General features: G+C 41.9%; 3 protein-coding genes across 8 annotated transcripts in view; 1 reads left to right on the top strand and 2 right to left on the bottom strand.

Moving 5' to 3' along the window:
- Nucleotides 1-21,625: 21,625 nt before the first annotated feature.
- tbx1 (T-box transcription factor 1) lies at nt 21,626-31,444 on the top strand. 2 transcript variants are annotated; one of them, XM_019279603.2, is made up of 8 exons: nt 21,626-22,259; nt 23,525-23,864; nt 26,211-26,312; nt 26,668-26,839; nt 27,611-27,766; nt 28,826-28,893; nt 29,481-29,581; nt 30,305-31,444. In XM_019279603.2, exons 1-8 carry the CDS (start codon nt 22,076-22,078, stop codon nt 30,685-30,687), a joined length of 1,506 nt encoding a protein of 501 aa, XP_019135148.1. In that variant the 5' UTR covers nt 21,626-22,075; the 3' UTR covers nt 30,688-31,444. The 2 variants fall into 2 exon arrangements, with proteins under 2 accessions (XP_019135148.1, XP_010731756.2); XM_010733454.3 differs by having other exon boundaries at nt 23,474-23,864.
- Nucleotides 31,445-36,708: 5,264 nt separating this feature from the next.
- Nucleotides 36,709-58,591, bottom strand: gnb1l (guanine nucleotide binding protein (G protein), beta polypeptide 1-like). Of its 4 annotated transcripts, XM_019279604.2 has the most exons (8): nt 58,487-58,587; nt 54,544-54,696; nt 52,265-52,437; nt 51,947-52,072; nt 51,650-51,812; nt 48,821-48,913; nt 42,993-43,208; nt 36,709-37,276 (listed from the first exon to the last, which is right to left on the bottom strand). In XM_019279604.2, exons 3-8 carry the CDS (start codon nt 52,372-52,374, stop codon nt 36,998-37,000), a joined length of 987 nt encoding a protein of 328 aa, XP_019135149.1. In that variant the 5' UTR covers nt 52,375-52,437; nt 54,544-54,696; nt 58,487-58,587; the 3' UTR covers nt 36,709-36,997. The 4 variants fall into 4 exon arrangements, with proteins under 4 accessions (XP_019135149.1, XP_010731728.2, XP_010731743.2 ...); XM_010733426.3 differs by lacking the exon at nt 54,544-54,696 and having other exon boundaries at nt 58,487-58,591; XM_010733441.3 differs by lacking the exon at nt 54,544-54,696 and having other exon boundaries at nt 58,400-58,530.
- Nucleotides 58,592-67,400: 8,809 nt separating this feature from the next.
- txnrd2.2 (thioredoxin reductase 2, tandem duplicate 2) overlaps nt 67,401-72,089 on the bottom strand; it is a 31,730-nt gene continuing 27,041 nt past the window's right edge. For both annotated transcript variants that reach the window (XM_010733544.3, XM_027277847.1), the window contains exons 15-17: nt 70,897-70,968; nt 70,372-70,469; nt 67,401-69,761 (exon numbers count right to left, since the gene is read on the bottom strand). In XM_010733544.3, coding sequence (XP_010731846.3) covers nt 69,638-69,761; nt 70,372-70,469; nt 70,897-70,968 — 294 coding nt within the window. In that variant the 3' untranslated portion in view covers nt 67,401-69,637. The remainder of the gene's footprint in view (nt 69,762-70,371; nt 70,470-70,896; nt 70,969-72,089) is intronic.

Raw genomic sequence — 72,089 nt, 5'->3', positions numbered from 1 at the left:
GGGTGCTTGAGGTTTGGAGAAGGTGACACGACATTTGTATATACGAGTGCTCTGTGTAACTGGAAACAATGGTGTTACTGGAACTGTGACTGTGCATAAACTGGATGTATAGTGAGATGTTAGAGGCATGGACACACGCTTACAATGACCATCTCCCCCCTTTCTTTCCGTTTCTTCATACTCCCTCTTTTATTTCAACAGAGTTACAAAGTAGGAGGATGTATTTCAGATGTCCGAGGCTCCAGAGGCAAATTTCCTATTCATATTCTAATATATAAAATTCACTGACTTATTGTTGAAGTATAGGCTTGGACATGCATGATACAAAGCTCGGATACAAAACATGATTTCTCAGAAATTAAATTAAAATAGGTTACATTCAGCTACTACACCACTTTAAACGCTGGCCATTAAATAAATAGTATAGTTGTTAAATTACACGTGAGACTGTTTCTGTGTTGAAGATAAGGTCATTTACAAGAAACTTAAAAATGGGAATTTACACTAGGGAAAAATAATTATTATGCAACCAGCAAGCTCCACTGACTGACAACTGTATAGGCTTGGAGCTGTCTTGCACATGTTAGAAAATGCTAACTGTCAAAAACCAACAATAAGTTTATACTTTCAAATCCTCGCTGTGTTTTCAAACATGTACTATCCAATCATACTTTGTCTCCCTGCCACTCGATTCCCTACCCACCCACCATGCTCTCTGTTAACTAGACTCTCTAGTGTGAAAGGCCAGGATTAACCTTGGATTTGAAACAGGCCGCAAGCCCATACACTCACCAATCCCTCTGTCGGACCCACCCTCATGAGCTCATCTTTTTTAAATGAAAAGCCACGGTCACAGGTGAACACACACACAGATAGACAGGGACACACACACACACACACACTACAAATACAAGTTAATGGGTGCTTTACACATGCAGACACATACACATAACATCAGCATATTAGCTCTCTTTCTCTCTTTTTGTTTGAGAGCGTCTTCAGTCAGATCTGATGCTATTGTTGCTCTGTCAGAGACAGCTCTTACAAAAAGGCAGCAATGTCAAACCAAAAGCAGTGCTGACAGGGAGCATGCCCTAACCTAACACAGAAACACACAGAGTCAGGCTGAATATGAAAGCACTTCAGCTGCAGTGTCTTTATTAGAGCCGTTCCTCCTGAGGAATAAGTGTGTCTGGCTGAGAGCGGAGAAGCCTGATCTGTCAAAAAGCCTTCTGGGAGGGGAAGGCTCAGAAAGCTGCTGATGCAGAACTACACATACTGTACTGATACAAAGCTGTGGTCAGTCTCTGCCCTTTTATAAAGCTCAAGCTCAGTGGGTACGTTTCCCTGGAGATTATTTACATTGTGATCCCTCTGCCTTAGTAGAAAGTAGCAAACAATGCTGTGCTTTAGTCGGTGTGAGAATCCAAACATGTGTGCACACTTGGCTCTCGCCTGGTTGTCACTCTTATTGCTTTAGGGTTCTCTCAACATTCTGTAGGAGCACCGGGTGCCTTTTTAAACTGATGTAGCTCAACAGGTGGGGTCAAGCTGCAATGTCAGGTCCCATTCACAGTGAACAGGGTAAAGAGTGAAGGGTGTAAACTAGTTTCTGAATTCACCTATAACCCCATATTCTCTCTCAATAGTCTACAGAGAAACAGGGGAAACTTCAGTCATTCATATATTTCCATTTCACATACTTGTGTTATTATCTCCAGTCATCCTCTACCCTATATTCAAATATTTTCTATTATGTTTTGTGTGTGCTGTAATTTTACTGTACCACATTGTAGTTTCCACATAGAAAATGTCATATTATACATTAACTATATTATCTCAAACCATATATATACACACACTGTGTGTATCTGTGAGTGCTTTTTGTTGATTTTGTTCCTCTCTTCATCTCTGTCTCGGCCTCGCTCACACACACACAGACACACACCCGTGTGCTGCACACACTGAGCTGCTGTGGAGATAGTGCTTATTAGTGTCCTATAAATCTTTTCTACCTCCCAGTGGGACCCTAAGTCGTAATTTACAGCAACACGTGCTGCTTTTGTTCAGGCTTCAGCCAGCATGAGTTTCTGACAGCTGACGGCTGCTGATGGCCAACTTTAACTTTATGCCAAAGATGATACGATCATCATGAGGCACTAAAACTCTGAAATCAAGTAGTGGTCGGCAACAATTATTATACTGAGCATTGGAATCCAATCACTGCTGCATTATAGTTTAATTCAGGTTTTTTTTTTTTCTTTTTTTTTTATCATGTAAGTGGAGAAGAATGTTACCTGGATCAGATTGGGTTTTTAACAAAAGGATCATACTGGCTCCATACATACAACAGACATATCAGTCTAACCATGGTGTTGTTTGCTGAGGGAGGCAAGTGAACAGGGCATTGCAAGTGCAAAATTAGTACAATCAGCACATACCACCAGGAAGGTGAGGGGAGGGAGAGAGGAGTTACAAGAAGAGGAACTGGGAGGTGAAAAAAAGAATCAGGGGGGTGGACAGGAGATAAATCTTGTCTCTCACGTTCACAGCAGACCCATCAAGGCTGAAACATGACATTTATGTGGACTGGTATTGGTCTTAACCCTGATAATGGCACCGGAAAACAGACTATTTGTAAAATGATGTTTGGAAGGAAACCATTGTAAAGTGTGAGTGAGCGTACAGCAGCGCACAAAGCCTGGGAATAAACCTGTAATCTGAGGTATCGGATTCAAAGTGCTGGTAAAACGCCATGCTGGGAGTGAAAGGGTTCTTTGTCGAGGCTGCGGCTTACAGGCTCATTTGCATGCAGTGATAAACGTTGTTTACACTGGACATACAGCTCTGTGAAGTGGTAGGTAAACGCAGCAGGAATGATAGATTTACTGCCTCACATGGGAGCCAGACGGTTATGTAGTAAGCACACATACACACTCACACGGCTGCACACATACAGTACACACACACACACACGCACACACAGACCAATTCATGCAACAGGTATGCAAACATAAGCTACACAGAGACAGATGCGCAAACGCACACACACTCAGACGGATCATTTCATGCAGCCGGGATGTAACATACACACACAGGTACACACACACACACATGAAACAGTATCCATCCTCCTGGTGATAAATGCCCACTTCTTTCCACTATGGCTGGTCAATCTGTCAACATCACGCTCAAACAATGTTTATTTTCTCCATGTAGATTTGATAAACACATAGATATAAGCTAAAGCTCTTGTGGGTGAAGGGGGTGGAGGGGAGGTATAGAGCTGAGCTGGTCCACTGCCTCATTCCAGGATGAGGAATCCCTTTTCTAAGCAGACAGGGCAGGCTGTAGGGAGGGGACCAGGGGCCATGCAGTCCCAGCCCCATTTAAGGAGCTGAGGGTGATTCGTCATCTTCTGTAGGCATAGGACAGAAGGGTGGCAGTGTGTCGTTGGAGGGAGGTGGAGGTGGGTGCGGTGGACAGGGGCAGAGATTTAAGGCAGTAAACGGGTTTCAGGTCACTGACATCACACAGTGGGCCAGTCACTCAGCTCCACAACTAGACAAGGTAGAGGGAACGGGATGGAGTCAGGCAGTGTGGAACCTCCAGGTCAGTGGAAATGGTAGCTCACCCCTCAGTTCAAAGCAGGCTAGGTATGTTTGTTTTACAGTACCAGGTAATGTCGTTTGCACTGTGGTGGATGGAAGGCAGGCTGTGCACCACTCGAGAGGGAGGTGCTCGGGGAGCTTGTTGATGTGCCCAATCTGTCTGTTTCTCAGCTGTCATTGCTATTGTGGTGTGAAATGAACGTGACAACCACAGAAACCCCCCAAACATCACCCTACCACAAGCCATCTGACCCCCTTGTGTTAAAGCATACCTCTCTGGTGGTGGGAGAAATAATATTGAGTTTCTCTTTTTCCCCAGAGAGACTCGTCGTGGCAGAACGGTGCGGGTGTCAGACATTTTTCTCATGTGCTACCATCCAGCTACTGCAGTGACGAGCCAATAAATCAGACGGAGGTAAACACACCGACTGTGACTGAGTGAATAAGAATGACAAATGACAGCAGATTTCACCCTCCGTGAAGTAGATTGTGGATGTTCTAAGGTCAAAGTTCAAGTGATGATGCAGGGTTTAAGTAAGTAAATGTTGCAATCATAACTAGAGATCTAAATGTAAAGTGTGTCAGTTTTACGGGGTTTCTATTTACAGAATATGACAGAAGTGCAATATAATATTCATCATTTCAGTGTCTATTCTCTCTCTGTACAGTCTCTCAAAGACTAAATTCTTTATAAGGTTTTAGATTTACATATTGCATAGTTCACTGTTACTTGGTTTTTTATTTTACTGTTACTGGTTTTATTTAACTGTTATTTATACATATGTATATGGTGTGTATATAGTGTCACTTACTGTTTGGGAGCTGCGGTAACAAAAACAATTTCCCTGCAGAGTATTTCTGATTCTGATTTCTGATCACTGTGTTTTCATTAGTGTATAATCACGTTACAGTTATGTTTTTGTTATCTTAGATTGAGCCTTTTATATCCAAAAACTCTTGGCTTCTCTTCCACAGAGTCATGTTTCTAAGTTTCTCGGCTCCTTCACACAAAGAAGAAGAGAGTGGGGCGAGGTGGTTGCAGTCAGCAGTTACACTGCTAGTTGTCACTAAGCCCTACACATTGGTGTTTTAAATGGTATAACTAGGGTTCCAGTATCTGGTTTATATTTTGTATTTGTTTCAAGGTTGGTAATATGCATCGCGATCAGCTAACTGGCCTTTCATTATAAGAATAAATGCTGAAATAATAAAACTTTTGGCATTTTCTGCTTAATGTGTTCTCTGCGGATCTGTGTCTATAGTCTGAGTCTGGAACACCGCTCAATGACTGCAAGGGGATTTTGTGTTTGTGTAGTTCAATAAGACTAACAGCATGTAGAGTCTTTGGTAAAACCATCTAGGAGATTGCGTCACATCAAAAAAAGCGGGAGGAGTAGCGAGCCAAAAAAAAGGCATAATAATAATAATAATAACAATAATAATAATAATAATAATGATAATACAGACAGTTGTTCACACATACATATTTCCATCATCTGTGGAAAAAGACCAACATTTATGAGAATGAATAAATTCAATCCACTTGTGTTTAAATTGCATTACATAACATGTCAGGATCCATTTAAACTTTTAACTCAAGCAATTTCCAACAAAGAACAACACTGTAACTGGAATTATTAAGTTTTTACATGATAGAAGCAATATATTTTCAGGTCCAGTCGCTCCCCACTCCTCTCTCTTGATTTCACGTCCCACCACAAATCTTTGCAGCTTACTTGTGTGTGTGTGTGTGTGTGTGTGTGTGTGTGTGTGCGTGTGCGTGCACACAGACAGACAACAATTCTGATTCATTTAGAAATTGTCTCTTAACATTGCCCAAGTTCCATATTTCAATCTATTGCTCACGTGTTAATTTAAAGATTGTCTGTATGAGGCGGGTGATTGTGATGATTATAAATGCAGAAGAGTTAGCTCTGAGATCCAGCGACATACATTTTTAGGCACACATGTGCAAATACACACACATGCACAGATGCAAACACGCTTGACTTGACTTGATTTAGCTGGGTCTGACAGAGGCCTGATTGGTGTCTCTGTCTCTGTCTCTGGGTGGGCTGATTTAAAGTGTCCCTGAGGTCTCGTTCCAGGTAGGGAGACAGACAGGGGGCCTCTCTCCCCCTCTTCCCTCACACCCACTCCTACTGCGGCTCCCAGCGAGCAGAACCCCGATTCTTCTTCATCCACACAGCATCCATGCTTTCTCACACTCGTCCGAGCTGTCTGGGTCTTTGGGTTGCGTGGATTTCTCACCCACCCCCACTCATCTCGTCCCCAACGAGCTGCCGCACATTCCAGCAGCACCCGGGCTTATTATTGGAGGAAATTTATAGGGCCATTTATTTAACTGGATCTGAATGACATCGGTTCTGGATGAGTGGAGTTAGGGCAAACTGCCGGGCCATGTGGTCCAGGGAAAACAGAGCCGGGGATAAATCAACTGAAAGAGAGGGAGGGAGAGGGAGAGAGAGAGAGAGGTGGTGGGAGACAGATAGAGAGACAGGGATGCAGAGTAAAAAGTGAAAAGGAAAGTCAAAGACACGAGAGAAAAGAAAGTGGACTAAGAAGACTAGATAAGCAGTAGTAGGCTGACCCCTAGAACAGCACTTAGACCATGACAAACTAACCAGCGAAAGGGCACTGGGGCAAAGATTTGCTGTCAGGCACCTATTATTATAGGCCCCTTTATTATTTAGGAATATGCACCATATAGCACAATATTAATGCTTGTAAATGCTTGTGTGGAATCTAATTGAAATGTGCTCATAGAGGTTATACTGCAGATTACACTGCTCCTGCAATTTAAAGTAAAGAGTAGCAAAGTGATGTTATGGCTTTCCAGATTGTTGTCTTTCTTTTAACACATATGTCTGAAGAATGTCTTGTTACACACAGACACGAACGCAGACTCCCCTTCTGCAACAGTGAACATTCAGGAATGTCAAAATGTAAAGAAAGGAAGCACATTGCATAGCCAGAGGGGGTCTCACAGGCTTATTAGCATGTGCGTTATATTTACCACAGGTGTCTTAGTGATAATCACAGAGTTGACAGGGATCAGACTTGAAGAAACAAAAAGCTCTAGGTGTTTTTTGAAATGCTGTAAAGATAAATTGCTGAAGTTGAGTTGAGAATGACTGCATTGTATGTACAAAGACAGCAGGAGAAACACTGAGAGGATGTGGCAGAAAAATATGAGGGAGAACTTGGCACGTTTTAAAACTCTAGGCCACTTCTTAGCTAACTTTAGATAAAAAAAAATACAGACTGCATAAACAGCCCAGTCAAATCCATATGAATAAAGTATAAAAAAATTTTTTTTAAAAAGAAGAAAGAATCTATTTTGCATTTGATCTAAACACATCACCTGGACGCCCTTCTCATCTGGGGCCTCAACACAGAAAAATCTCCACTGCTTGCTTGGAAAAATTGGAGAAATTCCTTAACTCAGGTCTGTGTCCTATCCGATCTCAGACCTCCTATCTTGTCTTAACTGAAGAAAGCCTATCTATAACCATACACTTGTCGTGTCATGCCTGTATCTCTGCTGTGAATGTACACAAGTTTGCCTGTACAGCAGCTGTCTCACTTCTCTTCTTACACAGAGTCCAGAGAGATCATAGGACATATGTGCATTGTGTCAGCACATGATTGTTTGTTTGCATTTTACATTTACTTACCTTAATGTTTCTGTGTTACCACAAATCGCATCCCTGAATGGAGATTTCAGTTTCTCCAATGAGGCCTCAGCATGTTATTCAGCACACTGTATCGCCTACATTGGCAGCTGCTGCTCATTAATTGTTCTTTTCGAAAGAAATGCGATACTTAAAAACAACTTTTAGAAAATACTTAAAAAATAATTGCTATTATGTTCAACCTCTAGTGATTTTATTTTTTTTCATTGATTTTCACAAACATGGCCAACTCCTACTTTAGAAACCTCACAAAATACAAGATGTCATTATTAGATCTTTATGTTTTCTAAAACTTTTTTACGTTTTACCATTTGCAGCAGGTACTGCGACCCTCAAATCACTATTTAATATTCGTCCAACATTACATATCAGTGATCCCATTCTGAGTTGTTGGCTATACTGAAATACAAAGACAGAGTTGGAGGTGACAGAAGAAAGAAGCCAGTCTGTTAACCTAACCTGCTAACAGACTGGCAGAGATTAAGCAGATTAACAGGCTCTGATTGTCAAAATGTAATGCACCATTTCATTGTTTGCCAACTGTCAATGAACTCTTTGAGGGGAAAGAACCGGATAAACAGCAGTTTAAGCTATTAGCATGGATTGCAGATTTCTGGAGAAGGATCTGAATATGTGTGGACAGAAGGCTTTTTTGTGTGTGCATGTGTACACACACGATTCGATACGATGTGGGTACAAAGGAGTTGAAGTCTCATATTCTCGAAAGCGAGCTATGATTAAATTGCGTATCAAACACATTAAACGATCCAGACAGCACGCTGAGTTTCTTCCATGGATTTAAGAGTTTCATCACATGCCAGCATGCGATCTGACCTCTCATTGTACATGAAAACGAACGCGATCTGGTGCTACCGAGTTTTTCCACATTTAAATTGGAATGAATGATATGGAAAAGCCTTCAGAGGTAACCTGAGCCCTGTTTACTCAGCCAACTCTAATGCAAACAATCCTACACACGCACACACACACACAGACTGCACTAAGTGACTGACACTGACGGCTGTCACAAGCCACTGCGGGGGTGATAGGGGGTGGAAGTAGTAGGAGGGGTGGGCAGATAATCCCTGTCCACAGTAATGACCTGCCTTCAAAGCAGACACATAGGGATGCAGCAACCTCATCCTGCATCCACAACACACAGACACACCTTTACATCAGTAATAGTTGTGATGTAAAGAAATTATGAACTCACCATTCACAACATGCTGCATGAAGCTTTGACAGAACTTAGGGAATGCTGTGCTCCCCATTCCAACTGTTTCAATACTACACCGTCTAGCCTAAAGGGGGTGCTACGTCACACACTGTAACTTGTATATGCACAGATGATGTGACAGAATGATGCATCTCATTACTCTTTTGGTCAAAGGGGGCTGTAAAGTTTGTTTTCTTGTTTTGACATTTCAACAGATCATTAGTCATCATCTGCTTTTCTGCATAATATAGCTGCACACACACACACACACACACACACACACACACACACACACACACTAAACACACACATACACTAAACACAAAACAATGGTTAAATAAGACTGTTCCCAATATAGCATGAAAAGAATCTTTTGTCTACACACAGGCAAATGCACACACAATTTCTACACTATAACAGCAATGCACATCTGAACTCATCATTCACACACACTGCAGCAGGCTGAACATGACAGGGCAGTGTGTTTGGGTCAGTAAGTGGGAAAAGGTGGAGTGTGGTGTTCTCACCATTGAAAGCAGCAGCAGCAGAGATCCCAGTGGGCCGACTCTTGTTTACTCTCCTTATTTGCTCGAGCAGACGGCTCTCTCTTGCAGTATTAAGCTCATTCCCATTTCCTGTTTCTGCTCGGCACAAACAGAATACCTGAAATTGGAAAAACAATGTGTGTTTGCTTTTTGGAAACTGATGTAAATGTAATGAAAAACATCAAATTCAGACATGATGTGACTTTTTTTTACCTTTATAATATTTGTGCTCTGCAATGCCTCCTTCCATGATTAACATTATAATTTTTTCCTTTTCCAAATGACTCTGGAAGATACCTAAAATTTAAAATGATTGCTGATAGGTCTGATAGAAGCTATTACAACCATCTATTTTAATAGTTACAATGTTAGTAAATTTGTAAAGTCAAGTTAGAATGTTAGATAAGATGATGATAATGGTAGTTAGTGATTTCTGTGTTAAAATACGATTTAGTCACTAAATGGTTTGTATAAAAAATGTATTGTAAACAAAAGAGACATTAAATATAACTTTAATTTAATTATTTTTCTCATCCCATAAGGGAACACTTAATACTACAGTTTATGTGATACTTTTGGAGATGCATGGCTTTCACTGGACAGTACGTCTGTAGATATATAGGATAAGTAACAAAAAACTCAACAGAAGCAGAAATTTTAGCACCAGGAGGCCGAGCTGCTCCTCCGAGGTCCGAAGGGATGACCTAGGCCCTTCTACCAGGTGAGTCCAACTGAAAGCATTCCTTCACTGGGGGGAGGAGAGGGGAGTGGATGGAAGAAGATGAGTTGGGGTGCGTGGTGTTAGAAGGAGGACCCACCACCCACGATGCTGCCACGCTCTCTGCTCCTCTGAAGGTCCCCTACCTGCTAATTTGCATCAGTAAACACGCAGCCGACAACTTCAAAGTGTCGACAGCAATGAGGCCTGACGCGGGAATGGACTTGTGTTTAAGCATGTGTGCAGGTATGTGTGTGTAAGTGTGTGTATGCATTTTATCTACAAGTGTGTCTTATGTGGGAATACATGTCTATGAATTTGAGAATTTCATTACACTACGTGTTATTTTTAATTTATCGTGTCTAGTTATAGACTCGCATAAAACATTTAAAATACTTTTTGAAATTATTTTTTGTATTATCTAAATATTATCTGGCTACTGACAGCTTCAGCCCAAACAGCATCCATATCAGTTTTCAAAACACAAATCAGCAAAACCCCGGTGTATGTGTCTGTATGCTAAGAATATCCATCAATGTGAATGTGTGTATACATGTTTCTTTAGATGGGCCACCACCCACGGAGACATGTCAGGTAAATATTTGGAGGGTGGGGTGGGGGTTGAAGTGTCCAGTGTCCAGAGAGGGCACATGCCATCTGAAGCTATCCATCCACTCCATGCAGGCATCTGATATGGACACAGACACCTGATCCTGCATTAGGCCGCCTCTGAAGATACGCAACAATATCACGGCTAACCCAAAACATCAACTTGAACTAAAGGGCCTCTAGACAAATAACTCTGTGTATATGTGTGTGTATGTGTGTGTGTGTGTGTGTGTGTGTGTAGATGAGCAAGTAACTTGCGTGTATGTATTCCTGCTGGTGTGTGTACGTCGTGTTGAGTAAAAATCACAGAAACCTGGAAGGCATAGATACTGGAAACAAGAAGAGTAATTGTTTTTTAGCTCTCATAATTCCTGTGTGGATGTGTACGTGCAGGAGAGTGCGTGTGTATTAGGGGACATGTTGTCATATGTCACATGGAGAGACAGGTGATGACAGAGGCTTCTCTAGGTGTGTTTTCAACAACATTAACGCAGGCTGAACGTTAAACACAGAGGATAGTATTTGCATGCTAACTCGCTGCAGCAGACTAGATTGTAGAGATTACCAGCGATGCTTCACTTCCAGTTAAGTGGCTGCTTCTACCCAGGTGCACTACAGTAGAGTGAGAGTGTAGAGCATTTGTTGATGTCAGTGCCTCATCACAGGAGTCAAAGTCTTACCTCTTGCTGTGCCGGTGGAGCTGTGCAGGTGTCTCAGTACCCAAATGCCCACCTCTCCCCCTGCGGTGCCAGGTGCTCTTACAACAGCAAACCACACAGGGGAGCTACTGCTTTTTCCAAGGCCTGTAACAGAGACATATACACGTACACTCTCTCTCTCTCTCTCTCTTTCTCTCTCTCTCTCTCTCTCTCTCTCTCACACACACACACACACACACACACACACACACGCATACTGTCTCTCCAGCCAAACATTCTCTCTAGTCAACCTGCTGCACAGGGTTCAGCACGGATCAGCAGTTGAGCTGGAAGCAAGAGTGGAAGAATAACATTTTAGAAATAGTATGCAAGCATTACATCTGTCGTCCCTTTTTCAATGCTGCCCCCTGATTTTAATAAGTTAACTACTGACAAAACAGATGTCAGAACAGCAAAGGATCACTGATAATAGCTTGCTACATTAAAACTTCAATAATTAACTGAACTACTGTATGTTGCCTATCAACAGCATGGAAAAGTGTTCTTTCTTTCTCTCTTTCTTGACATACATTTAGCCCAAACCAATAATGTAATTTTAGTTGTATTTTTACTTTTAATTTATTATTTAAAATTTTTTTTTTAAATAGCTTGTTTGATATCGCTTTGTTTTCAAATGCAGGTCAGCCACATATATTTTAATTTTCAAAATGTTTTATTAATTTAGTGTGTAAAAAGCAGGTCTATTCATATGGTGAATTTGGAGTTTGTTTGTGTAAGTTTACATGTTGTTTTTGCTCATGCACATACTGTAGTTATCTAATAATAGTTTGAAATCATGTTGCTATTACGTGCAGGTCAGTACAAAGGATTTTAGGTTTCAACATGACGAAAAGGTCAAATCAAAACAATTCTTTGGAAAGGGGAAAAGAGTGAAGAATACTGATGTCCAACCCTCTTCCTCTTAGTCATATGTAAACACAACTCGGTATCTAGGACAATGATGTCAGATACGGTAAGAGACATCCAGCAAGCAAGGACATGTTCTTATAAATATCATTACATTCAAGTCGGCTGAAAATATGCCAGCCAGCGAGACGCAACATATGACTACAGCCAAGATTAATGAGCTGAGAAATCAGACCCAAACACAAGGGCTATTTTTTTCCACATCCAGTTCACTCTAATGTTTAGGCCCTCTTAGTTTAAACCACATGGGAGGTTGCTGCAACACGCATGACAAGAAAGATTTCTGCTCGTCTGTGCTGTTTGGTTCATCTGTCAGAGGGTCCACCCATATTTTACAGTGTGAGAGGGGACGATAGGGGCCTGTGGAATACCTATATGAAAGCATGGGTGAGGTAGAGATATATCAGTGTAGATAAAGGCATTTAAAACTGTGGCAGACACATCCAAGGAACTGTGCAAACATGAGCCAGGAAATATATCTCAGGTGATCAAAAGGGTCCAACGTGTACTTTTTGTTTTATTGTGCAATGATCTCTGGTTAGGAATGAGTGAAATGTATATGATCGGGATTATAAAATATCTATGTTGCTTATCAGCTTTTTGCTAATTGTAATTTCTATGATCATATGGTCTTTATTGTTGTGTTTATTGTTAAAACTATTTTTTTTAAATCCACCATATACTTTCTTTGTCATTTTCAGAGTTTTCTTAAATATCAGTTGCAAAAAAAAGTGTTTTATTATTTTCAAATAATAATAAAAAAACAACCAGTGTTTTATACAAATTTCATGTGAGTGCAGAGTATATAATGTTTTGTATGGTTAATTCAGGCCTACTTTATATGTTTTATACAAATAATTCATCGCTCCATTTTTGTGTATGCTCAGTGATTTACTCAATAAATAATTACTGGCAAATATTATAAATAAAATATTTGAGTGATAATTGCATTTCTTTATTAATCACAGATTTATTATTTTACATGTTTCGATGCAGGTTTTCTTAATGTGAGTTAAATTTTCATTTTAAAATCTATATTTTTTTATACATTATGAAAGGCTTGAAGTGTATTTTAAAATGTTTTTTAACAATCTAGTGCCTGGATTTTAAACAAAAAAAAAAACAACTAATTACACTTTCAATTTCAATAGTAAAAAGTCTGCAAAAGAAGTTTAATTGTATGTACTATATTACATCAGGTTTTATAGAATATGATTATTTTATTATTTATGCAGTCAAAAATAATGTGAGGAAACCTTTTCAAGATTTCTCACTAAACTAGTGTTAAGTGTATATCAAATATAGACAGGAATGATAGAAACTAGCTGCGTGATGTCTTCTGATTAGACTTTATGCATCATACTAACAACAATATAATCAAAATATTCTTATTTCCAAAAATGGTCATCAGAGAAGCTTATCAGTATTTCTAAAATGAATGGATTCCTTGAGTAAATTTTTTGACTGCTTCAGTACAATGGATGAGGGAACTTTTTCATTATACAAGGGCCATGTAATCTCTGGACCTTTTGTTTTCCTTCAGCTCTCAAATGCTCCTTGCCACCTCAAGAGCTGGCTAATGGATGCAGATGGAGGAAGTGTTTGACATTATGGACACAGCAGTGCTTGTTTTAGAGGAGCTGGTCATGTGGTCTGGCCTAACAGGCCACACAGTACCCCCTTAATGTGACCCAGACCCCCCAGCCCACTCCAGGGGGTTTCAGGAACTGTCCGCTCTGGGGGAACTGAGTGTCAGTTTAGCCCCCTAGTGAACACAAGTCAACATGCCTTAATCCCCCCATCACCTAAAGTTACACTTTTGGGTCTGTAATTAGCCAGCCGGCCAAATCCCCCCGCCACACACACCCTATTGAGCTCAACCTTTCTCAGCCCCGACATAGAGCTCTGGGCTGGGGCTGTGGCCATTGCGCAGAGCTCTGTAGTGGGACCAAGAGCTGCTGCTTGTGCTGGCGGTTTCTATGGCACAATGCCGGCCCGGCCACATGGTCCCTCATCTTTCACTGTCACCGTGCTGGAGAGGAAGAGATCAAAACAAACATGTGGTGGCAGGGAGTTCCTGACATGATGAATCGTTGTAATCAGTATCAGACAGCCCAGTGCTCGCTCTGATTGGTGGAGACTGCTTTTGACAGATTCTCTGAGTGACTGAGTGACAAGATGCACAGAGAAAGATCTGTGACCTGAAGCACAGCCTAAGACCTGAGATACGCCTGATCCAAGCAAAACCACCACCGAGTCTGCAGGTCATTCCACACTAAGCTACGCTGAATGTAAACATTTTTTGAGTTGGGGAAATATTTGCAACATGGAAGCCGGGTGTTTGGTGGGCGCCGTGTCCATTATCAACTGGCCCAGAGCCATGCCAGCAGGAATGATGGGGGTGGTTCCAGTCCTTGGTATCGGCTCCATTCTGCACATTGTTTACCTCCTGTGTGACTTCCTGCTTCTTCATCTCAGAAGAGGAGCACAGGAAGGCCCAATAGTTCCCCCTCAACCCAAATCTCCTGTACGCCCAAACAAAAAGCCACATTGTAGCTCATTTTCCTGTCTCCACCGCTGTGCATTTCCAGCCGGGGGGTGTGGTATTGGCATTCCTCAAGGTCAAATCTCTGCACGCCTCTGATCCCCTAATTTCACTGTCTGGGGTTAGTGTGGGGGCTTCTCTAATGGACATGTTATCCACTTCCTGCTGCTAGTAAAAGGCGACCCCAATCCTGCTGTCACAGAATGAAATTCCACGTTAGAACCTCACTAAACACCTTCACTGCTTCGAATTGGAGACCTAATGGAGGACTCATCATCTCACTGACCCCAGAGGTTTGAGCTTTTCTTCAGTTGGGCCAAAGGGAAGAAGCTAGCGGTGAAGCAAAAATGAAGAGGAGGACGAAACAGGATGAGCCTCTGAAAGGTGCATTTACTGACTGCGTGACTGTAAAGGAAATATTCACTCAGCTGAGATTTTGGAAGAAAAGGAGTAGACTCCATCCACCCTGCTGGCGTGGACATTACCTCTGCTAACACAGTTATTAATTTCAGCCAGAGGGGGAAAGTAGTTAATGGGATATGCACACATGCACTCAAACACACACAGTCACACACATGCACAGTGAGCCTGTCTGTAATGGCCTTTGACTAGAGGTCTGTGGTTCAAGTTCACGAAAGCGGAGGCTGGTGAAGAGTGAACAAGCCAGGGTGGCTGAGGACGGACAGATGGCGTGAGCAGGGACGAAGGAAGGGATAGAAGAAGTTGGGGGGCTGAGGGGCATGAAGTGGTGGTGGTGGTGGTGGTGGTGGTAGTCGGGGGGGTTTCAGCCCTGAGCCCCCCTCTGCCAGAAACAACAAGCAGGCCTTCTCATATTCAAATAAATACCAAGCCAGTAGGGAGCATAGAGGGGCTGCAGATAAGGAGGAGGCAAGGGGCGAGAGTCAGGCTGGAGGATGGCTTCTCTGCTACACTGAAGCCTATTTAGGATCACGGGCCAGACCGAGAAGAGCAAAGCAGGCAGTGACAGATTTATAATGAGCGTAGACTCTGCCCTTGCATTTAATACCAGGCTTAAGATGTATTAGAGAGACAAAGGCCGCGGATCCTGCTCGGGGGAGAAGAAAGGCCTTAATTAATTTGGGGAGATCACGGAGGCCCCGAGCCCACATCATCGGTTCTTTGTGGCAGGAATGCCAGCTATTTACCGGCACTCCAATAGGGCTGAGGGGAGAGGCGAGGTGATGACGACTGGGGTCGCTGTGCAACAGATAGGGAAAGGATACTTTTCAAAAGCTAAAAGCTTCCCAGTTTTAAAACAAAGACGGGAGGGAAAGAGAAGAAGTGATTTTGAAAAGGGATCTGACTCCAAGCAAAGCCCCCACCCCACCCCATCCTTCCTATGTCCTACACAGACATTCCAAACTGTTTTTGCTCTCTCTGAGTCCCTCCATGAGAAATTCAACTTGATTAATACTGATAACAACTCTGAAAGGAATATTCACAGGTATCACAGTGCTCCTGTCCTGATGAAATAAAGAAATACATTTAAGCATTATATGGAACAGACTGTAATGTCCTGTAATTGGTTGATAACTGACTGTTCAGCTCGCTCTCCTTTACAGTGTTGCTTCAGGTGTGGCGGGGCTGAAGGCAGCAGAGTGCCGAGGCCAGCCTGCAGCCGGCATGGACCAGGCTGCACAGAGCTTGTTGAAGGGCACAGTTGGCAGCTGTCGAGACTATATTCGTTAACTCAGAGAAGACATGTGGAGAGAGGACCTTCCTTCCCAAAATAAACAAATAGCGGTGGCACACATCTTCCCAGACAACTGCTAAAGGGGGAGGGAGAAAGTGAAAATTGCCCTTTTCTTTCTTTCCCTTTTCATTTCTGCATGGCTGCTTGGACAAATAGACCAGGTAGTGAAGTCGTGAAACCTCAGAATCCAAAAAAGACGAAGACAAAAAACTGGGTTGCAACCACAAAACATATATTTCAAATGGTGGGCTACAATGTATCAACCAACTGAAAGAAACAAAAAAGTCATATCAGGAGGAAAAAAGTTCAGGAATGTGTTATAATAAGACTTCCATTATGGTGCTTCCTCTGAGATTTTTAAATGAATAATATTAAAAGGTCTGCAACCTGTTTTCCAATGTTTTAACACGTGTGTGGGAATATATGTTGGAATTCGTCTGGGACAGACACGAGGGAATCATGATTTTCACCTTTGGTCAACCATTGTGTTCATTTCCATTGTGTTTTTATGCACATGTCCTTTTATGATGACCCCCCAAATACAAAGAGAGCAGGGCTGAACAGGAAAACCACATTTATATGCCAGCAAGGAAATGTGTTTGGGCTCTTTTTTATTGTCTTTTTTTTTTCTTTCAGAAATGGAGAACGTCCCTGTAATATCTACAAGAAGATAATATGACCAAAGTTGTAAAATCATATACAAACATTATGGATGCACACTACATTAGATCTTATAGTGGATTTATAGTTTTCTATTTGTTTTAGTGTCTTGTGTTATTCCAATAATATTCCCTTTGAGCTTGTAGCTTTGTTGTCATATCTGTATTATTACAACACATGTATTGACACAGACAATAGGATTAGTGTACTGTGGTCGCCTTTATGCATGACTGAAGGGCTACTGAAGGACGACGTGGATCTGCAAACCTGCAAATCTGTACAAAGTCGCATCAGTATTTACATGTGCATACTGCGTTTGCACAGTTTGCAATGTTATAATGTCTTTTGTGCACATATGCGCATAATAAAAAGGTTCTACACTATTAGAGGCATTTTTTTTTTACTGATTCATGACGGCAACCAACCAACACCGCGGGAAAAAAAAACACTCAGTGACAGATGATAGAAATGAAATTACAAATAAGGAAAAACAAATACTGATAGACATCGGACAAATATTCATCACTGTGGTAAAATGTTTGGACGTTTTTACTGAAAAACTCCAATTAGTATTCGTGCTGATGTGGACATTTCATTTCGGGAAAGGAGGTGGACATTTTCTTTTTTTTCTTCTTCTTCTTTAACCGGACGTCTGAATGAAGGCATTCACAAATTTAGCCAACAGACAAAATTAGGCCACTGCTGATGCTTTACGGCAGCAGACTGCTTGCACCTGCACACAAAAAAGAACATTCATATTTTTGCATACTTTCTATATTAATCCATATCCCTGACTGGTGCTCATCCATAAAAACAATGATTCTTTTATAATGGCAGCCCCTGTGTTAATCATAGGACGGTGGAATAATAGTAACTATTCTTAGAATTATTTAAAAGGCCAATAAGATCGCAGGTCCCTGACATTTTACAGAAATTGCGTAGAGATCTTTCATTGATTGCGTCGATGCATACATAAATGTATACATATATATGTGTAAAATACATAGCCGACATTTGCAGAAATGTTTTCCCGATAATTTTCCAAAAGTTCTCGTTTCTTTTTAATCATTCAGATTATTCGTGAGCTGTAAATTCAATTAGGTAACTTATTGAAAGTTATTCTTCTTCTGAACACACAATAGATTTAGACATTTTTTGCCTCATAATGATCACCAACCGGATCCTACAGATAGCTGAGGGACCTTTTTGAATGTTTCCTCCTGCATACCTGCGTCTCTCCGAGCATTTCCTAAAAGCCCCGCGGAGAGAGGGGACACCCCGGGCCCTCTGCTGTCAGCGGTCAACTGCTCACTTCCTCTGCTTCTTATTCAGGGATTTAGACTAATATTTAGATAGGATAGGGTTTTATACGCGGAGCGCGCCGCCTCGGTCCCCACAGCTTCAGTCACGCAACATGAATGTGAAAATGGTTGTTTTTATGATGAGTGGAATATGCCGTGATTTATCATCTGTTAATTGACGTGAGCGTGTAATTCATTATTTTATCGGCGTGATTGTGGCAGAGACAGGTCCCGTTAAATGAAAGGGTGGAGGAATACATATAGGCACATCAAAAGGAGATGAGATGCTGTTTTATTGTTTGTCTGAGGGGGGGAGGAGAAGAAGAAGAAGAAGAAGAAGAAGAAGAAGAAGAAGAAGAAGATCTAATCACACCTCGGTGTCATAAGAAGACAGAAAAACAGCATTTTACGAGACATGCACAGTTTTAATGACGCATGGGCGGGATTTTTTTTTTTCGGTTTGGTGATTTGTCATGTAACCACAACAGGACACAGAGACCACACAGGCCTCTTCTGCAGTACATGAGGAACACAAGCCTCCGGCTCTCCAGCAACAGACAACGTGTCCCATCCGTACTGTGACTGAATGTGACAACGTGTCAAACCGACACATTAACACAGGTTTTTTTTTTTATCAAACTAAATTTGTTTTGGCGCGTTCGAGTGCGTAAAAGCGCACGACAGATGACACCGAGGGCCACAGTGCTGGCCCCGATCATCCTCGGGCATAGCCTGTCAGCTTCAGCTTCACGGATATGAGACAGAGAACAACGCATAATGATAGCAAATATTATTTTCCTGTCTGAAATTAAAGTGGAACAATTTCCAAAATTTTAACTTTTGAAAAAAAAAAAATTAAGATCTTCAAGCATCAGAGTTTCAATTTACATGTTAAAAAATCCAAAGGTTCGAATGGGATCAGATCTATTTTGCAGATGCACTAATTGACTATAAAACAACGAAATAAGATAATTAACTAACTATTATTACACCACGTAAACAGGCGTATAGGCACTAAAAGTGCGTGGACTGTAAGTGCTGCCATTTCAGTAAGTGTTCTTATGGAAATTCATAGAAAATATTTTCTCTCTTAAATAGGCGAGTTTTTCCATAATTTAAATACTTTTCTACACTGATTAAATTCCCACACTGGCCACAATATGAATAATAATTTTTACGCCATCACATTTTCGATTAAAAAACCCCAACAACAAACATGCAGTGACGTGGTTTCATACTGACAGGAGATAGAGATGTGACCTCGCTGTTCTGTGTCCATCAGTCAGTGAGCGAGAAAAACGCTGAAGCCGCTTTTCAGGCCTGTATCCTCTAATCAGTGGATGCTGATCACGTACTTTGCTCACTTTGTTCACTTGTTGTCAGCTTTGGCTCGTACGTGAAGTCCTACAAAGTAAAAAGGTGTCAAATAAAGTCAGATGTGCCTTCAAAATGAAAATCAAACTTTATTTTCACATTTGAACCACATTTAAACGCTTCTCCTGCTCAAACTGCTCTAAAACCAAACAAAAAAAAAAATACTATGGTAATAACTAAGTTATTAATGTGTGCTGCGCGCTTAACAGAAAGTTTACAGCTTGTTTTCTGGAAATCTTCACCTCCCATCGTGTCTTTAACATGCTCTAAGATTGTGTTCCTATGCATGATTCATCGCTCACTCACTCGTAGAGAGAATTTGCATTCTTAGTCACATGAAGCCTTGAGGTGTGTGTTTTCCGCAGTTAATCACTCTTTTATTTATTTTGAGCTTTTGATTTGAATTCTGCTTTGACACTTCCTCCATGCTCTTAAGTTTGCCAACACGGTTTGGTGAGGGTGAGGAGGGGGAAGGGAGTACAGTTCGTTGTCAAACAAGTTTATTTATTTCTTTTTTCCGTTTAATATTCCAGAAAAAAAACGTAGTCCTTATGTTTAGACGGAGTCTTCACTGTTGAATGCCTCTGCTGTGCAATGGCTGCTGCTGAGGCCTGCGAGAGAAATTCCAACACAGTCTCTTCCCGTTTCGATCTGCTCCTGTATTTTGTCTGTTATCACCTGGGTATTTACAAAGGAGGCTTCCGACTTGGCAATGATGAAGTGAGTCGGTATTGATGGCATCATGTCTGATAAAACAGCCCGGCATACGCTGGGAGAAATGCATCATCTGTGCGATGGTTTATACTAGTTTAGACTGCGCCATGCGTGATTTCCTTCATAGAGTAATCAATGCGCAAAAGCCACATTGTGTGCTTCCCCACTCTGTGTGAGTCACATCTATCTGTCTATCTGTCTATCTATCTATCTATCTATCTATCTATCTATCTATCTATCTATCTATCTATCTATCTATCTATCTATCTATAAAAAATATTGCTGTAGTTTATTTATGCTCCGTGCCTCCCATGGAGAAACATCCAAAACAAATAGGGCTAATCCCCCTAAAGGCTTTATCCCATTAGAACCCCGCTGCTGCCTTCACACTTAACTTAATGACTCCGGTGTAAATTAGACCATCCGGTCTCTATCTCAGCAGCTCCAACTAAACACATCTTTGGTTACTGCACATTAAAGCTGAACCTCGATAAGCTGAGAACCAACAAGGCGATAGTGGAAGAGAGGCGGAGAGGTCAAGTCCAGCTCCGGTCTGAAGTGCTACGTGTGTTTGTTTTCTCTGTTTACTGACTGCACGGATGGCGTTTATGCTGCGTAAAAATGGTGCATTTCTCTGTGTAGTGGGGTATATGTGAGAGTTTAATGGGCTGCGTAAATCTGAAGAAATCTGGTGAAATTACGCAACAAATGCTTTTGGAACAGACCGTCTGGATGGATGGATGGATGGATGGATGGATGGATGGTGTTGAAAAACAACTGAATGTGGAGAGTGTCACCTGAATGTCTGGTGAATCATAACTTAAATAAAGTTAAATACATGCCACTTCTCATGCGGTTCAATTTCTGCATTTCTTGCATCATGTATATATTTTGCTTGTATTAAAAGAAGACGAGCAGACACAAAGGTGCCGGACAACAGCAAAAAAATAATAAAAATAAAATAAAAAATAGAACTGAAGTAAAGGATGTGAATCAACTTCTGTTCTTTTATGTTCTAATAGGTTTTTTTGGGGGGGAAAAAGGTTTCCAGACTGAACTCCGTATTAACATTTGGATCATTCTGGCCACTGCAGCCTGTGATGTCTGAGGCAAACTTGCAGCAGGAGCAGCTCTATCTGGGCTTGGACCGCTAAAATATGCAAACTCATATATAGGCCCATAATTTACTGGAAAAGTGGCGCACTTTGAAGCCGGACATTGCAATGACGTTGGAGTTGAATTCAAATGACTGACACGGTCTTATTGAAATAAAACATCCAGTGCAGGGCGCAGACACTTTTTTCCTAGTGGTTCAGGGGAGGCGTGGATCTCGCTCACTTTTGACATTCTCGTTGCAGTAGTAGCTTCTCCTCAAGGCAGGACTCAGATGACACCACCCCGCTACCGACCGGAGGAGAAACAAGCGAAGCTCTCTCTCTCTTCTCTGCGGATGAACTATGTTTTGACACCAGGACGTGTTTAGAGGTTCATCAAATGAATCTGAACATCGAGGAGTTATTCGCGTCTTCACAATAGCTGTGGGAATACTTTAAGGACAGTCTACTCCAAACTCTCGCACCCACGGAGCGCCGGTGGCGGAATGTGAAAACCCCATTTTGGCGCATGTTCTTCTCCATTGTGCCGAGCCTTCTCCTGCTTTCTGTGCGGTTGGAAAGCGGAGGAGGAGGAGGAGGAGGGACGGCTTTTCCCGACTCGATCACTTGCCTATGGACGACGGCGGTCCCCTCTCTCCAAAGGCAAATGCTTTCAGTATTGCCTCTCTGATTTCGGCTGCAGAGCAAGCAGGAAACGCAGCGTTTCACAAACAGAGCACCGGCCTGGACAAGCCAGACCTGCACAACCACAGTTCCTTTAAAATGCACTACAGCACTGTCACCCGGGAAATGGAAGGTAAATCTGTTTGTTGATGCCAATAGAGCCACTATAGCATGTATACATCTCACCCGATGTTATATAAGACCTTGCATCTGCTCGCAACTCGACATTTTCAAAACGCACAATTGAAATCCAAACGCAAAACTACACATGAGCGCGTTGTTTGGAATGCATGAATGAAATTGTTGTCAAAATAAATTCTGACGCGGTTGACACACTGTGAAAAATTATGCAAATTCAGAACTGGTAGTCACCATAAGAGAGGAGAAGTCTGCATACAAAGCAGCCAGAGTGGGGGCGAAAGTTTCCTATTCCAAAAACCCAAAGCGTTGGACAAAGAGTCAACTTTAATTCGTGGACAGGAACTCATATATTGAAAATGAAGCCGAGAGGAGGAGGGTTTACACGGGCACCCTGTGCGTAATGGTAAAAACAGACCATAATACACTAATACACACATCCAGCTCGCGGGGGGGAGGAGGGGGGGCGAGAAAGCAACAGTCACCTGCTGCCTGTTTGTTTGTTCATGCAAATCAATGTGTGTTTACCTTGTAAACCGTTTACACTCCACACTGCTGGCCAGATCCTCTATTGTTTGCTAACGGGGGTGATGTGGGCGATACCCTTATCCAAAAGTTAAATGGGTGCCGGAAAGCCCATTAAAAAGGGGCGCACTTCTCTGTCAATCAGTCTCGTCCCAAGGCGAGGAAAAGGCACATTACCTGCAGTTCCTTATCTAAATAGAAATAAGAACCGGTTTTATCGCAAAGGGGAGGCCCTCTGCGACAGATAAGAGAGGAGACTGGGTTGCAGTGTAACACACTGCAGCAGCGCACAACAGAGGCCGCTCAGAGCGCAATCGATCCAAAGCAAAAACTAATTCACACGCACTCGACGCTCCTTTCAGCGAACAGCTCAGAGATTTTACGCGAGCACCACGGGCTTTTTTTTCCGTTTCTTTTCTTCTTTTTTCTTTTTGGAAACACTTCGTCACTATTCGGACGTTTGCTGTTTTAGATCAGGCAGACTGTAGTATGCTGGCAGTGGATGAAACCTCAGGGATTAATAAGCAGCCGAGACGGAAAGTTTTAAACCGAAAGGGGCGCATTTGTGCGTGACATCTTCATCTGGAGATCACCGAATCCTACTTATGTTTTAACTCTCTGTGTTATAACCGACTTAAAGTGCAAGGCATATTTAGTAAATCCAGTTTTTTGGGATGATTTCAGCCATATCCAGTCCGTGGCTGACGCAGCTGTCCCATTTTTGCGATGTTGCAGCCTTCACGACGAGCAGCCTGAGCAGCCTCAACACGCCGGGGGGCTATCACCTCTCTCCGTCCCCCGGAGACCCCTACAGCCAACATGAGTCCCACTTCGAGCCCTGTCCGGCAGCCCAGCACAACTACAACTACCCGGGCTCTAACCCTGGCCAGGCCCCGCCGAGTGACAGCGGGACTCCCAACTGCTCCTCGTCGTCCTCCAACTCCACACCGAACGGCAAAACTATAGTGAAGAAGAACCCCAAAGTGGCCAACATTAACGTCCAGCTGGAGATGAAAGCTTTATGGGACGAATTTAATCAGCTGGGCACGGAGATGATCGTTACCAAGGCTGGCAGGTGAGCACAGATCCTACACAGTCCACAGGCTGGAAATAACTTTTCTTTCATGCGTTCGATTAGAGTTGATAAATAAACCGAAAAGACTAAACTAAAATATTATGTAGAATATTACTCCATATCCTGCCTATAGAAAAAAAACAACAACACGACATTAAACAAGTTTCTGTAAAAGTTTCTGGATATAAATATTAGTATTTCTGAGCATTTATTGTCTGTGACGCAAATCAGATATTCAGGATATATTTAAATTATAATAATGAATTTTGATTTGAAAATGTATATGATTGAAATTAGGACTAAACCAAATAAAGATAGGGAGTTTTATTTAAATATTATTATTATTCTCTGGAGTTCAGACTCAGCAAACCTTTATTAATACCTTTCTTTTTTTCCTTTTTTTTTTTTTACTTTCCGGCTGTATGTTGTTTTTCTTACACCATACATATTTATGGATTCAAACTGTCTTATATTCTAAAAACAAAAATTATTGTTTTTCTTCCTGCACATTTAGGCCTAACATGTTTGTTTAAAAACCAAACCAGATGAATTAGATACATAAACACAGACATAATCCTTGTGTTGGCGCACCTTTAAAAAATATTTCATTTAATGTTCTGGTGAGCGGTTCAGACAAACGCATGGAGGCTCGTATTTGTTTTGTGTGTGTGTGTGTGTGTGTGTGTGTGTGTGTGTGTGTGTGTGTGTGTCAGCTGTAAAAAAAACACGTTGATCTGATCCTGCTTTGTTTTATAGACCAAATACTGAAGAGTAGGACTCTCGGCACCGTAGGTCTCAGTTTTACGCACCGCACGTTATGGCCTTTACACGTGTGAACAAAGATCAGACATGCAAGCTGATTACAGTGCTGCAATCTTGTTTTTTATTCGGGCTTCGACACGTATTTAACTTTTTTTGTTGTTGCTTATTTCGTCATTATAGGAGTGTCTGTCTGCTTCCCTCCCCTTCCTCCACAGTCTCACAAAAATCCAGAAATAGCGTGAATAATATAAAGTAAAATCAGACTATGATCTTTGGCCAGATTCGCCATTTTAATACAAAAAATGAATTAGAGACGTTTTTATTGCATAAGTTCGACTTTATTCTGCTTGTGTCGAGCTGCTTGTATCTTTAGGCTGCAGAAAAAAAATCTTACCAGCACTGACCTCTGACCCTCGTACACAGCCAATAAAATCCTACACTAGTATCCTATTAATACTGAGCAGTAAACGCTAAATGTGGCGCGTAAAAACGTCCCCAAATGCCGTCCCGAGTTTTCCTGCATTATAGTAATATAAAGAGGCATGAGATAATTGAGTTAATCCTGAAAGTGAGGGTTGAGTTTCCCCGCTCTGCGTTGTCTGACAGGAGAAAGGAGATCTGCAGCAGAGCACTTTAAAAGCTCCTTCAGCCTCACCTAGCCACAACACTGACGTTAATTGAGCGTTGATTTTAGGATCCCTTTCACTGACTCGGCGGATTACTCAACTTTCAGCTGATGTTCTTGGGGGATATGGATCTGCCCGACATAGTAACTAAGATGAGGCGGAGGGAAAAAATACAAATGTTTGCATCTAAGGGTGCCGCAAGACCTAAACCTCCAGAAGCGAGGACAAAGCAGGAACAAAATTATGAATACATTTGTGAAATCTATATAATATATAATAATATTGTAGCATGTATGGCCTCTAGATTTTTCCAGTTGTATATATGTATTTTTACCACACAAATACAAGGCTGGATATTTTTTTCCTCTCGATCCCGATGACAAAAAGTGCAAAGTCAAAGCTGAACTCTCTATAGAGCAGTGCCACACCTCGCCTACTCAAAATAACACCCATCTGCGCGTGTGTATTTCCACTCCACGTGCGTCTGGAACTCATCAAAAGAGGAGAGTAGAAGTTAAAGCGTCGTGCCAGAAATTACAAAAGCGGTGCTAAAAGGCAACAAACGCAAAGCTCCTTTCAGATCAGAGAGAGTTTTATCTGGTTACGCACGGACTCAATCACGTCATTTCCAATAGCTTGAAGCGTCTGTCTTCTCTTGTAGCCTCCTGCTCGAGGCCAAAACGAGGCTCTGTGTAGGCCCCGGAGCTGCAAGTCTCTGCAAAACATGCTGACCCTCTAAAAACACTTTGGTTAAAATCATTTGTTGGCTCCTCCGATGAATTCCAAATAATTCAAAGAGCTGAATCCCACTGTCCAAACACACACACACACACACACACACACACACACACACACACACACACGACCAGTTTAAAATAGTAGGAAATAAAAACTAAATATGCAAGCAGCAACAGAGCCTCGATCTAACAGTCCCCTTGTGTTTTTTTTTCTTTGCCAGGAGAATGTTTCCAACTTTCCAAGTGAAAATATTTGGGATGGATCCCATGGCAGACTACATGCTCCTGATGGACTTCCTGCCTGTAGATGACAAACGTTACAGGTAACTTTTTGGAGGTCTTCACGCAACTGAAACACACACATCTGTCACTACAGAACCGTTAAATGTTGGATGCTTTTACCGAGCACAACTCACAGACATATGCACGAAACAATGACAGAGTAGAATATTCAGAAATATTTTCACTTTAATCACATTTTGCCTGATATAATGTTGGTGACTACAAGCTGACATTTCTAATCATGAGGCCTCTCTCTCTAATGTCTTTAGATAGCCTCAGTGTCTCCACACATCTCACACATGGATGGGCCTGTGTCGTTTTTTTATTATTATTGAACTGCATGTCGGACAATCGGAACTTTGTGTTTAATTAACTTTTTTTTTTTTTACCTTAAAGGTACGCTTTCCACAGCTCATCGTGGCTGGTTGCCGGTAAGGCTGACCCCGCCACACCGGGCAGGGTCCACTACCACCCGGACTCTCCGGCCAAAGGCGCACAGTGGATGAAGCAGATTGTTTCTTTTGATAAACTCAAACTCACCAACAACCTGCTGGACGACAACGGCCATGTGAGTACAAAAAAAGAAAAGAAAAAATAAACAGCACAAGGCAAATAATTGACTATTCAGCGATTTAACTGCACTTTGAGGAGCCAAACAAACTGGTAACCGTACAAGCCGCAAAATAAGACACACGGAGTCCCAGTAGAAAGATTACTACCGTTAAGGAGGGGTTGAACATTTTTATTCGCCCTCATATTGATTGATATGTGTGATTTATACAAGTATTACAACTTGGTATTTTGTAACAGTCAAATGACACTGCAGCTACACGAGGCTGTATTCCAAAAATGACGGAAAGGAAGTGGAATATTTCACCATTGGAAATTATTTTAGCCCTTCCCGCTTGAGCTTCCACTCTGCCGGAGTGTTTCCGTGTGACGCTGCATTAAGCTGTGATTAACAGAAAGAAAACGGCAGCTCTTCTTGTTTTTTCGATATTTAGATAAATGTCACGGCATCACATGGCTCTGCACATTTAACAGGAGAGTCAGATTATTTCTGCATTTATATTTAGCAAAAAAGATCATTTTAATAGTTATAATTCACCTAACTACCTCGTTTGGTGTTTTATCTGATTCCAAATATTTTTTTTGTTTTTTTTTCTTTAAACTTTAATCATCATTTATGTACATTTGCTCGGTCATATTTATTATAGTTGAATAAAAAAAACTAAAAGATCGAAAATAGTCTGACTTGTGATTTCAGCCTGTGCAGTGTTGCTTTATGATTCTATGAGTGCTGATAAATCATCCGTTTTTTTTTGTTTGTTTTTTGCAGATCATTCTGAACTCCATGCACCGCTATCAGCCCAGGTTTCATGTGGTTTATGTGGACCCCCGCAAGGACAGCGAGAAATATGCCGAGGAGAATTACAAAACCTTTGTTTTTGAGGAAACCCGCTTTACAGCGGTCACAGCCTATCAGAACCACCGGGTAAGAAGCATTTATTACCTTGCATGAAACCAGCAGCTATACGAGAGATGTGGCCTGATTCTGACGGGATATAAATATAGGAAATATTTAACCATATGAGAAAAAATATTACTACGGGGTAATCAGGCCACTTTCAAATCATCTGTGAATAAAGTAAGATTAACAAAGCAGTCTTATTAACGAATAAATAAGGTGTGTTCCGTTAGATAGTCTCTTCCATTGCGCGCTCGTTGCGCGTAAATGTTCCCTCTGCTCTGTGCGCACAGCTGTGTTCCCTTTTCTGCGTCGTCCCGCTCTGTTTCCCATCACTCTGTTTACATTCACACATCTGTGCATTCATTGGTTTTTCACAACGACTCGTAACGAGTGAAATATTGAAATTAAACTCGGTTCCGAGAGGCAATTGCGGGAGAGTGGCGGGAGTCGGCGCGCTATTGTGAATGTGATATCCCCATGGCCGCACGGTGATCAGGTTAGAGGATGAAATAACTCTGATCTATTTGATGTTGAATGTCACAGATTTTCCAAAGTTTAAAGTGGAAATTATTTTTACACTTGAAGCCCCGATGGCTCCAGTTACGGTTACGGCGAGCCAATAATCGTCTTTATGGTGTGACTCATGAAATGGAGACAGAATGAGCAGAAATCACTTTGAAGGGCAGTAAAATTATGATGAAGGTGATATTCGAATTATGATCATAAATAACTTTTGACTGGGACTGTGGGAGTCTGCGGATGAGACGCTATGCAGCTGTAAATGAGACAGAAGAGTCCATACAAGAAAAGACATACAATGTAACCTCTGTATTGAGTGGCAGGTAAACGGATTCACTTGTGTTTTAAATAACACTGAAGGGAAATGTTGCTGTTGGGACTGATACATATTTTATTAATTGATTTTTTGTTGTTGTTGTGGATAAATGTTGAGTCCATGATGCCAGCCCATCAGTGCCATCCTGTCTAATAGAAACCCAACACATTTAGAAATGGAAATGACATTGTGTGTGACTCCAGCAGGCAGCGTTGAAGTTTATTTAATTGTTGTGCTCTGGATTTCAGATCACACAGCTGAAGATAGCCAGCAATCCCTTTGCAAAGGGCTTCAGGGACTGTGACCCGGAGGACTGGTGAGCTTCTACACTCAAACAATACAGTCTTATTGGCATGTTTCCACATGGTGTAAAAATGTCAGAGAATGAGAGCATTTGCAAAATAGTTTTGCTGTTTGGTTTATCTCACACAGGTACCAGATGGGTGGAGTTTTCCACATAAAAGAACACAATGAGGGCCACGAAGTTTAGAAATCACTAGACATTGTTTGAAAGTCAATGGACTGTGCTGTTCTGTCACTGACAAATGACCAGACACTCTTATAATTGTCACAGTGGAATAAACCTCGCCCATCTGGTATACCCAGGCAGCAGTGCTAAGATTTATTCAAAATGCTTCAAATTATAAAAGCATTAAAAGGGGCGCTTACACTGAAGTTTGTGGGAGTTCTTGATTATTTTAGAAAACAGACCAATCTGAGTCATGTAATGTTGCTTCACGTTTCATTCATTGTAAATTGGAGGCCTGTCAATGTGTAAATGCTCATTACATGCATCAGTGTAAACTCTTAAAATGTGCATTCATCATTTTAATATAATAAAGAAATTGTGCCCTTGACATTCATTAAATGAGTATGTAACCGTATCCATTCTCCCCGCTCCAGGCCCAGGAATCACAGGCCAGGCTCTCTGCCAATAATGAGTGCCTTTGCCAGAACAAGAAACCCAATGTCATCTCCCCCTCAGCAGAACGGCACAGAGAAAGGTCTGCAGCTCGCTCTTTGTTTCATTTCAACGCATTCCTACCATCAAACAAGAAACATACATTCATGTTGAGTTGTTCAGCTTTTACAAGAAATGTTTCACTTTCAGTTGTTTTAATATTTTAGCCAATATTCCTTACCTAAAGTGCAGTGGTGCATTGGCAGTATCAGGCCAATACTGGCTTTTAATTAAACATCAGATATCACCCAATCAATGTCACCTGCTGCTAACAAACTAGAGCGTCTTATGCTCTTACATCACTGACCACAGCTCCATAAGACACTAAAACCTGCAATGAAAATGAGATTTTCTTACAATGATCATGATTTTATTCATTAGCTCAACAATAACTTAACATTTATTAAATTGGAATGTTTCACTGTGGCTTTAAAAAGCCTCTAATCCATCTGAAGGGAGTTTATAGCTATGTTTTCTATTATGACCCACTGAATTATTCACTGCTTTTATTAATCATCGATAAATAAATAGTATAATAAGCACTGCTTATTTTAGGAGTGTTGAGGTTTGACATGAGGATTGAGCACAGTGCAGGCTTGAACCTAAAAACACTGCGACCAGTAGAGCATTCAAACCCTGTCCCTGTCATAACCTCTCGTAGTTTAGAATCAACACACTGTTTATGCAAAGGTACATAACCTGCTGGTACAAAGTCAGCACCACACACTGACTCGCTCTGAATCTTCTCATGTCTCTTCCTGCACAGAGGACAGTAGACGGGAGTATGAGCGAGACCCCAGCGGCACGCCCATACATGCAGACCCGGCTCACCAACTGATGTCCCGGGTCCTCAGCCCCGCCTTGCCTGTCCCGGGAGGCCTCCATGCTGTTCCACTCACCGGTGGCCGACCCAGTCCTCCCCATGACCTTCGGTCAGACCCCCACCCTCTACCGCCGGACACCCTGCACCACCACCCTTACAAGTACCCCACCACCTATGAACACTACCTGGGAGCCAAGACCAGGCCGTCGCCCTACCCTTTACCCAGTATCAGAGGACACACATACCACCACCACATGAACCCAGCAACAGCTAACATGTACTCAGCCACCAGTGGCCCCTCTAACTATGACTACGGGCCCAGATAATGACTGCTGTCCACCAGGGCTAATGGCGCACAGCACTGTGGGAATGGAAACAGGCAGGAAAGGGCAACACAGTTCTGTCTATTGATGGCTTATGCAACCTGCGGGGTGCGTTCACAGGCTGAAACTCCTTCCTGCTGGATAAAACCTGCCGTATTTATTTAAAAGAAATGCCTCTTTGGGTTAAGCACGGGCACCTGCTCCGAGGCCGTGAAGAGGTCTGCTTTGACCTTTGAACCCAAAAGGCTCCATACAAGGACACCTCTCACCTGAGCAGTGCAGACATTGAGCCAGCAAACAGAGGAGACAGGAGGGACCTCTCCTTAACACGGACAATACCTTTGATCACAGACTGGAATTGAAATATTTTTTTCTTTTTTTCTTTGTGTTGGATGCACTTTTTGATTTGCCTTGTTTTTATTGCTTTCAAAAAAGCCATATGTTACATAGTACATCAACCTTCTAGGTAGACGAGATGTTTGCATGTTGAGCTCATCAGAGATGGTGTCGAAACACATCGAAATGTTTTTGTTTGAGGAAAAAAAAAATAATTTGATTTTGAAACGTTCTGAACATCTTGAGCCGCTCTGAGAAGCTTGTACCATGGCACTGACTTGCAGCAATTTAAAGTAAATAAATGAAGCAGAATGACTGTTCTGTATCTGTAAAATAAACATTAAATTCTTGTAATTCATAAAGAAAATGGTCTTTGAGCAGATCTTCCATTCAACGTTCTGTCTGCTGTTGCACTGCTGAGGGGAGGGAGGGTAAAAAAAAAAAAAAAAAGCTTACCTCACTGATAGCATTGTTCAGGTTTCTCCGGCCGGATTTGCCTTGTTGAATTGGGTTGAGCTGTCTGCTGTTCTTGCAGTCCTCGGCAGTCAGGGCTCTGAGGCTGTACAGTTCACATGTTGGAATCTGTAACTGGTTCTATGAAGAAGAAAAATGCACACACGTAAATGCACCCGTCGACCATACTTCCTACTCCTACACACACAGTTTGGACAAATCCTGTGTGCAATTGAAGTAGCTGTGGTCACATTACATACTGAGGTTTTCTGTTAGTGTCTTCCATTGATGCAGCATTAATACAATTTGTATCAAGAGGCCATTCAAAACGGTATCACTGCAGTGAAAGACTTTTCATAAAAAAAGCAGCATTTAGGTGATGATAATTGTAAGTAAAATGGAATATTATTAATACTATTGGACATTAAATAAGCATTCATACTATTTTGCAAATCATTTAGTAAAAGAATCAATTTAATTAATATTTGTATTTAATAATTAACATAACTCAGAAATGTGTGTTTTGGAAAAACTCCACTTCCCAGAAAATAAGAACCTATGTCATGTCATAGCCTACATACTGCAAAAAAAAAAGAAAAAAAAGACAGCATTCACATTTCCCCTGTTCCTCTGCAAAAGGATATCATTGCTCATATTTAATGGGACAGTTGAGTGATATTTTAAGAATGTCACCTGCTCATTTCTGTGCAGCCATTTCCATCTCCTATTTGAAGTCCTATGAGGAATGCTTTGTTGTCAAGGTTAATCTCGTTGTGAAAAAAATAGCCTGCTTTGGGATTTGTGCCTGTCACGACACAAAGGGGAAGCGTACCCTAATGATTCATTTCAATAATGTATTTTTCTCCTTGAACCCAGCTGGCAGTGAGCGGAGAGCAGGGGAAGAGGACGCCCGAGGGCGCCTGACCTCTGACTGTTTAATGGCTTGTAAAGGTGTCAGAGGTTAAATAATGTTTCCACTCATTTAAAAGCAGACTAATTGCTTGTATGGTTTTTTGGTTTGCTCGGGCGGTGACTAAAGCTCAGACGCCATGTTCTTTATTAAGAAGCCAACACGGATAATGACTCAGCAATTAAGTTTAAGATAGCCTGAGCGAGCTATTTTAACATTTACATTTGACAAGAAGATGCCAAATTAACTGCAGCTAATTAATCCTCCAAATTTCAGAGGGATTCTACTGTATCCATATTTAATTCTAGTAATTCTACATTGTGTATTTTATTGCCCGTTTTTCTATTTTTATCTATCTATATTTAAAGCTATCAGACGTGATTTTTTTCGTCTAGTCATAATAAAGTCAAATATTATTATTATTTTTTTTTTACATGTTTTTAAAATGTTGTACTTGCCCACATAAATAGCCCAAACAACAGTTCAACATAACAGTGCGTGCTCCCGTGAAGTCTGCAGGAAGCCGCCCGGTGTGGCGGACCCCGGCCCCGGCCTGCAGGTGCTCAGAGTCAGCCAGCCGGAACACAGAAACACCACGAGACCATGCGGGGTTTGTCCCCGCACCGCCGGGGGCTCGTGGCGGGTTGGGCACGGGTATCACGTGGAGTGGTGGGAGAAGAAGGGTCAAAAGGCGATAAACGGACTAATTATATGTTTCACGGTACATAAGAAACATCAAGGAGGCTGCTAATGTATGTCCCGTTTAGGATAATCGGTCTAAATAAGGACAACAGGGACCTCAGGGCAGCAACGCAATCTGCGTGTTAGGTAACAAATAAAATTCTCTGTATTAATAACACAAATGATTACAGTCCCAATCATTTCCACCGTACTTAGTTCAAGTACGTCTACACTAATGTGGACCGACTTACTAGGAGTTGCAGTGGTTTGGCAAAGCAAGGAAGCATAGGTTGATAGCAATAAAACGAAAATACGAAAATATAAAAATGCTAAAAGCTTTGCAATGAAAATACAACTTATGTGAAAATATTAGTACTCAATGAATTAAAAATAAAGGAATATCAGAGAGTAATATAAATAATAACAAGCCGTAATATTAACTTTAAAATGCCATCTGTTGTACTATCTATATATTATTGGATTATTGCCATATCTGGCAATGTTGTAGTTGGCCCTAATTATTACTACTCAATATAGCTTTCTGCTGGGCAGTTTAATCTACAACTAGGTATTATATTTTAGAAACATATTGCAAGCAAAATATCAATCCGTAAAATAAACAAAATTAATTTCAATACTGATATATTGAGTACACTGAATTGCAGTATAAGTCTGAAATGCAATAAATATTCAAGGTAAAGCTCAAGTACCTCAAGTTTGCAGTGAAGTTCAGAACTTGAGTAAATGTAAATAATAATATCAGCCTCTTCCCACCTGCACCATTAACTATTGTGTATTTTGCACCAAAGTACATCGAGCAATGAAAATTGCTGCAGCACTCTTCATAAATTGCGTCCCTGGTGTTGTATGCATCAGTCTGGGGAGACTTGACGTTGAAGCCTGAGCCTGCCCTCATTTTGTAACTAGCCCTGCACTGTGAATAGACCTGTAAAAGCCCAGAAAAATAAGTAACTGATTTTATAACTTTTTTTCTTTTATCATAGTTTTACTGGATTTAGATAAAAATATATAGATTACTACAGATATATTTAAAATCCTTACAAACTAAATAAAAGAAGTGGTAAATGAGGGAAATTGCGCCTACTGGAGGAATTATAATGAATTGCACCTCAATATAAGTAATACAGTGAGCATGTGCCTGTGTTTGAAAACATTTTCCACATTATATTTCTACATATGCACCCAGGCTCCAGGATGCTTTCAACAGGCCTCAGCCATTTTCAAATACAATATTTCAATGTATTCTTCATCTCACACAGTGGAAAAGAGCATCCTGCTCAGGCCCAGTTACAATACAAAACGCTTCATGTGCCCAGATTTCTCAGGCTCCAGGAGACATGGTGCCAAGGACTTGCCATTGAAGTATGAAGAGGTAGAGGATGGATGATAATGCAACCTGAGGCATCATTTGACACTCGGCTGCATCTGGAACATCTGTTGTGACAGGCCTATCAGGGTCTCGATTCGTTCCCATCACCTCTGTGTACATTTCTGCTGCTGAGCTTCTCCTGTCTGCCAAATCTGGGGACAGTTATTAAAAACAAGCCAGGTAAATAACAGAACACGTGTTTCACATTTCCCCCCTACTACGGCCTCTCAACCAATACAAAAGGTGCTACGGTTTATGGTGTGCATGAGGTTGCTGATGGACATTTTATGGGGAACATCAAAACACATCATCGGCACTGGAAAAGAGCCTTGATACATTTGCATTGAGTCACATTTGAAAAAATAAATAAAACCAACTTAACCATGATGCGTAATGTTAACTTTGGCTCATACAGAGGTGATTTTTTTCTACAAATCATTTCTTTTTAAACTTTTTTTTAATGTTTCCTAAATAATCTGCATCCACGAATAGGCTCAGGGACTGACAGCATCACACACACACCAACACAACCCAAAAGATTATGTCCTATCCTAAAGCCAGGCTGACCTCTGACCTTCGAGGCCAAAGAAGACACAGGTTAGGTGATAAGTGAAGCACAGGGCCTATTGTGCTGACAGTCTCCCCGTCCATTTATTGACTTCCTAAATGATCCATTATGAAGTGATTTACGAGGTCCACAGCCACCCCACCAAGCACTTCTAAAGTCAGTGGGTTGCTGTCTACTCCATTCAGCAGACATCTGCACCAATGGACCCAGCATTTGATTTATCAGAGAACGGACGGAAGCTGGCCCACGCCACCTTTAGTGTTTGTTCAAAGCCAACAGGCGAGTTAGGAAGCTGTTATGAATGCAAGAAGTCACTAGTGGGGTCAAGGACAAAAGGAATACATGGAGCTCTGCGGGAAACAAGGAAAACATCATTAAACCAGGCACTTGAAAGAAAGAAATCAGCAAAATTATTTCATATATTTTTCAAATGACAGTAAATAGTTTGCTACATATATTCAAAACATAACCTTGAACACAAGAAGAAGAAAACCAACCAATCCAGTAGTTACAAACTTTCTTTCAAGGACATTAGCGCCATGGCAAGGGAGTTTGTCTAGCGAATGACCTCGTCTTTCCTCTGTTCACTAATGATTCGTGGCCATTATGCTACTCTGGCTCTTTGATTTCTCAGGCCTTTCCTGTACAGCATGATGAGCTTCTCAACTTGGGGTCATCCCAGGAGACAAAGCCTTTATGTAGCAGAACGTCTAAGCGTTTGAAGCCCTGGCCCCCGGCCTCTCTGCACGGTGTTGTAACACATGAGCTCCCATGCTGCTCATTGACTCACAGAGATATTATTAGAGACAGTAGACAGAAAAACAACACCTCTCTATTTTCTCTGGGACTTTCACAACAAGACCCTTGGCCTTGGTCATGACAAATGTCTGTTTCTTTAAAAAGACATCTGTATTTAGCATCACATATGAAGTAAATGTAAAAGTTAACAATGGTCTTATTCGAGGATGCAATTTACTTATTTATTATTTTTGACTTATTTGAACTTATTCTTCACCAGTTAATGTAGACTTTAGAATTTTTCTGATCTTAAAAGAGGTTAAAAAAAATAAAAAAATAAATCAGCTCCTAAACAGACAATGCTGACCGAGGGGAGCATCTGCACATCAGACTCTCTCTACTAACTACAGCTCTCCATTCTTTATGTCCCTGCTGTGATTAACCTTGTTTGACAAACATAGCTCAGGTCAGGCTGGAGGGCCGTGTGTTAAGCTAAGACCTGCTAGAATAACAACACAAGATTACATAGCTGCTCAGGTGCGTCTTACACCTCAAATTCAAATCCACTGGAGCAAATCTCCCATCAGATAAGTCAACACAATCACATAGTTGCACAGAGAATCACAAAAGGCTTTCGCAAACAGTCGGTTGTAAGAGTCTGCAAGTGCCTAAGGAACTATTTGAAATATATCAGATATAGAAATGTTTATATGTATATTTATAGCCAGATTCTCTTTGGATTTGTCAAAGAAAATAAATTGTGCCTTTTAGTTTATATAAAAACTAAATAAAGTCAGTTAAGGTTAATTTTAGACACCAACCCTTATTACACTAACTGGCATACATTTACATGAACCCTGTAGCAGGATGCAGTGTTTTGCATAATGTAGGGCACTTTAACTAAGAAAAGACAGTGTTCGTTGTGTGAGAAGAACTTGAACTCACGTATTTGTATAAATAAATGTAATTTAATAACTGATTCACTGAACAAGCCATTGGTATTTATAGGCCCTGTGTGTTGCTTCAGTCCATCACTTGCTGCTAAATGGCAACATCAGAGCAGGATCTCAATATCAAGACCCAAGTATAATTAAAAATAATATACACAGTCCATATGTCCAGACAGCTAATCACTGCTCTAGACCATTGCTGAAACTGTTGGCCACTGACAACAGTTGGGTCACACAAACATTGGGGCAGATGAGGGTCAAGAAAGTATTAACTAAAAGTTTAAAGCTCAGCCAGTGTCAGCCCCCTCGTTGTATATTGACCACAAGCTGATCCGCTGGTCCTTGGATCCAGCAGCCAACAGTCTTTCTTTGGGGTCCTGGTGGTCAGAGAAAGCAACGCTTTGCACCATGTCAGTGTGGTACTGAAGCACCGCCAGTGGTCGTAGCTTCTTCCAACCGAATACCCGCACCCGATGGTCCCAGCCTGCTGACGCCAGAAGCTTACCATCCCCCCTGATGCACAGCTGAGAAACCCCAGGGTTGACCAGTGTCACACACTCCTGGATCTGTAAAACCACAAAGAGAAAGATGATCAAAACAGGTGTCTCAAGATCGAGAAGAAGAAGAGCATGCAAAGGTCAAGGATGCCATGGTAATTGTCAGGGAAATCTAAAACCAGTTGTTAATGAAAATAATAAGACAAAAATAATCAGGCAAACTAATTAGGTCAGTGAGTCTATTAATCACTGCCGTCTAGGAAACCAAGGCCAACACAAACACCGACAGAGAGAGACTATCAGCTGATCTGATGACTGAGGTCGGAGTGTGAGGCTGGACGTCTGTTGAACCTGGCTGTAGACTCCTGGGACTCAATCATCAGCCATAAAACATTATGGCACGAGGGCCGCGAGCAAATCTCTCTGCGTGCCACTATTTGGTTTGGAGTTATGGAGGCCTATTCTGGAAGCACAACAGGGCTTGAGTTACCTTTGTCACAGTTTGCAAGAAAGAGAGAGACCATCTCGCTGAAATGCTTGTTTGCAGAGGCCTTGTTGCTTTAAGCGCCTCTGATGAATTACATTCACACTGAAAGGTCTGGTCAGCCGGAGAAGAGACCCGATAAATACACTGCTGTAACGTCTGCCTGCGAAAGATTAGCCACAGCTCCTTCTCCCTCTGATCTACAGTGTCCCAAGGACTGTATCAATCTCTCTAAAGGGGCAACATTTTGACATATTATAATGAATGGTGGCTAAGATCACTATCTAAAGGGCCTGCTGTGGTTGGCATTCCTGGGGAGTGAACGTGCTCTTCCTGCGGGCTAGGGATCTTTGTTGGACCCATAGATAGGCCACAAACATCTGGACATGGGAGCTGAAATCTAACTGGACAGCGTAAAATTGACTTCATAAGTTGTGTCTAGGGAGACTAATGACCTTGGATAGGAGGAGACGGTGGAGAATTTATCTGCATGCTCCTGTTCGGGGCAGGAACCATCCACAAGCTGCATGTGGAAGATATAAGCCAGGTACTCATAGCCCAAGTGGATAAAGTGGAATGCAAGGGAGACAGGGAGTGGGGAGGAATGTCATTGATCAAAACAGAGAGAGAGCTAAGTTCAGAAGAGGCAGTGATGTGATTTCATTTTTTTTTATTATTCAAACCATCATTGCTGGTAGCACGAGTGTGAACCAGCATGTGGCTGGTTAGACCAAACACACAACATACACTGATACAAAGAAACCTGGGGGGTGAAAGATTGTTTGGAGCTTTGTTATTACCTCAAGGATTTGGTATGCCCTTACCTCTCTCCATCTGGTTTGCATTAGAGGCCTGATAATGATGGGTTTAAGTGTCTGTTTTTGTTTGTTTTGCTTCCCATAGTTTGTGTCAGGAAAAGGCATTTGTTTCATTAAAGGGTCAATTGTAAGTAGTGAATGGCTAATGCGATGCTGTTCTACAGTCTGAGAAAGCAGAAAGAAAAGTGGTGCTGTAATTTAAAATTAATGATAATTATGTGTAGCGCTGCTGGTTCCTGCATTACCAGCCATCAGCGTTTACTCAGAGATTTCACGGAAGAGTGGTGCTTATTGGCGATAATTTTGTAACACTTAGTAATCAACAGAAAAGTAATCTAATAATTAATTTTAGATTTAGGTTTTAGTCTTAGGTCATTTATCAAATAAAAATGTAGTTATAATTACATTATTTATTTATTTATATGATTGTAATTTAAATATCTTTGGAGATTGGATTATCAAATGGACAGAATTTTCAAGACACCACCTTGAATCTACAATTTTTAAAATATATTAATTAATCAATTAATCAACAAATGAATCATAAGATAAAATCACAAAAATCAATTTTAGTTTGTGCCTGACGTTATTAGTTTTACTTTTGGTCGTACACCCTCTGCCCAACATTGCTGCACAAAAAAAAACAGTTCTTTATATTATTTATAGTATAATAATGGAATGATGAGTATTTAATGAATTGATTGACAGAAAAACAATCTGTAACAATATACTTTAATATTAGGCTAATCGTTTCCAGTCTTTGTGCTACGTTAAACTAACTTCATATTACCGTTAGCAGTAAATTCCAGAACTGAACAGTGGTATCAATCTTCTCAGCAAACTTGTGAGGAGAAACATTTCTAAACCTTTAAATGAAAAATGCCAAAGATAGACCTGTGCCAGCTTGTCAGATGTTTGCATTTGCTTGTTGTCTTAATCTTATGATCTTAAATGTATTATTTTTGGACTGCTGGACAGACAAAACAAGCAATCTTAAGTCATCACCTTGGACTCGGCCAAATTTTGATGATATTTTAGATTATAGACTTGTTGACTCATTGAGAAAAAAATCAGCAGATTAATGGAAAATAAAAATGACAATTAGCTTCGTAAATGTTAGCATAAGACTTCTTTGTTCTTAAAAAAGGAAACTGTGCTGTCATTTCAGTTCCATGTTCTCCAGCAGCAGGATTGCTGTTCCTGCTGTAGTCACACCACTGCTGAAGGAAAACCAGGAAAACACTGCTGACTTCCAGCGTGGCCATTAAGCAGGTCTCCATATGTAATGAAATCCATTCACTCCAACCAGGGAGTCTTGGCTTGTTTTATTTGACACCCCATTTTTCTTCTCTTGCGTCCCTACTATCTCATCATAGACAGAATTTATCTTTGGCCATCCTCATTTTTTTTGTTTGAACACTCCTTCCTTGCCTGTGTTACAGCATGCATGCAGACAGACAGACAGACAGACAGACAGACAGACAGACAGACAGACAGACAGACACACACACACACACACACACACACAGCAGGTTTGCTGTCTAAACGCCAACTTTCTCAGCTGTCAGGAGGCTACCAGCTCTGCTCAGCAGCTGGGTCCACTAGACTTTTTGTGGACTACAACAGATCCAGCACAAACTCACACTCCAGGATCCTCTTTTGTAGCATCTCACAGGCAGAGAGAACGTTCAAAAGAAGCATCCACTTGGCAGATCTCACTCAAGCTTTGCTCCACTTTTCTCCCCCCACCAACAGTCTTGGCACAGATCTTGGCGTTCACGCTCATCTACTGAAACGTCCTATCATCGCTCACTCACTCGAGTCTAGCGGCTGGGAGGCTTTTCGCAGGTATTTCTGACACGCCCTGTCCCTGAATCATACTCGGCAGTAGGGAGATTACAGCCTTTTGTCACCTTGCCTGTCAGAGCCTGGCTCCGGCTGACAGGAGATGGATGTGTCAAACAGGTGAGCTGTCCCGTTCAGAAAAGAGAGAAGAGGAGGAGGGAGGGTGCTGAATAAAGAGAGCAATAATTTTTATGACAGCAGCTCATGCATACATCAGTTCGATATGTTGGGTCTGATATGACCTGACCCATAACCCAGGTCAGGTCTGACTGACGGGTGCGGGACGGGGAGGAGACAGTGGGGATATCTTAACACTGTAGTGAAGATGAGAGGCCGGAGTTCCACCTGTAGAGAACTGTCATCGGTCTCAGAAATAGCAAGCTGTCAGCCATGCTTGATTTACACTGCTAATCTTCCTCTGTCTATACCTGCTCCTCTCTTTTTCCAGTCTGCGACCTCTGTCGTTTTCTTTGTCCTGGAAGAACCCATCACTGCACAGTCAATAGATTTGAGTGGCCGCCTAAATATATGTCCATCTGGCTTAACAGCTTGTAAACCCTAACACCCACACCCTCATAGTCTCGCACTGACACATTCCCAAAAATGTACGCTCAAAAAAAAAAAAGAGAGAAAAAAAAAAAGGTGAAAAAAATGCCTGACGATGATGGCTCATTACTATGAGATGATATCAGGCCAGCCAGGTCAAACAACAGATAAAAGCCTCTGGGAGCCATGTGTACTACATTAACCTCCATTCCTGAGGCTATCTGTCTTTATCTGGGCTTGATAAGCTCACTTCACAGCCTTTCAGCTTCACTAAATCATAACTGCACTGTGCTGTGTCACATTCAGTTTCCCCTCCATTTCACAAAAAGCATCTATCTTTCTTGCCAGTCAGCTCCACTAAACTGGACTGTATTGCAGGGGTAATTTGTGGGAAGTGGGATGCTGTGGCACTTATAGCCTCCTCAGCCTTTATTGCAGCCTCCCACTGTGAACTACTGTTCCCTTTACTGCAGATGTGTTTTTTGTTTAGTTAAGGGGCCTCCGAGGTTTTGATATTTTTATTACCTCTCACGGGTTGTCCGTCAGGACCCGGGGCCCGGGTCCGCCACCCGGCAGGTCCCCCCACCCCCTCCCTGCTGCCACACAAAAATACTTTTGTGGGAAGAACTGAGGATAGCTGTCTGGACGTCACACTGAGCTGCACTTGAGGATAATTTAAAAGCCCCTGTTGGATCTTTTCCCTCTTCTTGTGCTTTTTTCCTGTCATCCTCATCCTGGATTACATGCTGAATCAATATTTTGTTGCTTGAGCAAAATAAACCAAATAACCACTCTCCTCCTGTTTTTGGTATATTGAATCAAATCCTTCGTAGTGTTTTTCTAGACGCATTTTAGGGCGAAAAAAAATGTGCCTTTGCAAATATTTCTAATTCAAGCATTCATTTGTAAAAGGCCTCGGAAAGAATAATACCCCATTCAGTGTGCAGGAGTGTACTATATCAGCTTCAGGTTCCTTTCTGCTCTGATTCATGGGGTTGGCTGCAAAATAGGAGCATTCCCTTTTGCTCATGAAATCAAGAGAAAATATAGCTTCAAATGAGGCGTTAAGTCTCTGAAGCATTGGCTGTTATGTAAAATGAATTATGGTACAAAGCTGATGTGATCTCTTTTGGTGTGGCAGAAGATGCTCTGGTATGGGCTCTAATGTGTAGTTTGGAGCATTACCAAGTATGTGTATGTGAGAACCTGCATGTGCTGTAAGGTACAAGATAATGCGGTCAAGACGAATATTGTATTTGTTCTTTTTTTTAACAGCTAAATGTGATAAGTTTATGTGGGTTTTCCCATTTATTACTATACAATAATAATAATTATTGTTATTATTGCTTGATGTTATCCAGGCCTAGTGTGTTAGTATGTGTCAGTGTGTGTGGGTGGTTTGACTCTGGAGTGACAGCTCCAGCCTGGTCCTTGGCCCTTGGCCCCTGGACCCGCCAACACTGTGTAACCAGCAGCTGATTTATGACCCCATAGCCCTGCTAAGCCTCTTCCTCTCTGGCCCCTGATGTTTTCTAACAGAGCCTAGAGAAAGGCAACACTTCTCTCCTCCCATCTCTACCATAACTGTTCTGTACGACTTCATGGCATTTAACTGACTCTCTTGTGCAACAAATAGTTAACAGGTAGGGGGTTCAGGTCCTTAAGCAGCATTACAATGATTGATTAGAAATATATATTCACACACTGAGTCAGCTGTAAGAACTGAAGTCTACATGATGTGACTAACATTGCAATAAATGCTTAAAAAGTAATGGAAAAATAGTGCTAAAGCTAAAGGTAATGGGGTAATGGTTGGAATAATTAGATAAAAGTAATGGATAAAAATAAAGTAATCAATAAATGTAAAGCTAAAAGTATCAAATAAACGTAAAAGGTTATAATAAAATACTGTGTATTAATAACTGTAATAATTAACAGTGTTAACAACCAGTTTATAACCAATTCAAATAGACCTTTGGAACACAATGGGTGGTATCGATGAAGGGTACATTAGTTCATCTGACAGAGCTGTGAGCATTCGCTGGACTAGGCAACACTACTACTACCCTCTCTAAGCACGTCCTCTGCTGACCTGCAGGTTGTTCTGTCTGTCCACTATCCAGGAGGAGAGTTTCTTCTCAGAGGAGCCTGATATGCCCCTCAGACGTTTGGTGTCAAAGGTCAGGCACATGACAGGCTCAGGATGGGCTTTGGCTTGGCTCAGTTTGGACCTCTGGGTTACATCCCACAGCAGCACAGAACCGTCCTCATATCCAGCCAACAGGAGAGGTCCAGGCCCGGAGTCTGGCTGGAAATGAGGGAGGATGATAAGAGACAGAAGGAGGGACAGCGAGATGGGAAGAGAGAACACAAAGAGGAGTGTGAGCTAAGATGTGAGATGAGAGCTGTGTAATAAAACCACAGAAACCGCTGCGTGTTACTGGAAGCTGAGCGGAGCAGAGGTTATCATCCTGGAAGCTCCTGCTGACACTTGGAAAGACGCTGTGGGCTCCATTCGTCAGCCTGCTGCTCTCTCTTTCCATCACTCCATTACACCACTCCTCACTTTGCTCCTCATCTATATTACTGAGCCACAGGCCTCGCTGCCAGCACTGATAGTGAAGTAACAGACTTCATTTCACAAAGTTTGTTGTGTTTTTTAAATACCGGTAATTAAAAAAACCCAATAACTACTGTTTAATGTAGTTTTAATCATTTCGTTGTCTGTTTTATATTTTATATGTACACTGATTTGGTATATTTTATCTGCAATTTTATTTTAAGTATGCATAACTTCTTTTATTACATAACCTTGTAATCTGTCATATTGCTGGTATAAATTTCTATTTCATTTTTTTATGGCAAGGATTATTGTCATAAAATTATTATTATATTTATTGTTTATTTTAACAAATAAAATACGGAGGCACAGCATTAGGGCTGCAACTAACATTTTTTTTAATCATGTATTAATACAGCAAATCTTTTTAAAATGCCAGAAAAATGCCCATCACAATTTCCTGATTGCTTCTTGTGTTTCTTTAAACCTCCCTTTAATCAATTTACAATTATTTAAAACAGAGAAACACAACTTAATTAGTAATTAATTTAGTAATACTTATTTGTTTTCTGTCAATCATCAAATGAATTATTCAATTAAATGTTTCAGGTCTGCACACCTTATTCATGATCAAATACTAAAACAAATACTCATACTCAAAGGACACACTATGGTCTTGCTTCATCCCCATTTTACCCCAGGACATTACAGATGCAGACGCAATGTTTACAACTGGTGAAACCATCAGAATAAATCTTTCAAATCACGTGAAATTAAATGAAACCAGGTGCACAGACAGGCATCAGACGCAAAACCTAAACCACACTTCCTCTGTTTAATACATAGAGAGCAACCCGTGCCAAGCACGAAATGCAGTTACATGCATCTAAGAAGAGTAAGAATAAAGCAAAATCTTCCCACAGTTGAAAGTCACAGATTACGTTCTCGGTGCAACCCTTTTCTAAATGAATGTGTGTGATTAGGCAGTGACAGAGGCTGTGTGGACATCACACTGAGCTTCTGTGGACGAGAACATAAAGGTGAAGGGCTTCATATATCTTTGAAATGCTGGAGGAATGAAAGGAAGGACTGAAGGAGAGAAGGTAAGGAGGAGGGAGGAACCATGCGATGTAAGCTCCATCCTGCTTTCCTGAAATGTCACAATTCTTTTAAACACATACAGTACATGAAGTACCGTGCCTCATGCTCCACTTTATAGCCACATTTGCCAGGAGTGTTATCCAAACAAGTAAAAATTCTAACAACACAATACATTTCAGGAGACCTATGAATACAGAGCATAGAGATACAATTTGTCCTGGCTCGTGCCTTTGCTTTAGACTAGCACCAGGCCCCCTGTGAAAAGCACTGTGTCCTTCAGACGCAAGGAGGGAAAGAAATTTTTTCCATATGTGCGAGGGGGCCATGCCTGCCATTCTTTCATCCATCTTCAAGTCCTCTTCTCACTTAACGCTCTATATTTCTCTTCTTCCAAACTTTAAACAAATTATAGACAGAGTTGTGTATTCCTTCCAAACACATCAGCGAGGACGAACACTAAGGGATTATGAAAACAAATAAAAACAAGTGAAAATCAGTGGCCCCTGCTTGCCGGCAGGGCCCTGGCTAAGCGTTCCATGCTTGGGGCCCACTGTTTCACTTAAGTGTAGGACCTCCTTGATTGATGATGTCATGGGTCAGAGGTCGGGGAACCCTGGGTAGACACCTAATTCATTATATCCTCCACAGGCCTTTCTACAAGAGGGCTCTCTGCTGGAGTGGGGCTGGGGCTCTGGGAGCAGATTCATCACTGCAGAACAGCTGGAAAGACAGATGGATGGAAGCTGGTTGAAGAGGCAGGACCAGTGCAGAGAGCAATAAAGCTGGATCTTGAATGGCTACTAGTTGGGCCTCAAACTAGGCAATTTTCCCATTACTGTATTTATAGAGTGCATTATCATTATTTCAAGCCTGTAGACTGAAAGCCCTATTTCTAGATCTGTGTCCAGTCTGCTGGGCACTCAGACAGTCAGACCACCGTGGTCCATTTAGGTCGTCAACATAACCCCTAGAAGAAGCAAGACTCCAGAGACTTTTACACATGAAGCTTTTGTTTTCTCCCATCGCTCTATTTCTTCTAAAACAACTCCATTTAGTGGAGAGGTAAACTACTGTTGCTGCTGAGGCAACAAAATATACAAAGATGTAACCAATGTAACCAAACAAGCTCTAACAAATAGAAACAACACATTCATTTATTGTTGAATTATTTTGTTAGTTTAATTCTCAATTTATTCAGTAAGCGTTTGATACAATTGTTCTATAAAAGGCCAGAAAAGATAAAAAAATGGCTACCACTATTTCCGAAAGAGCAATGTCTCATCTTCAAATTTTGTCTGACCAACAGTGCCAAACTCATAAAAAAAAGCTCTTTAAAATTGAAAATATAGAACTAGGTAATGTTTGGCATTCTTAGTCGTAGTAGTAGATTAACCCACTTTACTTTTTGCTTGTAAATTTAATGTACATGTAATTGCTTAAAAAACACTTATCACATATATTTTGCCATTTCTTCACTGATAAAAAAAAACATTTTTCCTCGTTTTCTTTCCTTCCTGCCTCAACAGTCATTGTTCATTATGAGCCAGTGAACTAAAATGATTTTTACTGCAACATGTTTCTTAGGTTCCACTCTTCCCCAGACCTGATTTACCAGAAATCCTGATTAGAGAAAGTCATGATTTTGTTTGTCCCAGTAAAAAGCAATATGCTTTGTCCCATTAATTAAACAAAAATGAAACTTCAATTTTAAGACATTTTTGTCATAAAGCCAGAAGGCAGAGGACAGATTAGATCACTGTTTTGAAAACGTTCTCTAGTGTCATGGATGATTGCAGTAGAGGTGAGCAGGAAAAGGAAAAGTTGCACAGTTGCATCTTCTCAAAACAGACAAGCTCAGCTTATAGACTTCATACACACAAGGACAATATGTTATTAATGTTATCTCTTTTTAAACACTCATGCCTGTAACAGTAAAGGACTGCACAAAATTAAAAAGATACATTTTATTTATTTTCTATTTATTATATTCTTATATTAGATTAGAATTCTCAATTATTATTATTATTATTATTATTATTATTAACTGTTCTGTACTGTAGCAATAATTATTAGTGGTTGTGTGCCCGGCTAATTTGTGTATATCTAATTTATTGTGTATATGAATTATTTTAATTTCTTGCCTTTTTAACATCTGGCCAACAATGTAATCAGAGAGAAACATGTGGGCGAGGTCCTGAATTTATTACATATTCAGCAAACACTCTCTATGTCATTTCATTATTTGGTAAAACCTTCCAAAGCTGAGACCAACAGCTTGTTTGCTGATGTGGATGCCACAGGCCTCAGGCAGGCACTGCTTCAACATAAGGAACCAATCGTTTCCTCCGGTTTTCATCCCGGTCCTCCATGATGTCATGGCCACGAGGCAGCAAGGTGATGAGCTGAGAGTGATGGATATCTGTATAGGAACATTTCCTTTTCCCCGCCAGCCTCTGTTCACATTAAAAGCCTTGCACATCATACATCAATACAGTCCCTCTGGCCAAGCCCTACATCCCTGCACACGTCAAAGCCCACATGTGGAGGCACTTTCTTCCTCCACGTCTGCCACATTGTTCACCGCTTCACAGCCAGTCAGATTTAGAGAAATCAGATAGCTCTGTCACCTTTTAAACACAGGCCAGCATGCTGAACTCAGGTCTGGGTGGGATTTTGGTAAAGGGAAGCTGAATTGAGAAGAAAGCGCAGTTTAACACTGCATTTAATCTTTTCCATAAACTCCGACAGAGAGGGCTTAAAGGCCGACAATAAATCTGTTGGTGAGTCTGTCTTGGAAATAATGGGGGATAATCACTTCTCGTCTCAACGGTGGGAAGAGAGGGGAGGGATAGTGAGAGGGTAGACAGAGAGGAGATCATTGTCAGTGGCTTCTTCCTGGTGTGTGCGTGATAGAGAGAGACAGGGTGTAGAGAGAGGGGTGACGGTGTCAGCTGTTGCCTCCTGCTGTGTGAGGTTAAGGACGCAGTGGGTAGCATATGAGCAGTTGATTCGAAACACAACATGAGCATTTTTTTATGACTGACAGAGAGACAAAATGTGTAGGTAGATCTGTAGGTGTGTGTGTATCTGTGGAAGAGCAAACACATGTACGCACACACACACACACACACACACACACAGTGTGTGTCTCTTCCCATTGCTTGGACCTCTCCAGTCGCTCCGTCAGTCTAACAGATGAATATGCCTCTGCCTTGAAAGGAATCAGCCTGAAATGATTTAGAATCACCTGGGCCCTTCGGCTTTGAAGTCAGACAGCTGCCTGTGCTGTATTACAATGATATTATATAATTTATAATGATATAATTGATCATTATGTTTCCTGGCACTCAACACTGAACCAGCATTGGCTCATAAATCAGATGATGAAAGGTGGGTGTAACAGAGAAATCAAAGGGAGAGAAAGCACAACACAAACAGCGTCAGCATGCACACTGAGACTCTCTTAACTGGTCTCCATGTCTCGATGATAATTTCACAAACACAGCGTCACCTCTGTGGTTTCTGTAGTGAACTTATCAAAGTAGCTCTAATTAGCGTTACAGGAGTGCAGGACTGAATGCACACGGGCCAGCCACTCGCTTCACTCTGGCTTTTAAATGATAAGCTGTGTTTTGATTTCTGTTGCCTGTAAACTGTACAGCTCATAAAATATATTCAAACCATCCACAGTGTTGCGTAAGTATAAAACCCCATTCTGTCCCCTAAAGCCCCAAACCCAAAGAGTTAATAATTAAGCATGAAAATAATTACAGGGTCTCGTTAATGGCTGGAAAATAAAACTTTCGACAGCATTTACAAAACAGAAAGCTAACTTTTTGCTTACATCGGATTGGATGTACAGCTGCAGGCTGATATATGGCTGTGAACCCCCAGCCCTTCCAAACGCTCTAATTACAGTTTTGGAACTCGTTGCCAGTTGAGAAGAAACGCTTGGAAAAATGGCTCAGGACAAGTTGCTGGGCTGTAAATCATGTGCCACGTCTCTCATGTGCCTTTTTTTATTTTACTTTTCTATTATTGTGTCTTGTTATGGGCTGCTGGCCAATCAGAATAAAGCAGGTAAATGTTGAAAAATCACCATGTAAAACAAAGCTGAAAGAGAAGGTAGAGAATGAACTCGCTGAACTTGAGAGATATAGTCATAGAGGGACACATCGCTACTTTATGGGGGTTATGGTTATGGTAAAAACACTGCAACAATGTGTTAAAATGACACTTGAGGACTATCTAGCGCTTACCTGCCATAGTTTGATACACATGACCATCCCCAGCTTAGCATCTGGTACTAGGGTGCAGACTGGAGTCTTGCTGGGGAGCTCAATAATCTTGATCTGCAGAGAACACATGGCAATTAGATCTTAAAGCTTACTGCCAATAGCTATAGCTGATCAACTCCACATTCTACATCTATGCTAGCTCCTCTGTGAGGCAGTATGAAGACACTGCAATGCTTTGAGCTAAATACTAACATGCTGACCATGACAAAATGCTCAAATGCTAAACTATTGCATTAATACAGCCTTTTGTGTCTTCAGACGAAGCTGCGTGAAGTCAGTCAGTTTCAGTTGGGGTTGAAAACCACAGGCTTGAAAATGAAAACAATCTGGGGGTGTCGAGTTAGGTGGCAGTGAGCTTGTGACCTCTGTAGCCCACTCCTCATCTTAATTAGCTGCTACTAGAACAACACACCTGAATTTCTGACCAAACTATTGTTAGTCAAGTTGTATTGTGGGTAATGTAGGTGCCAGGTTGGTGTTCTAACTAAATAGCATGTCACACAACTGAGGTGATTAGTTCTGAGGGTATTTTGTCATAAATCCAAGTGCTGCACAAATTTCATGGAGAGGTGGACAGACTAACAGAAGACCAACACTTCCACCCCCCTCGTACTAAAAAGAGAATATTTAGTGCTGATCATGATTTCTGCATTTTGGGGTGTCCACATGCAAACTGCTTTCCACAGCTTCAGTCTAGGTAACTTTCATTTTCAGGTTAAACCTGTGAGTCATTTGCCCACCCAGGCTCTGAGGACAATACCTAAAGCTGGCAGGCACAGTTTCATAAGTAAAGTGACCTCTTTGTAATTGTTTTAGGAATTTATCCAGAAAATCCTAATGTGTTTTCATTTTAATTGATCTGTTTTTGCTCTAATGCTGTTCTCATTATGGAGGCCTAGTTACAGTTACACTCACAAATTGCAGTTGTACGTATATTTCTCGACAAGCAGCCTGCCAAGTCTTGATTTGTTTGTCTTCTGAATTCAAATAACAAAGCAGCAACCTGAAATCTGTTATTGTGGTTCAGGACCTCCACGGATCAGAGTGCCTCCAACCAACAGTACAGTACCATCCATCAGTGCAGAGCAGCCGCCCCACTGTCTATAATAAATCCTGCTAAAGCCTGACCCCATGGCATGAATGGTGTTTTCCTGCACACATTGGCACTGATTCTGATAAAATACACAGCCTAATGAAACCAGTGATAAAGTGCGTGCCTTTGTATGTGTGTACCCAGATCACTACCAAAACTCATTCCTTCGACTTCCTCCGTGCTGATGATCCGCATATTCATCCTCATTAGGCCTCAGATTAAACAGCCCTTTAAGGGAGCGATCTGTATTTTAGCACTAGGCCACATCTGTCCTACATGTTTACCTCTGCATGCCTGACAAAGAGGGCCTTTAAGGACTTCTCTGTGCCTCAGGTGATCACTGTTCTTGTGTGGCATCACACTGCCCATAAATAAAACACCCACACTATTAATTAATGTTTCTGCCATGGCAGCAATCTGCTGGCAGGAATCTCACTGTGAGCAGTAAACAGTAAAACCACCTGAAATAGCTAAGAAGAAAGCAGTTATTCTGCTTTCTTGGTTACATACCTAAATATTGACCAATCTGCATATTGCCTTTGGCACCTAATCTCCCCATTCTGCACGTTTTGTGGCATATGCATTGTTTCTTGAAGGAATTCATTCATGTGGGTGTTTTATTTGGGGATACATGATAAGCATTTGTCTTGGCCACTTATGTCTGTGGAATGGGGCGAGGAGACAGAATGACAAAATCGGCTGCGGTCTGTCTTAGTCTGACTCTTTTGTGAGTGTGTGTGTGTGTGTGAGTGTGTGTGTGTTTCTGTCTGTCTGTGTCTGTTGGGACAATGGCATTATTGAGGTGCTGGGAGTCACAGGCGCCCTGATGCCTGGCCTGCTGGACTGGGGTTAGCAGAGGCACGTTTGGCTGGATCAGGTGACCGCTCTGTCCCTTTCAAGTGTGGCTCCTCCACAGCGGAGCAAGTAACATGAATCTGGAGGCAATAAAAGATGGCTGAATCGCTGGCTGCCCTCTCCCCTTCCTCCCTCACTCCACACAAAACCGTACAGGCTTGTGGGTGTTGAGCTTTAACTGTGAGACATACTGTGCAGACAGAACTGTGATCTCATTCCAGTGCACAATCTCTTCAGGCCTGGGAATTCTCTTTTTAAACCACCAGTAAAACATTAAAAAGGTAAGTACAGTAGCAGTTACCTTTGAAAAGCACAAGTTTAGTCCGATTCCTTCCTTAGTCCGATTGGGTGCTTTAGACAAATTAACTGGATGGCTGTTAATATCCACAGCCAAAATTAACTGACATTTATCTGGTGACTGGCTTTCAGCTGCTATTCTTGCAATGAGAATGCTGAGTCATGACATGAAGGCTGGCTTGTTAATGAAGCTGTTTAGATTGCTGTTTGACAGTTCCCGGCTGCAAACTTCACGCTCAAATGTCACGTTTTCCACTAACCTACTAAACAGCCACAAATATGTGAAGACGCTTAAACGTCAATTTAGCAAACTGGCAACAGCAAGTCTGATCAGGTTCATACAGGTTGGCATTTTTTCATACTCAAGTCAGACAGTTTAACCAATTAACCATCCCACCTTCCACCTGCCAGTGAATTCAAGGATGTTTCCTGCTGCTGAACATAGAACAGCATGTGCTAGTATACACTGTGATCTGGTTAATTTCCCACATTAACTCACATTCACATTTACAGACAATTTAGAGTTTCTTTTCCTGATGTCTAACCTCCTCTGATTGTTGTCCAGCAAAAGCCAGCAGGTAGTTCCTAGGGCTCGTCTCCAGCATGGAGCACTGACAGAATCCAACACTGCCAGTCCACACAGAGTCCACCACCTCACTGCGACTTTCGCTCAGGTCCCACAGACAGACCTGCATGTCTCGTCCCTGACTGCTCCACAGACAGAAAGGGAAAAAAACAGACACAAACGTGACAATGAATGTTAACTATCAACTTATTTTAACGCCATAGTTCATCAAAAGTACAATTTAAATGTTAAACAGAAAGAGAACCATCTTCCTCACCTGATGAGGGTGTCTGTTGCCTGCAGTGTGCTCACCCAGATGACTGAGCTACCAGCATGGCCTTCTACAATCTTCTCAGTCCTTCTTGTGTTCAGGTTCCAGATATGGATGGCACCCTTCCCTGACCTGCAAAGAACCCAACAGGATGCGTTATGAATGTTTAAAAAAAAAGACATCTTTATACAGTAATGCAATGTCTATGTGCCTCTATTATGGACCTAATGGCGCACTAAATTAGTAAAATCTTCAAACAGAAATCTTTACTGTATTGAGGAGGATGAAGAGTCACGATTATAAATGTTAAGACAAATGACTCACCCAGAAAACAGGAGGGGAGAGTCCCCTCCATGGCAGCTAAAGTGGAGGGTGTTGAGGGGCCCACCAGCACCCCTCAGGGTGTAGAAGGGGGATGGAGCAGGACGGGACATCCCTGGGTCAGGGCAATCAAAGTAGGGATGCAAAGAGGCCGTGAACCCACATCAAGATGCCCACTGAAACAGAGTGGGGTAAGTAACCAGTTACTCCTGTGTTTTAAAGAAGTGAAATCAACTTCACTTTGAGCTCCAGTCACAAGATTTTAAAGGATACTGTGACCATTCAGCAGAAATTATAAATATTCCATTTACATCAAGTTAAGTGGACTCTTTCAAAGGAATACAATGAGAGGGAAGTTAAGTGGAGGCCTAAAAATATAAAATCCTCAGTGACCTTATCATCTCATTTTATTTTTGCACAAACAGACAGAGGCTGTCACAAAGAAGCTCCATTTTGCCTCGAAGCCTTTCTCTTCCACACAGCAGACTGTGTTGTGTTTAATTCACTGTCTGTACTTTCTCTATTGTTAGTAGCTACAAACCCTGTGGCCTCTCTCTCTCAGTCTTCCTGCTTCTAGTCTACGTGATAACACCTCTCTTACTCAATACGTCATAAATCACAACACCTGACAGCTTAATTACAGTAAACAGACGAGATTCAGGCTTCTCACTCCTCTTCTGATCAACAGCCGCTGTCCCAGAGGCAGAGGCAGCAGCTCAGGCTTTTATGTTGTTTGTAGGCCGGGCAGATGAGGAAACCTAACCGACCGCAGGTATGCTACGAGGAAGTGATGCGTCAACATTGAAATGCTGCACAAACACATGTAAGTGTATATCCATCTATGCTTCCATTTTCTAAACTGCTTATCGTGTTTAGAATAACAGGTGGTTTGAACCTGTTTATATGAATATTCAGTGTAGACCAGACTAGACAAAACAGTGCTTAAATTCAGGGAGACACATCCTATCTTCTCAGCGTTCTGGGAAAAATGACAAAACAATAAATCAATAACTTGACATACAAGCCACTTAATATAAATGATCAATTAAGCAACAAATCAAAATAAAAGGCCTGGCAGGCTTTACTGGTCGCCACTCCTGATGACGGTAAATAAATTTGCTCCTTGCCAAACTGAAATCATTTTTCTTCCTGATTATCTGAAAGATCATCTACATCCGAACAAATCCTAAATATGCTTTTTCCAAAAAGACCAAAAAATGAGCCAAACCACACTACTTAAAGATCTTGATCTAAACACAAGCACACACAAGACGTCTGTACCTTGAAGGAACACTCTGACATTTGGGAAAATAGGCTTGTGCCTTCTTGCTGAGAGAGATGAGAAGATTAACACCTCCCTCATGTCATTCCATTCAATATGAAGCTGGAGCCTGCAGACAATTACCTTAGCTTAGCATAAAAACTGGAAACGGGGGGAAACAGCCAGACTAGCCAGACTAGGTCTAAAAATCCACCTAGCAGCAACTCTAAAGCTCAATAACTAACACATTATATATCTTGTTGTTCAATCAGTATAAAAAGCAAAGTTAGACTTCAGAAGGTCAGGGTTCCCGGTCATTATGCTAACTGCCTCCTGACTCAAGCTTCATATAGAACAGATATGAGAGTGCAATATGGATATCTGTGTGTTTAGGTGCACTGAGTTCCAACCTCACCCCTACCACCAGGACCCCCTGCCCCCTACAAACACACACACAAAATCACCCCCTCCTCCACTTTTACTTATCATAACCCTTGCTCCTTGCAATCAGCAGACGCTGAAACTGGAGCCCGAGGCATTCAGGAGCAACTCATTTCAGGAGGTTAGTGGTTAAATTGTCCATGTGAATCTGTGAAGCGGAGAGACAGACCCCTGACCAGCCTGCCCTAATTAAGGCCACAACACTGCAGATGGACTGTCAAGGAAACAGTCAACTTATCATCTTTACTATTGATTTACTACCATAAGGAGACAAGCTGCATGCTCTCAACAGCAAACATGAAAAATGGTAAAAAAATAAAAATATGGCTGTCTACTTAATATACCGACCATTAGGTATTGCTCATATCTCCGAACTAAAGCAACAGGAAATCCTTTGGCTAACAACTGTACAAACTTGTTGTGTGGTATGAAAAAAATGGCAAAAACCGTCAACAGTGTTTTTGTGAGGGGTCTATCAGTTAAGCTGCTCCCTCTTGTGAATGGGTGGGTGAGACTGCATTCCTGAGCCAGAGTTCCGTCCCTATGTGTGTGTGTGTGTGTGTGACAGGGTGAGCCTCACCCTGATAACAGGTGGATTAAGCGTCCCTTATTGTCCTCTTGCAGCAGGCCGGCATGAAGTTGTGAGTCACAGATAGAGCAGCCTGAAACTGGCATTTTTCATAGTCTTCCAAGGCCAAGGGCTATGAGACTTTCCACTGGCAATCACAGCTCGCTGTCAATCACAGCAGTTAGGTACAGTGATGAAGATGTCACTTGGGGACCGCAAGATCAAACTGATGGGATTTGTGATTCTGGGCTAGAGAAATATCAATTGACATTGCCATTGTAACATGGCCACTTTCCCCTGCCACTACTTTCTTAGTGGACTGTTCCTTCTGTTTTCCAGGCATCAGCATTTACAATTGCTGCCCAACAATAGGTCTGTTGAGGTGGCTGCAAGTGAGTCCACAAACCAAAATACAAACATGCAGGCAGCTCAGGAAGGGAGAGACAGACACTGTAAACAAACAAGACGGTGGCAGGATGTCACTCAAGTCTATTTGCAAGGACCTTTAAATTGTTCCTTGCTAACAGAGAGAGGCGGCCCGAGCAAACAGTCAAGTCAGTCACTTGCCAAGCACGCAAGTTTGACATAAATTCTTTTTTTTAAAAACATCTCCAGTGAATGCGAACATACTATGCCTGCGTAGCGTGGCAGATGGTCAAAGATCCTCAAGGACAAGTAACTTATTCTATTTAGATCAAATTCTCTCCACACAGCAGTTTTAATGAATTTAAGGAGCTTGGACTGAGTAACAGATAACAAATACCCAATAGGTCAGGGACTTTCTTGTTCACGGAAAAAATCTCAGAAATGACAGAACAGGGTAACTAGCTAGGCCTAATTAAACCTGTGTGTCGTGGACAGGGTGTAATAAATCAGACTGACTGATTATTATACCTGAGCTGGATATTAGAGCCAGTGGGAAGAGGCAGGAGAGGAGGATTGACGCTCCTGCTGGCCCTGTAACAGATAAGACAGCTCTGGGGTAATCTGACTCTAAGTCCATGGATAAAGGCAGTTTGTCTCTTCTTGGGTCGTCTGTCCACACCTACTGGGTAATTAGGCCTAATTATGAGAGAAAGGTCCGCTTCCCCTTCATGTTATTAAATAAGAGCCAGCCTCGTCCGCCAAGGATCTCTCAACACCAGCAAGGGGCTGGCGACCTTCAGATCAAACGCAGCCACTATCTGTGTGCCCCCCCACCCCACCACGACTGCAGCACCCGTGCCCCTCCTCATCATTGCCCCACATATGAGGGCTCGAGGAGGGAGGGGACAGAGAGGGTATTCGTTGTGATATGGGGCATCAAAGTTTTTTTTTTTTTTGACCAGAGGTGGAGGGGGAGTCCTGTCCACATTCCTCGCTTGGCTCTTTAGTGCTGGTATCATGTGATCGGCAGCTACCCACCTGAGCTGCCCCCTTGTCAAATTCTGCCATTCATAAATAAGAGCAGGGAGGGTGGAGGGTTGGTGGTATACTGATCACAGGGGTTTATTACAGAAGCTTTATAATTCCCCAGCTTCACAGGAGCCATTATGGAGGCATGGGATCCCAAGATCCCCTGCTGATATCAGCCTCATCAAATATGAGATCTGAGCTGCATGATGAAAACTGAAAGTAGATTACACATAACTCAAAGCTGCATTCTAGACAGGACTTCCAATGAAAAACCAACTTTCTTTGTATGTGTTTTCTTTGACATTTTTTGGCTGTTTGTTTAAGAGAAAGACGCCAAATCTGTCCATTCCTGCTACATCATACCTCAGCTATTAGTCATTCTGCCGTTTATCGCAGGCAAAGGTCTTATCTGCCGTTTCCTCACTTTTTACCGTCTCCCCAAATGGGCACTTCCACCTCACTGGCCGACCGGTGATCTGGCTCTATGATCATTAGTCAGCCTTTCTGCCCTAACCCTCCCCCAAACTAATACAGATCCTTCTGAGGAGGAAACCAACCTGCCAAATAGAGAGCGAGGCCCATTATAAAAGTCCAGTTACACAAACAACATGGGAAGTGGCGAGGAAGACACACACCCTTTATTGTGTCTTGGTGGGGTTATCTGGACTGGATAAACAGCCCAGCGTCAGATAGAGACTAAAGTCAGACACAAGTGCACCAACACCCACTGTCAGTCACAGATCCAATGAGTGGGAAGAGGTGGCATTGTTCGCGTGAATGGCGTGAATGCTAAGCAGGGCCCATTGCAGATAAGGACTAAATGCCTTGTGGGTGTCACTGAGGCAGGCACTGATGGAGCACTGTGTCAGAGGGTCCTGTTTTAGGAGGTCCTGACTGTGGTCAACAGGTACCAGGGGCCTTATCTGTTTGCATTATCACCCATTTCCTCCATGAGGTCATTCACCTGGACACTCAGGGATAAAGAGACACAAGAGGGTTGACAGCTCAAGTGTCATCATACATCTCCACACATTACGGGTGTGACAGGCTTTGGATCTAGGGGGATTTTGCTGTCCGTACAGCAAAGATATGAAAACATAAATGTTGTTGTGCTATAATCCTGATAAGTCCTTACACAGCAGGGGATAACAGAAAACAACAACACGCTACACTTTGTCAGACAGCACATCCCCCAGTGTTACACTTGTCATCTTCAGGGGTGTGATGAGTGACGGACAATGAAAGGATCTGACAGCGTGCTAACTATCTGTACATGGTGAACAGCTTCCGGATTATCACAGAAGTGCATGTCCACTAAAGTGGTGTAATCTTTTAAATCTGCTATTTCAATATGAAAGATATCATATGATGAATAAAACAAGATTAAAGAAAGTATTTAGAATTTTTAACACTTCTTTTAAAAAAAACACATAATGTCATATGCGTGTACCAGCCTTCACCATTAACAGTAACTACAGGAGCTCAAGAGAAAAAAGATCAACTGTTTTTATGCTTGCTGTCTATGCTGGTTAAGAACTGTTGCATCTACAATACACATAACCCCTTTCTTCCCAGATAAAGTTGCATTACAGCTAAGTTCCAAGTGATTTTAGGAGCATATCTATGAACAATCACACCAAACTTCATCCAGAAATTAGGCTGTTTCTCTTGCTTTGGTAATTGGCAGGTACATGTACCTTACAGACGTTCAGTAAAGGAGAGAACCATTATACAGGCCTACTTCATCCACGAGCAGCTCTTTATTTTAAATAGGCCTAAAGCTCTGCTTTTAATACAGTGCATGTTCAGCGCAGCTCTCTAGAGTCGATTCTACTGGAAGACGATCGGAGACAGTTTGATATGTTTGTTACAAAAGCATTACAGATAGCACTGTACTGCGTTTGATTAACATTATGGTAATTGTGCAGTACTTTGATTTATTTTCCATGTGCAGTATTCTATAGTAGCCCAGGGGTCATAAAGTTAAAATACATTTGATTTTATATATAAGTGATGTAAACATAGGAGGGTGCTATCAAAACAGGACATAAAAGATATGCATGTAGGTAGGAATAAACCTTTTTCATAGGTCAAACAGAGTCAGGGTGCTGCTGCGGTGCATGGTGGCTCACTGCAAAGCCTCTGCTGTACTAAACGGAACCTTAATTAGTATCATTGGAAACAGCTGGCTGCTGTGAAAAAGCGACAGTTTGTCGTTAAATAACCAAAGTTTTGAATGAAGTTTGGCGTGTCCGGGTCTCCACAAGACTCTTATCGGCGTTATCAGGGCTGCGACATATCCATTCAGTTCATTAGTTACCACTAGGAGCTAAAGCATTAACTGAACATGTGCTGACAACACTGTCTGACTGTGAGGACTCGAGCTGAACTGTTTAATCATGTTAGAGATATTTACAATGTTAGCAACAGGCTAGCCACTGCCTACAACAAGAGCGACAAACAACACGTATACCTCGTTATTACAGGACAGGCGCTATCGCTGGGTAAAGCAGGGTCACTACAGGAAGAAAAGAAGCGTTAACAAAACTTCATGAAATACCATTTGAGTGAGACACCGGGGGGGTTTGTGTCACAGAGACACAGACAGCTCTGAGCGGGGGACTACAAAACATGCGCCGGAGCTGAAGGACCCGTGTTTACAGCAGATAAGCTGCCCATAAAAGTGCCTGTATAGAAGAGTCATCTCTCTCTCTCTCTCTCTCTCTCTCTCTCTCTCTCTCTCTCAGTATGACTGCCTGCCCGTATGAGATATAGATGTGATGTTTAAGGATATGAACGTATATTTTGAAGTGCCTCTTTACAAAGATTAAAAAATGATGGTATGGAAATACCGAATAGGTAAACAGAAATAAATAGGCAGGTATAGGTTTGATAAATAAAGAGCAGCAGAACACTGATATTTAATTAAAACGATTGATTATGAAGATTGTTATGAGGCTGTCGCTTCAAATGTATATTTTCTATTGAAGAAAAGAGAAAAGATAGACTCAGAAAAAAAAACTTTGAGAAGACTAACACCTCAGATATATTATGCTCTTTTAAATTCTTACTACTTCTATAATGGGCTACTAAACACTGACTACCTAAGTAACCATCATAACTGAGTGATGACTATAGAACCTGCAAAGCCTTACAATGCTGCACGAACAGGAGAGTCTTTATTTTTTTTTCATCCCTTTTCAGTCTAATGGAGAAAGAGAGACAGAGAAAACACAGGCCCTAATCCACAGAGCACACAGGCCCCTTTCATTGGAGTGCTGGGAGAGACCTTTATTTGTCCATTCCTATCATGGAGAAAGCGGGTTTCAAGCTCGGCTAGGTCTGAGCTGGAAGATTAGATGAAACCAGAGTGTTTTAAACCTCTTCTGTGGCCATGGATTAGAGTCAGCCCGTCCCCCTGGTGCACTCTGAAATGAAACAATAAGGAGTACAGGTGGCTCAGTGGGAGAAGTCACATAGTATGTAAAGAGTATTGGTTAGAGACCTAAATAATCCATTAGTCAAAGCAACAAAAAGTCCAAAAAGATTAAGGAAAGCACTCATTTAACTTTAAAAAAGCACATACACCTGAATTTCATTCATAACATTTGGTTTAATAGTTGGGTTTATTTTAATCTACGTGTAACCACTTCAATTACATTGTCACCTTTTAGACATGCCGTACTCAAATTATACTAAATGAGACACACAATATTTTGGATTTAGAGCGGAGGAGGATTACCAGTGTATCTAATTCACTAATGAGATAGATGTAATACATAAGCACTTAATGACATACATGAAACGGTTAGTCTCAGTTGTAGAGCAACAGTGAGTTTAAACCAATTAGTGTAAATGGAGGTGGCAGGACGGTAACCCCTCAGCAGGAGGTGGGAGAAAGTGTCTGCTGCCCTGCCTGGACAGATACCATGGCCTACATCATCATTAATTATTCCTGGCATCTCAGCTTACCCAGGGGCAGGGAGGGGGTGCAGGACAATGCCAGGTTGCACTTGAGCGCTAGAGCCTTGGTGTCTCTGTGGGTCTGAGGAGGAGAGGGTGGTGTGGGGGTGTGTGACAGGGTTGGGGTGTGTATACAGTATCACCCATCCAACCAAAGAGTCTGCTTGGTAAGGAAATCCCTGGAATCCCACTCTCGCTCCAGCCATCCAGCCGTGGGGGCAGGCAGGTCACTTTACAGCTCATCACCAAATTAGAAAGACTGTGGGTCAGCCTGAGCAGCAGCCAGACCACAGAGAGATAGAAATAGACGGGAGTGCTAGCAGGCTCCTCTCTCATCATGGAGAAGCAGAGGACTGCACTGTACACCATAGAGGGCAAATCTCCAGGGAGGAACACTAGACAGTGCTTTTAAGTCCCCCGAGACCGAGCGTAAAGTAATGAATACATAGTGTGGACACAGAGAGCTACTGTACCGAGCACGATGAGCAAGAGGAATTTTCTTTACTGAGACACAGAGCATTAATATACGCAACAAGATACAATCATACAGAGCATGCAGTACTTCTCTAGTGAGTTTCTACATGTGAAACCAAACCACAAATTAAGTCACTTATGCCTTTTAGAAGCAACTTGGAGTTCAGTGTGTGCTTGTACAGGAGGAGCTGGGGTCCGAACCACCAAGCCAGAGATTAGTGGACAACCTGCTCCACCCCCTGAGCCACAGCTGTGATTAAGTGCATTCCCCAAAATGTAAACTTAGTCCAGATGGTGAAGAAATGTATTTCAAGATTCAATTGTGTTTTTATACATGTTGCCTTGCGTAAAAAAAACCTATGTAGCAGCATTGTGATGATATGATAATATTATAAGAGGAAGAATGTGCCCCATCAGAATGACCTGGTCTTGATATTTCTATGTTGCATGCTAATCTGCTTTAAGATTTCCAAACTTTTGTTGAAGGTAATATACAATGCTAACTGACATCTACATTGTAAATCTACAGGTGTAAATAATAAAATATATAATGTGTGAACTTTAGCTGCATTAGGCTGCTGGCTCACCGTCACACCGTCATGAGTCACTGGGATATTTGAAAAGAACAGAGCCATTGTTGATCTTATTAGTCTAGTCTAGTTAACATCTGTGCTTTTCATGCTACGACAAAATGTCTGCGGTGAAAAAGGTGTATCATCTGTTTAGTTGTACTTGCAGTCCCTCCATCCGATCAGTCAACTAAGTGCTCAGTCAGTAATTTCCTACATTTTCCAGTGTTAAACTTATTGCAGGCCCACACCTTGCCCAGATGACAATGTGTGTGTGCACTGCAATGAACTCTGGGTGACTGAGGCTGTACAATTTGTATTTCTATTTTATTTGTATTGGCTCAAAAAGGCAGCACTACAAGCGTTATCCCAGGGGACGGAGCAAAAACTGAAGTGTCAGTGTTTTGATAATTATTTGAAGTCTGAAGAAAAAGCACCACCAATCACCTAAACAGCATGGACTGTCCTTTCGAGGTCACCTCAAATATGGCTATTTACTACCAGCTGGATACAGGAGTGTTCAGTTTTACGTCTCTCTGACCATGCTACGTGTCAGCAGACGAATATGCAGGGAGTTATCAGAGTAGAAATAGAAGATACTGTGTAGGGAGTATGTGTTGAACGTGCAGGTATCATAATATGTGATGGTGAGGCCTTCCTGGTCATGTTTTCCTTGGGCATCTTTGCAGGTGTGAATGGAGAGATCTCAGGGAGGGCGAGGAGTGAGTGGCCTGCCTGTCACTTTGAGGTGCAGAACAAAGCTCAGCTTTAATGAATCCGTGTGTAGCGGGAAGAAGAAAACAGATGCACAGGCACTATCAGCACCACTAAACCATCCTCCCTTGGAATAGTGACGAAGGGGAGGCATCCAATGTCTAAAGTTAATATTCTTATCAGTCCTTTCCGAAACTCCTCTTTAATGATGAGGCTGTTTCTCAAGGCCATGTCCATTGGGAGCAGCAAGCAGGGAAATTTATTATCTCTGACCTCTAATATTACACTCAGGAGTACGGATTTTTTAAAGTTTATTCTCACAATTATACTCCCTGTTTTACACTAATAAATGTAATGCACATATGTAAATCTGTTAAAACAATTTGTCTGTGTCAGATGCAAGCTATTCCATTTGCTTCCAATACAATATACTGTAGATCAACCATGGTTCCTGAAGCATGCCCAAAGGTTTGCAGCTCTGCAGACAGTTGTGAAAGTCATGTTTTCATTTCCTGAAGAGAAAGAACTTTAAGATAACACATGACCATTATATGCTGTTGGCACAAAGATCAGTACAAAAGTCTTCCATTTGCAGAAAATAGTTAGTAATAGTTTGAGTTTTTGGCAAATATTCACTTTCTTGTTGTCATTTCATCCAGTTAGCAGCAGTTGAGTCTGGAAAAAAAATCAGCTATTACCCATTGTTGTCATTCCATGTTGGGAATATCTAGAATTTCTGGCAGCTATGCCATCTTCTGCTTGGTAAAGAAAAAAAAAATTGTAGGAGTGTCAATAAACCGATTCCAAAAGTCTTGCAAAACCACCAACATTGGTAGTTAGGTTTTAATCAAATACAAAAGACCTGCACAAACTTAACTGTTTGTATTTGGTTTCACTTTGACTCAGGTCAACATTCCAAATGCGTTACACAGCAATAATGCATGGTTAATGCGAGGTTATCCTGTTCTTCATTCTGCAGACAGTGCAAGACTGCAGCATTACGGAGCTGAATGCAGGAGGTGATTAGCTTAGCCTCGCATAAAAACTGGAAGAAGCAGGGAGAAACAGCGTAGCTGAAAACAACCTTAACGTCAAAAAATTATTTAAATTATGGACAAAAAGAGAAATGAAAAAATCAACAAGTTATATATATATATATATTTTTTTTTAACTTTGGAGAAAGTCAGGGTAGCTGTTTCACAGAGCTTCCAGATTTAAGGGTATGTTAAGCTAATCACCTCCTGACTCCAACTTAAGACTTAATGGACAGGCATGAGAGGGTTATCAGTCTTCTTATTCAACTCTTGGCACTTAAGCAAGTAAGCATATTTCCCAAACTATTAACATGTGTCTCAATTTTTGATACTAAAATTAATTGAAAAGGACTTCCAGCTTTGAAAGAAAACTTTCGGTACATGGCAACATGAAGATCTTAGATCTCAGGGTCACCATAACAAACCAACCAGTTTGTACTTTATCATCGGAAGGCTCAGACCATCTTCTCAACATTAGCAAAAAGGAAAAATGATAAAGATGGACTAAAAATGGGTGGAGAGAACCCAGATCAGTAAGTGGAGCTGCATGCCATACCTCCTCTTCCAGTATGTGCCCCGACATACACTAATGACCACTCTTCACGTTGCTGCTGCTACTTCATTTGTCATAGAGGATAACATTCAGGCCAAAGGTTACTTTGTGAAGGCTAATTACTGAGCTGGTTATATATACATTGGTCTGTGTGTATGTGTGTGTGTGTGTTCCATAGTTTGGCTGTGACAGCGACACTCTGGTTATAGAACTGTCTGAAGATGTTGAATTTGTTTTGGAAAGTCAGAGCAGACGTATAGCTCTCCACAGCTTTATTTATAGGTAACGTTAATGTGTACTGAACGCAGGCCTACAGTTTACCCACACCGCGCCATCCAAATGTGCAATATGTGTGGACATTCAAATATAGGCCATATACAAGAGAGCTCACGTTGCCGACACACCCACGCATTCACATTCTCACCTGCCCCCACACAAACCACCTCATACACACACACACACACACACACACACACATACAAGACATACCACGCAAGCCATCTCTCATCAGATCAGTGACCAACAAATAAACACAGGCAGACATAACTGTGAGCTCCAGAAGCAAAGCTAGCAGATGCACACTGCATGCAAAATGTGTGTGTTTGTGTGTGTGTGTGTTTGTGATTTATTCACAAGCCACTCGTTCCGCCACACAGAGCTTTTATTGGCCAAACAGGAAAGACTGAATCAATCAGAGAGGCATTGACAGCAGCCGGAGGGCAACCCCAGCATGCAGTCCATTTGCCTCACATGACAAGACCGTCTCTGCAGCTCAGCCTGCATGCATGCATGCGTGTGCATTCTTACTTCATGCGTGTTTATGAACAGGGCCATCAGCAGGAATTGTAATGTGTGCCAGTTACATGCTCAGCTCAGGCCCAGGCAGTTTCTTAACATCCCAGCCAGATGTTTTGGCTGCAGAGTGGGAAGCTATCATGGCACTGGAAGGTACTTTGATTTATATGATATGATTCACACTGATAACACCACAGCCTCAGAGCAGACACATTCAGAAGGAAACTGTCAAGTGGGTTTTGGGAAAACCTTTAGGAAGTGTAATGAAGTAGTTTCTGTGCAGAGACTTGTTAATTGTCTCCATCAATAACCGGTTTGAATCAGTGCAGTGTTGTGAATGTCTTTAAATCCAGCTGATATTCAATAAATATTTTTAATTTAGCAGAAAGCGGGTAGAATTTTACTTCTACTGTATCCCTACAGACTGTTCTGTTTCCATTCAGGCTGGTTTCCAAACTTAATTTCACCTGAGGCTTAACCAGTTTTAAATCTAGCAGTTCCTTGATACTTCAAGTGTGACAGGGCTGCTGTTACTGCCAACCTAAAATGTAACGTGGCCTTTGTCAATCTCAAGTATTTGCACAATATTCCCATACTCCACCTATGTGAAAAATCTATATAGCTTTAGGCTTTTTGAATACAAGTAAAAAACGTTGACCTGTTGTTGTAGCCTCAACAGTTTAAAACTGGTTCAGTGGTTTATACTCATCTAAGGCAGACTTTTCACATTAAGCCCTTTCATTTCAGCACTGATCTGTTGTACAACTAGAAAACAATGCGGTGAACAACTATCGAGTTCATTAATCATCTGTTTTGATGATTGTAGAAGATCGGACAATGATTAAGAGGTTATTAGAGGTGCAACAACTTGATAATTCCCGCACATCCAAATAGAATGCCAGACATGTCTTGTTTAGATTCAAACATCACAGTGTGTTGTGTTGCTTTCGCAAGCAGACCGCTTTTGTCCCAATCAGCATGGTTTGGCATGCACACACACACAAACACACAGTCCCTTTGTTGTATGCCGTCATCAAACATCAGCTCAATAAATCTCTGTGAAGCTTCCAGAGGTAATAAGACAGCTTCCTGTGTGGCAAAGGACCTGACTAAATGATTTAGGAGTTGAGGTTGCTGATCAGAAGAGCTTTCTTAGTGACGTCTGGGAATCCGAACCACAAACTATGACATTGTAGCACATCCTTGTTTCTCTTGGCCACAGGCACTGGCATTCTAAGTAAGGCTGCGGCCAGCTGGACCGGTCGACCTAGGCTAAACCCTAACCATAGCGCTACATCTAGCTCCTTTTCAGACACCCACATCTTCTCAGATAAAGGCCACTGTGGAAGCCATGTGTATTGAATTTAGACCATTCCTGAGGGTATCCTGTTCTTATCAGGGGTCAGATAAGCTCATTTCACAGGCCCTCACCTCTACTGAGCTACCAACAGGACCCCCACGCTGACAAAAGCTGACCTCTTCGAATGTTTCTCACTGTTTGGAGTTGAATGTTGAGAAGGGAGTGAATATCTTTCAGGAAGTTACATTTGTAGCAACATAAGAAATGGCATCTTTAGATTTTTGAAACAAACAAGGCTGCTTTGTACCTGAAGGAGGTTATTTAGACTGCAGACGATGCAGTTTAATTAAAAATGATTAAAATGCTACTTTGGATAGAAGAGTTAACACAGCTAATTACAGTTACAGCTAATGACAGGAAAGACATACAACCACCTTAACGTCCTTGTTCCCATGGTTGTTTTTGTGAGCCTACCATTAGGCTTAGTGCATGGCTTCAGTGGGTGCTTTGAGCTAACTGTCTTGAACTTGGGGGGCCAGGTAAGGGAAGAAGCACCAGACTCTAGTTTAGAGACTCACTTTGCCTTACCAGTCTGAGGGCCCCACTTTTTTTTTTTCAAGCCTCCTGAGGACCCCCTCCCAAGTTACCGCACCCCGTCCGGTCCCTGCAGGCATCTCAGGCTGACAGCTCTTGAGCCAGATACTGGCAGTACAACAGAGCAGTCATAATTGGCCCCTATTCATTTCTCAGGGATAATCCTCACCTAGGTTGAGCCTTTTCTGTTCCTAGCGTCATTTTTTCGCTAATGTTTACACAAGGTATGTATCAGTTTCTCCTCCTCCCGAGGCTTTTGCTCCGGCTGTGAGGCTGTATACCCAGCATGTGTGTTTTAACGTGTCTGAGGGCTCTGCTCTTCCAGCGAGGCTGCTAGAGCTCAAGACCTAAAGTCACAAAGGCTTTATGAATGTCTGACTCACAGACAACTGTCAGCGTTCAATGGGCTGGATTAAGATGGAGCGTAGAACCGAGCGCACCCTGACAAGTTGACATGTTCTACTAAGTGCATTTCAAGGTGGATTTAGCTTGTTTGCTCCATTGTGGAGGGACAGAGGAGACACAATTGCTAAATGGGACTGACTATTCTTTAGATAGCGGGTGAACTTTACTCCCGCTGTCTGGGTTAGGACTGACACCGGCTTCATTCTCAGGGTGAGTGAGGCTGCTGTGGATCCTGAGGAGGTTCAGGGGTTTCAGAGAGCTCTGTCCTTAACCAAACAAACACAGTGGAATTTCTGCTATTGTTGGTGCAGAGGTTTGAGTGACAGGGCTGCATAGCAGAGGTGCCTGTCAGCAGAAATGACTCCGGGTCAAAGTGTGACCACCCCTTGTGACACTGCTCAATATTAAGACTGAGCCATATATATTAAGAGAAACCTGTACAGATCCACATAGGTGCATATTTACATTGACACCATCAGCGGCACTATGGATTAGTTTTTTGACAGCCATAAGTCTTTCCATCGCTAATTTTCTAGACCAACATTTTAAGAAATACTTTGTTTTCTTGCAGAGATTATTGGAGAAGATTGATACTTCTCAATGGTATCTTTCATACAGTACCACCAGATTGCTTTTCAATAAAGAGTGGAAATAAGGAAACAGCTATCCTTGTTCTGTCCAAAGGTAAAACCCTAAATCCTACGTACAAATGCTTTAAATGAACCTTATATTTCACTTCGTTCAGATTTTCTCATCCAATACTTGACAATAAAAGAAATAAATGTTTCCTAAAATTTGGAACCATTCCTTTAACTACTTACAATTATACTTCACATGTAGCTGAATTCCATTTTTATTTTCTTTCTGTAACACATCTCTCAGTTGCATCTTTTCTCACTAAGTCTAAGCCTATATATTATTTTACAAAATGAACACCGTCCAGTGAAAATAAACCCTTTGCGCACGCACACGTGCTGCATTCTTATGTGCACGTGTACATATTCATGCAAGTGAACACACGATACAGATGCAAGCAACCGTGCAGTCACTTATGTAAAATACAGAACACTCAGTCAGTGAGCATCCTTAATTTAATGGCAACACAGTGTGTCATTATTTTACATATAAATTATGTAGTACAAAGCTTTAATGGAAAATTGCACTTCTCTATTTACAAGTACAAAGTTGGTGGCCAGGTGACATCAGGCCTGCACTCCCCAGTTTTGGGTTTTAGTGCAGGTCATCATTAGCTGGCCGACCTGAAAGTTGAACCCTGACCCCTCCCCCGGTGTGGCACAGCTGAGGCAAACTGGTTAAGTCTTGGGCCTGGAGTGACTGATCAACAACAAGATATCATTCAAATGAGACAGACACTTCATAAAAAGTGAAATACTATTTTGTGCGTATGAGCGGCCATACTGTGTATAAAATAACAGAGCGGCTGAGAAAAAGCAGAAGGGAAGTAGAGGGTAAAAAGCAAACAGACATTACAGTTACACTGATGGCCTCAATAACTTCCCTCACGTTGCCTTGGGCCCACCCTGAGGTCTCTGAAGTGGCTCGTTAAGCACAGGAACATAGACTCAATTACCCTGGGCAAACACGCCGCTACCGCTCAGTGTTGTGTTGGTTGGCTGCTTGGTTGGCTCTGTCCGTGCCGTGGCCATCCAATCCACCCTCCCTCCACCCTGTGCCCCCCAGGCCCCTTGCCGTGCAGCACTGCAGCATGTGAGCCCTCTGTGCTCCGAGTGATAGAGTCAAGCTGTTCCTGCTGAGCGGAGGTCAGGGTCCTTCAGTCAGCACCTCGGCCCTGAACAGAGCACACAGGAATCCCCCTTCCCTCCCTAACCAGGACTGAAACTCTGCTCTCTCTCCTCTGGCCCAGGTCCAAATAAACCTGGTACCTCTCTCTTTCTCTCTTTTTCCTTTCTCCATCTCCTGGCACACTGTCACTCCCCTCATCGAAATCATTAATCAGACTGGGCAGATTAGACTTCAAATAAAAATAAACTACGCCTGGCAGCCTTCTCTTAGGTCCCCCGATTTCTGTAGAAACCAACGTTATTGACAGGCCTTCTACTCCCTCATCCTCTTCTTAATAAACCCAAGATGTCCTGTACAGCCAGCAGGTTGAACATTCAGGCAAACTGTGGACGTCTATTACTGCTTTATTGATATAAACAAGTCTTATCTTCAAGGGTGATGACTCTTAAGGCCTAACCTGCCATCCATGTAAATACACAACAGATAACCCTTATCAGTTTGGCACCAACAAAGCCAGTCTGCTTTCAAACTTCTTCCAAAAGCACATATCTTTTATAGGGATTAAAGGGATTAAATGTGCAACCTGAATGTATTCAGGCTTATGTTTTATACAGTGACTACTTTATCCTGTCTTCCATTCTTGGCTCAGAAAAAAAGGGGAGAATTGGAGGGCAATAGTGCCACCTTTGGGTGAGGCCGAGTAGTACAGTTTCAGGAGAGCTCTGTTATCAGTGGATAGAGTTGCTCTGTGCCTGGGCCTGTAGCATCCACGCAACTTTTGACAGCATGTTGGTAGTCCTGCTGTACTTCTGCATTGGGATGAGAGAAGGGCATGGGAGTAAAAGGAATGGGTCTGCTGGGCCCTAAACAAGCCGAGGGCCCCCTGGCCAGGTCTTAGCTGGCTGACTGACAGGCAGCCCACCGACTGTTTGTGTGTGTCCATGGGAAATGGGGCGGTGTCGCTGCGGCGACGGCCCTGGGGCTATCCATCAGTGTCATGGGGAGGGTTTGTGGGGGTGTATGGTATGTGTCACCTCCAAGACTAATGGACAGGAAGTACAGCCGGAGAAACAACAATATTTGCAGAATATATACTCAGAAAAACGTTAGGGCTCGCTCTACAGTGCTTGTACGATTTCAACAAAACCCTGAGCACAGGCCTTAATCCTGATTGATGAGCCTGTTTATTTAAAGACGCTTGCTCTGTGGCCAGAACTCTCACTAACCTGATCTGTAGCCCTGTGCTTTCAGAGCATAAACTCACAACCTGCCTGTATACGGAGAGTCATAACCTCGGTTATCACATGATGTGTCAGTGACACTAACCTGGGCAGCTAGTGATGACCTCAAGGACTGGCTTATGAAGACCCTGTTGCACAGAAGGTGCAGCAAAATCTCGGAAAGCACTGTGAAACTGGTAGCCATTTCTGGGCCATAAAGGAGAGAGACGAGGAGAAAGAGCATGATAAACCCAGACTAAACTCTTTCTACTGCCATAGAAGGACCCTGTGTGCTCATTACTGTTCAGAAACCGAGGCGCTTAACCTCAGCAGCCAGTGACCGTGGCGTCCAGGCCGGAGCGCTTTGTGATGTTGACCTTGGTCATCTCTTCAGCAGAGGTTGGGTGGATGCCTACCGTCTGCGACAGGTGGGAATATGTCGCTCCACATCTGAAACACAGAGACACACAGTGAACTCACTCCTGCCTTGACTGATAACTGTATAAGTTAACTAACATCCTGTAATAAGTTTTATCATTATATCTCATTGCTCACTATCAGTTTGTCCTTCATATGATGTGTATCTTAAAAGAAAAGCTTAGGTCAGGGCCTGAGAAAGGACCTAGCTATAACTTGCAGCTGCTGTACAGTTCCATTAAGGCTTAGTTGCGATCAAGTTCAACACCTTGTAAGTCAGGTCTTATTAACTCTGTCAAATGCCAAAAAAAAGATCTGTGAGTCAGAACATCAATCCAAACTAACAACAGTCAAGTGTTCTTACTGATGCAATATATTATGTTCAGCATTTGACAAAAAAATGGGATTCCAGTTACACTTCCACATCTCCAAAAGCAGACAACTTAGAAGTAGGATTTGTGTATTTTATTGATGTCTACACTAAATGCAAGAGTGCTGAAAGAGAAAAGTAATCAGGGTCCATCAAATAATACAAGAATGTTTCATTCTGCACATCTTGGTGACTTTGAAATCAAAGCAACACCATAATTGTTGGATAGGACATAAATGCAGTTAAATAAAATCTAGGATTTATTAAACTTACTGAAAGCCCAGAGCAAAGCCCTGTGTGACTTCTCCAGCATTTGGACCTGTGAAGTGCAGACCCAGGATCTTCATGTCTCCACCGCGCTCACACACCACCTAAAGAGGTAGAAAACTGAACTTAATCAAAGGAAGGTTTAGTAGTAACTAACCCTCAGATTATTTTGATCTTTTTGAATAAATAATAAAGCAGAACATGGAGCAAATGGATCCCAAAGCTGGCTCAATAGACCACAGGTGAACCAATCAGTGGTGGGCAGGTTTAGCTGTCAGTCAAGGGTTAGACCATTGAGATTATTTACAGGCAACTCATCTAAAAATATTCTTCATACAGCTTAACAACACCTCACCAACCTGCTCCAGGAGACCCTGCTACTCCTGAACTTCAACTACATGCATGCACAAATAGTGTCGCACACAAACATATTGTGAAAGAACTAGATTATAAAATGTATTAAATGCCAACAAAGTCTGCTCTAAAATACCAAAAAAACTGATTAGTGAGAGTTCTGCAGTGTAATGTTACCTTTAAGTAACACTGGCTGGCATCACGCTCTGCAACAGTGAATTCCAGAGGCTTGTAGAAGGCATGGTAGACCTACAGATGTAAAAACAGGACAAATCATATCAACAGGAGATATCATATAAATTGTATTATAATGGTTCTCACTTCTGAGGAGTTTGATTTTTGCCTACAGCCAATCGTACTTCATAGTGATCTTTATTTAACTAGCAGATGCAGATGTTACAAACAAAATATATAAAGAGTTTCCAGCAGTGATGACGATCTCTCCATTTTTTTTACGGGCCGCTGCATGTTTGTGCACACTTTGGAAAGTGGTGTAAGTCTAAAACATCTTAAGGATGGTAAACGTTTTACAGACAATACAGCACAATGAGAGGTCCATTCATGTTAGAGATATATTTTGTTTTAGCATAAAGAAAATTTTTCATTCAGGTCATGGTCCCCAGCTAACATACTATTTGTATTTTGTTTAATTATGACCACATTTTGATAATCTCTTGCCATCAGTGCAGTGCAACACCTTACCAGCAGTAAATCAAACGCAATGTATAAAAGCACATTAAAAAGATCTACGCTAGCTCATGATAGTGATTGATTTCAAACTCCTCACTGAAAACGTGTGTAGCGTGTTTTATTCTACGGGCGAACGTGCCGGCACAAGTTGTGAGGGCCGTGCAGCTGTCGGGGGCCGGTGCTGCAGCTCCTTCTCAGATCTCGCCATGCCTGTCATCACCCCATACGCACCTCAATCAGGCCTCCTGCTCACCTGTCAGTCACAGCAAGAAGCCCCACCTCGCCGACTAGACCATTTATCAGCGAACTCATGCAGGTGTTGGCTAGCATCTGGCACCGCGCTCACATATGCAAGCATATAAAATAGAGGGCTGCACGCATTGTATGCTTGTGTCAATGTTTGTTTGTGGGTTATGGAACATTGTATCTTTTATGTAGGTTGATGGCAGTAACAAGTCACTAAGGCTGCCTTTGTGCATATGTGGCATGGAGACATTCATTTATAGGTGGAGAAACAAAACTCATAATACAACTGAGATACAGTCACAGTTGTGGCACAATGCTGCAGAAGTTCTATGTTGTTATATTAGAGTCATTTCTGACCACAAACATAATTCCTTCTATGTATAATGAGATTCATTGTTTTTGAGGACTTTTGAAGCCTGGTATACAGAAAGCAC

The sequence above is a fragment of the Larimichthys crocea genome, chromosome III, assembly GCF_000972845.2.
Source record: "Larimichthys crocea isolate SSNF chromosome III, L_crocea_2.0, whole genome shotgun sequence".
Classification (NCBI taxonomy): Eukaryota; Metazoa; Chordata; class Actinopteri; family Sciaenidae; genus Larimichthys; species Larimichthys crocea.
This window is presented reverse-complemented; position numbering and strand designations above follow the sequence as displayed.

Excerpts from the sequence above, each read along its gene's own strand:
- tbx1 (XM_010733454.3), top strand. The coding sequence starts at position 22,076 with ATGGACGACGGCGGTCCCCTCTCTCCAAAGGCAAATGCTTTCAGTATT. Across the intron at positions 26,840-27,610 it reads TGCTGGACGACAACGGCCAT|ATCATTCTGAACTCCATGCA; the intron begins GTGAGTACAAAA and ends TGTTTTTTGCAG. Across the intron at positions 28,894-29,480 it reads GACTGTGACCCGGAGGACTG|GCCCAGGAATCACAGGCCAG; the intron begins GTGAGCTTCTAC and ends TCCCCGCTCCAG.
- gnb1l (XM_010733426.3), bottom strand. The coding sequence starts at position 52,374 with ATGTCCCGTCCTGCTCCATCCCCCTTCTACACCCTGAGGGGTGCTGGT. Across the intron at positions 48,914-51,649 it reads CTGGACAACAATCAGAGGAG|ATCAAGATTATTGAGCTCCC; the intron begins GTTAGACATCAG and ends TGTTCTCTGCAG. Across the intron at positions 43,209-48,820 it reads TGTGTATCAAACTATGGCAG|CCAGACTCCGGGCCTGGACC; the intron begins GTAAGCGCTAGA and ends CCTCATTTCCAG.